General features: G+C 38.5%; 1 long non-coding RNA gene and 2 other non-coding genes across 3 annotated transcripts; 2 read left to right on the forward strand and 1 right to left on the reverse strand.

Annotated features, from left to right (window-relative positions):
* Nucleotides 1-11,672: 11,672 nt before the first annotated feature.
* LOC112793135 (small nucleolar RNA R71) lies at nt 11,673-11,780 on the forward strand. The gene has a single exon (XR_003197844.1). It is a non-coding gene; the product is annotated as a small nucleolar RNA R71 (small nucleolar RNA).
* Nucleotides 11,781-44,810: 33,030 nt separating this feature from the next.
* On the reverse strand, nt 44,811-44,918 carry LOC112793993 (small nucleolar RNA R71). The gene has a single exon (XR_003198676.1). It is a non-coding gene; the product is annotated as a small nucleolar RNA R71 (small nucleolar RNA).
* Nucleotides 44,919-45,978: 1,060 nt separating this feature from the next.
* On the forward strand, nt 45,979-50,133 carry LOC112790593 (uncharacterized). Its single transcript, XR_003196693.3, has 4 exons — nt 45,979-46,498; nt 46,609-46,726; nt 46,845-47,023; nt 49,927-50,133. It is a non-coding gene; the product is annotated as an uncharacterized lncRNA (long non-coding RNA).
* The last annotated feature ends 21,956 nt before the right edge of the window (nt 50,134-72,089 follow it).

Consider the following 72,089-nt stretch of genomic DNA (forward strand, 5'->3'; position numbering starts at 1 on the left):
TAGAAGTACAAACCTTCAGATAGAAAGAGGGTGAATCCCTCTATGAAGTTTAGAAAAGATACAAGAAACTGATCAGGAGATATTCTTCTGACATGATTTTAGATTAGGCCATGCTAGACATCTTCTATGATGGTCTATCTGAGGTGTCCAAGATGTCATTGGACCACTCTGCAGGTGGATCCCTCCACTTTAAGAAGATGCCTGAAAAGGCGCAGGAGCTTTTGACATGGTTGCCAACAATAATATATGTACATTTTTGACAGGAACCCTGTGAATAATGGGGCTGCTCAGAGGAGAGGTATCTTGGAAGTAGACACCCTAGACACCATCTTGGCTCAGAACAAGCTCATGTCCCAATAGATCAACGTGATCTCTCAGCACTTTAGTGGGACATAGAGCTCAGATGCTTATTGTCCAAAAACAACGTATGAAATAGTTGCTAGTGATAATGCCTGGACTACAATAGAGGAGGTCAACTACATGGAAAACTCCTCCAGAACCTCCAACAACAATCCCTATTCAAATATTTCAATTAGGGATGAAGGTACCACCCCAATTTTGGGTGAAAAGATTAGTAGAAGCCTCAACAAAGGTTCAATAACAATCAGGGTGGAATGAACCAGAACCGGTTCAATAACAGACCATTCTAACCCTCTCAGCAGCAGACAGAGACGCCCACACAAAGCCTCTCTAACCTGGCCACCATTCTCTCCAACCTATCTAAGACCACACATAGTTTCATGGTAGAAATTATGTATTCCATACAGCATTTGGAGATACAAGTTGGCCAGTTGAGCAAGAGGATCCCAGCATCCTATCCAACACTCTTCCAAGCAACACAGAGGTGAATCTAAAGGAAGAGTGCAAGGCCCTCACTATAAAGGTTATGACCAAACCCAAGGAGGAGCCTGCTATTGAGGAGCTCAAAGAAATCAAGACTCATGAGGGGCATGGGAATGTCACCTTACACGCCCCTTTGCAAAGAGAGGACCTGAAGAATACCGCTATTCAGACGAGCAAGAATGGGCTAAGGAGGAGCAAATTGCTCGGTTCTGGCAATCCTCAGGAAGCTGAAAGCTAATTCCTCTCAAATAGAGGAATTAGACAAAGAACCCCCTTCCATGGCATGCCTGAAGGCCTCAAAGGGAGATGAGACTGTGGTACTGACCAAGGAGTTTAGTGCCTTAGTCCAAAAGAAGCTCCTTCAAAAGTTGCCTAATCCCGGAAGCTTTCTGATTTCCTGCAATATAGGGACCATCACCTTTGGGAAGGCACTATGTGACCTTGGTTCAAGCATCAACCTCATGCCTCTCTCTGTGATGAAGAGGCTGGGAATTTAAGAGGTGCAGCATGCGAAGATCTCATTGGAGATGGCAGACAAGTCCTTGAAAAGGGCATATGGCATGGTGGAAGATGTCATTGTAAAGGTTGAAAACCTTTACATCCTTGCAGATTTTGTGATCCTAGACACTTGGGAGGGAAGAAATGACTCTATCATCCTTGGAAGGCCTTTCCTAGTAACTTCTAAGGCCTTAATTGATGTGGAAAAGGGAGAGTTAGTCTTGAGACTACGTGAGGATTGTATCTTGTTCAAGATCCCCACTCCTTAGTCCCCTTCTAACAAAAGAGGTACCATTGTGCAACACATAGTGTTTCAGCCTTCACTCTTAGTGCAGAATTTTACAGAGCCCCCAGACACCAACTCTAAGTTTGGTGTTGGGCAACCTTCATTAAGCACTGGGAAGGAAGGCACTAAGAAGAAGGTACCTAAAGGCTGGAGGAACAAGAAGATTCCCACTGAAGGCCTTTCACCTGGCATGAGAGTTGTCTTCACTAAGAGTCCAGTCATTCCAAACACTGTGAACCGGATCTTATATCTAGAGCATGTGGAGCCCATTCATAAGAGCACAAGAAGGATGTTCACTATAAGGGGTGAAGATCTGATCCCGTACTAACCTCCGTAATGGAGCTGTCCATCAAGCTAATGACAGTAAAGAAATGCTTGTTAAGAGGCAACCCAACCTTTAGCATAGAATTTTCATTTTTTTCATTTATTTTATATTTTATATTATAGTTTTTCCTTTGCTTTTTGACGTTTGTGATCATGTGCAGCACTTAGAACAGTGACAGAGGCATATAGAATAAAAACAGAACACCCTGGAGAGAGTCCCTTACTAGCGTTGAACGCCAGACCAGAAGGAAGCTAGGCGTTCAATGCCCATTGAGGAGTGCTAGCTGGCGTTAGACGCTAGAACGGGAGAAAGGAAGGGCGTTTAACGCTCAGTGAAGAGCAACCTGGGCGTCCAACGCCCACCAAGGAGCATGGACTGGCGCTGAATGCCAGTATGGGATCACTATGGGCGTTCAATGCCCTTGAGGAAGCAGCCAGGGCCAACCTTGTAGCCCCCATTGTGCATTCAGTGCCCATTCCGAGCGTTGAATGCCAGGTAGGGGGCAGGCAGTTCGAGCTCTCAAGGCTTCTTAAGCCAGTGAGTCCCACTGAATCTCTACCTACCCCATTTACCCCACCTTTTCTTCTATCTCCTACTTTCTAAACCTTGAAACCCACATCCTACTTTCCCTTTTTCCCATACACACTATTCCCAAAACCCATCATAAATCCATCATTCAATTCCCACCAGCCCCACCCACTTTAAATTCAAATCTTCCCACCCAATTGCCCCCCATAATTGAACCCTACCCCTCCCACCCCTATAAATATGCCTTTATTCATCCCATTATCCTCACACCTAAACACTCTCTCCCTTTTACCCTATACAGTTACACACTCTTCTTCTTCCTCCCTTGACCGACTTCACCGAAGCCTTCATCTCCTTCTCCTTTATAATTTTTTCTTCTTCTACCAATTCCCTTTTCTTTTGTTCATAGTTGCTTGAGGACAAGCAACTATCATAAGTTTGGTATTGTAAAAGCTTTTCCTTTTAACTTCTACCCCACTTCTGTGGCACCAAAGGCCGGCAAATCTTCAAGGAAGAAAAAGGGAAAGGCTTCCGCTTCTACTTCCGAACCGTGGGAATCATGGAGATTCTACACCAAGGTACGCTACGATCACTTCTATGATGTGGTGAGGCACAAAAAGGTAATTTTTGAGGTCCCCTTCAAGCTCAAAAAGAGGAAGTATCTGGAGATCCAACAGGGAATCTAGAAAAGGGATTGGGAAATTCTGGCCAATCCTGTTTCAGAGGTCAGAGCACTAATGGTGCAAGAATTCTTTGCCAATGCATGGGTCACCAAAAATTATGATACAAGTGTGAACCCAAAGCCCAAGAACTAGCGCACCCTGGTGAGAGAGCAACTCTTGGACTTTAGCCCGGAAAGTGTGAGAGTGGTGTTACAATTGCCACATATGCTTGGAGATCCACACTCTTACACTAGTGAACTCCGACCAAAGAGTAAGGATCCAAGGCTTTGAGCATTAATGGTTAGGAGGGTCAAAAATTGGCCTAAAAAGCTCAAATGAGTTACTATCCCTAACTAAATGCTTGTGGTGTGAAGGTTTCAAGTAAAAAGCTTGAGACTGAGCAGTTATAGTCGTGATCCCAAGGCTAAAGAGTACACTTAAGAACTCTGAGCACCACTGTCTTGAAATTTAAGCAAAGCTAAATTTGAATCCAAAGGGTTCCCCTAGTAAGTGCTTGTGACATTTATGTATCCGATAGTAATCCGGGAAAACAAAATGCTTAGAGTCACGGCTAGGCTCAAAAGGTACAAAGCACCAAAGGAAAAAGCTGTGTTCGAGAATCAAGAAGAGCTAGAAGAAGAAAATCAATAATGTCATCCAGATTCTAGTTTTGAGAGATGCCAATGCTTCTGAGGTTCAAAGAAAAGTGAGATGCTAAAACTGTTCAAAAGTAAAGAGCTAATAGCCCCACTCAGTATTTGGGACCGAGCTTCATTGACAACTCTGACACTTACTGTATTTTTCTCTTCTCTTTAGTCTTATTTTGTTTTTGGTTGCTTGAGGACAAGACACAATTTAAGTTTCGTGTTCTAATGAGCGAATATTTTATACACTTTTTGGTACCATTTTCTTAGCGTTTTTAGTATATTTTGTAAAGTTTTATTATATTTTAGTAGGTTTTAGTGAAAAAAATTACTTTTTGGATGCTACTTTGTGTTTTTGTGCTTTTTCTATGATTTTAGGTGATTTTTGGGTGAATGTGGCAAGTTTTGGCAAAGTCTAATTCAGAGGCACAGAAAGGGTAGCAGATGCTGTCAGATCCTGACTTCCGTGCATTCAAACGTGCGTTTCTAGAGCTCTAGAGGTCAAATTGACACTCTCTCAACGGTGTTAGAAAGCTAACTTTCAGAGCTTTCCAGAAATATATAATAGTTTATATCTTTTTTTGAAAATGACTGCCCAAACTGGGGGTTGAACGCCAAACTTACGCCCTGATGGGCGTTCAATGCCCCAAGAGGACCTCAGCCAGTGTTGAATGCCCAAACCAGGCATTCAACACTACCAAGGGAGCACAAGGCAGCATGGACACCCCTTAATGGGCGTTCAACGCCCATTCTTCAAGTTAGACGCCAAGCTCAGCCCAAAAAACTCATCAAAGTGGGCCCAGAAGTGGATTTTTCGCACCATTAGCTTAGTTTATTTCATTTTTATAATTTTAATTATTATTAATATATTTTAGGTCTAGTATTAGTATAAATAGAAGGAAGATCATTTGTAAGGAATTTTGGATCTTCAGCTTCTCAAAATTATCTTTTCTATACAGTATGAGCAGCTAAAGGTTAGGAGCTATGCTGATTCCTATGGATTAATACAACTACCTTTCTACTTTAATTTATGTCTAATTATGTTCTATGATGAATTTTTGTTCTTCATCCTTATGAATATGGGGTGGAACTGATGTATGACCCCGGATTCTACATAAGTTCTTGCGAGTCCCTGACAGGATAGTATTGAGCCACAGCTTAAGTGTGCATCACGGACTCCAACACGTATCTGGGCTAATTGGGATAAGTTACATAAAATCTCGTTAGCTATTGGGTAACTGAGGTTTCTGTGGCACTAAGGCTAGAACCATAAAGCTTCATTCTCTGATTCGGAAGATCCGACCTTGTCTATGGCGTTTTGAGTAGGATCACCAGAGATTGAATGAGTGAGCTTCACCCTCGTTCAGATTGAGTGACCACTGACCCTAGCATTTGATTTGAATCTGAGAAGATTAATGACCACTGACCCTGACTTTAATCACTTATAGCCTTGTCATTGAATGAATAATTCGATGTTAAAGTAGACAGTAAGAAGTATTAATACGGAAGAACAAGCATTTTCGAGGCCTTAACTGATTTCTCCCTATTGTTTTTATATCAATTCTTTATTGATTTTGTTGTTGTTTTGTTTATATGCCTACAACAACAACAATCAAATTTCTATTCGCCTGACTAAGATCTGCAGGATAACCACAGCTTGCTCAATCTGGCAATCCTCGTGGGATTCGACCCTCACTTACCTGAGGTATTACTTGGACGACCCGGTGTACTTGCCGGTCCAGTTGTGTGAGTTTCATTTTCGCGCACCATGCCCCTCGTCCACTTAATAAAATAATGCAACTAAACCCCCCTCACTTGTAAAATCACATTCATTTTACAATGAGAGAGAGAGAGAGAGGAGAGCTCGAGTAAGAGAAGAGAGAAAAAGAAAACCCTAGGTTACTATTCACACTCAACTTAAAATCCAATTTTATCCCAAACCGGAGCTCTAATTGAAGATCTGTTTGTGACCACGCATTCATCTCAGCATCCTCTTTGATTCTAGCTACTTTTTTGGTGAGTACTTGCGAAAACTCTGGCCCATTTTTATTTTTTGCACTAAATTTGCATTTTGGTAATGTGAAGTGTTGAAGTTTATGATTTTGATACTTTGGGTGAATCTCAAGCACAACTTCTAGGGGAGTGGTGCACGAAATTGTGATCAATACTTTTCACAACTCAAATAATCCCCGGTGATGAAACCAAAAACTTGGTGTTCAATACCATGGCATAAACACAATTTCGCACAACTAACCAGCAAGTGTACTGGGTCGTCCAAGTAATAAACCTTACGCGAGTAAGGGTCGATCCCACAGAGATTGTTGGTATGAAGCAAGCTATGGTCACCTTGTAAATCTTAGTCAGGCAAACTCAAATGGGTATGGTGATAAACGAATAAAGCATAAAGATAAAGATAGAGATACTTATGTAATTCATTGGTAGGAACTTCAGATAAGTGTATGAAGATGCCTTCCCTTCCGTCTCTCTGCTTTCCTACTGTCTTCATCCAATCCTTCTTACTCCTTTCCATGGCAAGCTTAAGCAAGGGTTTCACCGTTGTCAGTGGCTACCTCACATCCTCTCAGTGGAAATGTTCAACGCACCCTGTCACGGCACGGCTATCCATCTGTCGGTTCTCGATCAGGCCGGAATAGAATCCAGTGATTCTTTTGCGTCTGTCACTAACGCCCCGCCCTTAGGAGTTTGAAGCTCGTCACAGTCATTCAATCATTGAATCCTACTCAGAACCCCGGGCCCACTTGGTGTGTGTTTGGGCTGAGCATTGAAGCATTTTCGTGTAGAGACTCTTCTTGGAGTTAAACGCCAGCTTTTATGCCAGTTTGGGCGTTTAACTCCCATCCTTGTGCCAGTTCCGGCGTTTAACGCTGGGAATTCTGAGGGTGACTTTGAACGCCGGTTTGGGCCATCAAATCTTGGGCAAAGTATGGACTATCATATATTGCTGGAAAGCCCAGAATGTCTACTTTCCAACGCCGTTGAGAGCGCGCCAATTGGGCTTCTGTAGCTCCAGAAAATCTACTTCGAGTGCAGGGAGGTCAGAATCCAACAACATCTGCAGTCCTTTTTAGTCTCTGAATCAGATTTTTGCTCAGGTCCCTCAATTTCAGCCAGAAAATACCTGAAATCACAGAAAAACACACAAACTCATAGTAAAGTCTAGAAAAGTGAATTTTAACTAAAAACTAATAAAAATATACTAAAAACTAACTAGATCATACTAAAAACATACTAAAAACAATGCCAAAAGCGTACAAATTATCCGCTCATCACAACACCAAACTTAAATTGTTGCTTGTCCTCAAGCAACTGAAAATCAAATAAGATAAAAAGAAGAGAATATGCAATGAATTCCAAAAACATCTATGAAGATCAGTATTAATTAGATGAGCGGGGCTTTTAGCTTTTTGCCTCTGAATAGTTTTGGCATCTCACTCTATCCTTTGAAATTCAGAATGATTGGCTTCTTTAGGAACTCAGAATCCAGATAGTGTCATTGATTCTCCTATTTAAGTATGATGATTCTTGAACACAGCTACTTATTGAGTCTTGGCCGTGGCCCAAAGCACTCTGTCTTCCAGTATTACCACCGGATACATACATACCACAGACACATAATTGGGTGAACCTTTTCAGATTGTGACTCAACTTTGCTAGAGTCCCCAATTAGAGGTGTCCAGGGTTCTTAAGCACACTCTTTTTGCCTTGGATCACAACTTTATTTCTTTCTTTTTCTTTCTTTTTCTTTCTCTCTTTTTTTTCTTTCTCTCTCTTTTTTTTCGAATTTTTTTTTTGAATTCACTGCTTTTTCTTGCTTCAAGAATCATTTTTATGATTTTTCAGATCCTCAGTAACATGTCTCCTTTTTCATCATTCTTTCAAGAGCCAACATTCATGAACCACAAATTCAAAAGACATATGCACTGTTTAAGCATACATTCAGAAAACAAAAGCATTGCCACCACATCAAAATAATTAAACTGTTATAAAATTCAAAATTCATGCAATTCTTTTCTTTTTCAATTAAAAACATTTTTTTTAAGAGAGGTGATGGATTCATAGGACATTCATAACTTTAAGGCATAGAAACTAAGACACTAATGATCGCAAGACACAAACATAGATAAACATAAGCATAATTTTTGAAAAACAGAAAAATAAAGAACAAGGAAATTAAAGAACGGGTCCACCTTAGTGATGGCGGCTTGTTCTTCCTCTTAAAGATCCTATGGAGTGCTTGAGCTCCTCAATGTCTCTTCCTTGTCTTTGTTGCTCCTCTCTCATGATTCTTTGATCTTCTCTAATTTCATGGAGGAGAATGGAGTGTTCTTGGTGCTCCACCCTTAGTTGTCCCATGTTGGAACTCAATTCTCCTAGGGAGGTGTTTAGTTGCTCCCAATAGTTTTGTGGAGGAAAGTGCATCCCTTGAGGCATCTCAGGGATTTGATGATGAGAGGGGTCTCTTGTTTGCTCCATCCTCTTCTTAGTGATGGGCTTGTCCTCATCAATGGAGATGTCTCCCTCTATGTCAACTCCAACTGAATAACAGAGGTGACACATGAGATGAGGAAAGGCTAACCTTGCCAAGGTAGAGGACTTGTCCGCCACCTTATAAAGTTCTTGGGATATCACCTCATGAACTTCTATTTCTTCTCCAATCATGATGCTATGAATCATGATAGCCCGGTCTATAGTAACTTCGGACCGGTTGCTAGTGGGAATGATTGAGCGTTGGATAAACTCCAACCATCCTCTAGCCACGGGCTTGAGGTCATGCCTTCTCAGTTGAACCGGCTTCCCTCTTGAATCTCTCTTCCATTGGGCGCCCTCTTCACAAATGTCTGTGAGGACTTGGTCCAACCTTTGATCAAAGTTGACCCTTCTAGTGTAAGGATGTTCATCTCCTTGCATCATGGGCAAGTTGAATGCCAACCTTACATTTTCCGGACTAAAATCCAAGTATTTCCCCCGAACCATAGTAAGCCAATTCTTTGGGTCCGGGTTCACACTTTGATCATGGTTCTTGGTGATCCATGCATTGGCATAGAACTCTTGAACCATTAAGATTCCGACTTGTTGAATGGGGTTGGTAAGAACTTCCCAACCTCTTCTTCGGATCTCATGTCGGATCTCCGAGTATTCACTCTTTTTGAGTGAAAAAGGGACCTCGGGGATCACCTTTTTCAAGGCCACAACTTCATAGAAGTGGTCTTGATGCGCCCTTAAGATGAATCTCTCCATCTCCCATGACTCGGAGGTGGAAGCTTTTGCCTTCCCTTTCCTCTTTCTAGAGGTTTCTCCGGCCTTGGATGCCATAAATGGTTATGGAAAAATAAAAAGCAATGCTTTTACCACACCAAACTTAAAAGGTTTGCTCGTCCTCGAGCAAAAGAAGAAAGAAGAGAGTAGAAGAAGAAATAGAGGAGATTTAAATGGCCTTGTGGTTCGGCCAAAGGGAGAGAAATAGTATTTAGGTTGTGTGAGAATGAGGGAGTGAAGATGGGTTTATATAGGGGTGGGTGGAGGGTTATTGTTCGGCTATGGGAGGGTGTGTTTGGGAGGTAAAGTGTTTTGAATTTGAATGGTGAGGTAGGTGGGGTTTTATGAAGGATGGATGTGAGTGGTGAAGAGAAAGATGGGATTTGATAGGTGAAGGGTTTTTTTGGGGAAGAGGTGTTGAGGTGATTGGTGAATGGGTGAAGAAGAGAGAGTGGTGGGGTAGGTGGGGATCCTGTGGGGTCCACAGATCCTGAGGTGTCAAGGAAAAGTCATCTCTGCACCAAGTGGCGAGCAAAATTGCTCTTTGTGCCATCTCTGGCGTTAAACGCTGGGCTGGTGCCCCTTTCTGGCGTTTAACGCCAACTTCTTGCCCTTTACTGGCGTTTAACGCCAGTCTGGTGCCCCTTTCTGGCGTTAAACGCCCAGAATGGTGCCAGACTGGGCATTAAATGCCCATCTGCTAGCCTTACTGGCGTTTAAACGCCAGTAGGATCTTCCTCCAGGGTGTGCTGTTTTTCTTTCTGTTTTTGCTTTTTCAATTGATTTTGTGACTTCTCATGATCATCAACCTACAGAAAACATAAAATAACAAAGGGAAATAGATAAAATATAACATTGGGTTGCCTCCCAACAAGCGCTTCTTTAATGTCAATAGCTTGACAGTGGGCTCTCATGGAGCCTCAGAGATGCTCAGAGCAATGTTGGAACCTCCCAACACCAAACTTAGAGTTTGAATGTGGGGGTTCAACACCAAACTTAGAAGTTGGTTGAGGCCTCCCAACACCAAACTTAGAGTTTGACTGTGGGGGCTCTGTTTGGCTCTGTTTTGAGAGAAGCTCTTCATGCTTCCTCTCCATGATGACAGAGGGATATCATTGAGCCTTAAACACAAAGGATTATTTATTCACTTGAATGATCAATTCTCCTCTGTCAACATCAATCACAGCCTTTGCTGTGGCTAGGAAGGGTCTGCCAAGGATGATGGATTCATCCATGCACTTCCTAGTCTCTAGGACTATGAAATCTGCAGGGATGTAATGGTCTTCAACCTTTACCAGAACATCCTCTACAAGTCCATAAGCTTGTTTTCTTGAGTTGTCTGCCATCTCTAGTGAGATTTTTGCAGCTTGCACCTCAAAGATCCCTAGCTTCTCCATTACAGAGAGAGGCATGAGGTTTACACTTGACCCTAAGTCACACAAGGCCTTCTTGAAGGTCATGGTGCCTATGGTACAAGGTATTGAAAACTTCCCAGGATCCTGTCTCTTTTGAGGCAGTTTCTGCCTAGACAAGTCATCCAGTTCTTTGGTGAGCAAAGGGGGTTCATCATCCCAAGTCTCATTTCCAAATAACTTGTCATTTAGCTTCATGATTGCTCCAAGGTATTTAGCAACTTGCTCTTCAGTGACATACTCATCCTCTTCAGAGGAAGAATACTCATCAGAGCTCATGAATGGCAGAAGTAAGTCCAATGGAATCTCTATGGTCTCATTTTGAGCCTCAGATTCCCATGGTTCCTCATTGGGGAACTCATTGGAGGCCAGTGGACGTCCATTGAGGTCTTCCTCAGTGGCGTTCACTGCCTCTCCTTCCTCTCCAAATTCGGCCATGTTGATGGCCTTGCACTCTCCTTTTGGATTTTCTTCTGTATTGCTTGGAAGAGTACTAGGAGGGAGTTCAGTAATTTTCTTGCTCAGCTGACCCACTTGTGCCTCCAAGTTTCTAATGGAGGACCTTGTTTCAGTCATGAAACTTTGAGTGGTTTTGATTAGATCAGAGACCATGGTTGCTAAGTCAGAGGTGTTCTGCTTAGAACTCTCTGTCTGTTGCTGAGAAGATGATGGAAAAGGCTTGCCATTGCTAAACCTGTTTCTTCCACCATTACTATTGTTGAAACCTTGTTGAGGTCTCTGTTGATCCTTCCATGAGAGATTTGGATGATTTCTCCATGAAGGATTATAGGTGTTTCCATAGGGTTCTCCCATGTAATTCACCTCTTCCATTGAAGGGTTCTCAGGATCATAAGCTTCTTCTTCAGATGAAGCTTCCTTAGTACTACCTGGTGCATTTTGCATTCCAGACAGACTTTGAGAAATCAAATTGACTTGCTGAGTCAATATTTTATTCTGAGCCAATATGGCATTCAGAGTGTCAATCTCAAGAACTCCTTTCTTCTGATTAGTCCCATTGTTTACAGGATTCCTTTCAGAAGTGTACATGAATTGGTTATTTGCAACCATTTCAATCAGCTCTTGAGCTTCTGTAGGCGTCTTCTTCAGATGAAGAGATCCTCCAGCAGAGCTATCCAAAGACATCTTGGACAGTTCAGACAGACCATCATAGAAAATACCTATGATGCTCCATTCAGAAAGCATATCAGAGGGACACTTTCTGATTAATTGTTTGTATCTTTCCCAAGCTTCATAGAGGGATTCTCCTTCCTTCTGTCTGAAGGTTTGGACTTCCACTCTAAGCTTACTCAATTTTTGAGGTGGAAAGAACTTTGCCAAGAAGGCATTGACTAGCTTTTCCCAAGAGTTCAGGCTTTCTTTAGGTTGTGAGTCCAACCATGTCCTAGCTCTGTCTCTTACAGCAAAAGGGAATAGCATAAGTCTGTAGACCTCAGGGTCAACCCCATTAGTCTTGACAGTGTCACAGATTTGCAAGAACTCAGCTAAGAACTGATGAGGATCTTCCAATGGAAGTCCATGGAACTTGCAATTCTGTTGCATTAGAGAAACTAATTGAGGCTTAAGCTCAAAGTTGTTTGCTCCAATGGCAGGGATAGAGATGCTTCTCCCATAGAAGTCGGGAGTAGGTGCAGTAAAGTCACCCAGCACCTTCCTTGCATTGTTGGCATTATTGTTGTTTTCGGCTACCATTAGTTCTTCTTCTTTGAAGAATTCGGTTAGGTCCTCTACAGAGAATTGTGCCTTAGCTTCTCTTAGCTTTCGCTTCAAGGTCCTTTCAGGTTCAGGATCAGTCTCAACAAGAATGCTTTTGTCTCTGCTCCTGCTCATAAGAAAGAGAAGAGAACAAGGAAATATGGAATCCTCTATGTCACATTATAGAGATTCCTTGAGGTGTTAGAGGAAAAGAAAAATGGAAGGCAGAAGTAGAAAATTCGAACTTATCAAAGAAGATGAAGTTCGAATTTTGCATTAAGGAATAGTGTTAGTCCATAAATAGAAGGATGTGAGAAGAAGGGAAGTAATTTTCGAAAATTAAGTAAAAGATTTTGAAAACAATTTTGAAAAACACTAATTGATTTTCGAAAATGAAAGTGGAAAAGAAATCAAGTGATTTTTGAAAAAGATTTTGAAATTAGAAATCAAAAAGATTTGATTGAAAACTATTTTGAAAAAGATGTGGTTAAAAAGATATGATTAGTTTAAAAAGATGTGATTGAGAAGATATGATTTGAAAAACATTTAAAAAGATTTGATTTTAAAAATTAATGACTTGACTAACAAGAAAAGATATGATTCAAACATTAAACCTTTCTCAACAGAAAAGGCAACATACTTGAAATGTTGAATCAAATCATTAATTGGTAGCAAGTATATTTGAAAATGGAAAGAAATTGATTTTGAAAACATATGATTGAAAAGATATGATTTGAAAAAGATTTGATTTTGAAAAACTTTGAAAACTTGAAAAAAATTGGCATTAAAAACAGAATCTTCCCTCTTGTGCCATCCTGGCGTTAAACGCCCAGAATGGTGCACATTCTGGCGTTTAACGCCCAAAATGCTACCCTTTTGGGCGTTAAACGCCCAACCAGGTACCCTGGCTGGCGTTTAAATGCCAGTCTGTCTTCTTCACTGGGCATTTTGAACGCCCAGCTTTTTCTGTGTAATTCCTCTGCAGTTTGTTCTGAATCTTCAATTCTCTTGTATTATTGACTTGAGAAGACACAAATTAAAAATATTTTTGGATTTTTAATAATGAAGAATAATCAAAATGCAACTAAAATCAAATAACAATGCATGTAAGACACCAAACTTAGCAGTTTGTATACTACTGACACTAATGAGAATGCATATGAGACACATAAACACTCAAGTCAAGAGAATTCAAAGATCAGAGTAAAATATCATCAAGAACAACTTGAAGATTAATGAAGACACATGCATGAGTGCAAGAAGAACAAAAACATGCAATTGACACCAAACTTAAAATGAGACTCTAGACTCAAACATGCAATAATTTTTTGGTTTTTATAATTTTGTAAATTTTTTTTTTTGGATTTTCGAAAATTAAGTGGAAAAAGGTATCAAAATTCTTAATGAGAATTCCAGGAATCATGCAATGTTTAGTCTAAGACTACGGTCCAGGAATTAGACATGACTTCACAGCCAGCCAAGCTTTCAAAGAAAGCTTCGGTCCAAAACACTAGACATGGCCAATGGCCAGCCAAGCCTTAGCAGATCACTGCTCCAAAAGCAAGATTGATAGAAATCAACAAGCTTTTGTGATGATAAGTTGAAACCTCGGTCCAATGAAATTAGACATGGCCTCTCAGCCAGCAAGACTTTAACAAATCATCATGAAACTCTAGAATTCATCTTCAAGAATTCCGAAAAAAAATACCTAATCTAAGCAACAAGATGAACCGTCAGTTGTCCATACTCGAACAATCCCGGCAACGGCGCCAAAAACTTGGTGCACGAAATTGTGATCAATACTTTTCACAACTCAAATAATCCCCGGTGTTGAAACCAAAAACTTGGTGTTCAATACCATGGCATAAACACAATTTCGCACAACTAACCAGCAAGTGTACTGGGTCGTCCAAGTAATAAACCTTACGCGAGTAAGGGTCAATCCCACAGAGATTGTTGGTATGAAGCAAGCTATGGTCACCTTGTAAATCTTAGTCAGGCAAACTCAAATGGGTATGGTGATAAATGAATAAAGCATAAAGATAAAGATAGAGATACTTATGTAATTCATTGGTAGGAACTTCAGATAAGTGTATGAAGATGCCTTCCCTTCCGTCTCTCTGCTTTCCTACTGTCTTCATCCAATCCTTCTTACTCCTTTCCATGGCAAGCTTAAGCAAGGGTTTCACCGTTGTCAGTGGCTACCTCCCATCCTCTCAGTGGAAATGTTCAACGCACCCTGTCACGGCACGGCTATCCATCTGTCGGTTCTCGATCAGGCCGGAATAGAATCCAGTGATTCTTTTGCGTCTGTCACTAACGCACCGCCCTCAGGAGTTTGAAGCACGTCACAGTCATTCAATCATTGAATCCTACTCAGAATACCACAGACAAGGTTAGACCTTCCGGATTCTCTTGAATGCCGCCATCAGTTCTAGCCTATACCACGAAGACTCTGATCTCACGGAATGGCTGGCTCGTTTGTCAGGCGAGCACTCGGTTGTCAGGCGATCAACCATGCATCGTGTATCAGGAATCCAAGAGATATTCACCCAATCGAAGGTAGAACGGAGGTGGTTGTCAGTCACACGTTCATAGGTGAGAATGATGATGAGTGTCACGGATCATCACATTCATCAAGTTGAAGAACAAGTGATATCTTAGAACAAGAACAAGCGGAATTGAATAGAAGAACAATAGTAATTGCATTAATACTCGAGGTACAGCAGAGCTCCACACCTTAATCTATGGTGTGTAGAAACTCCACCGTTGAAAATACATAAGAACAAGGTCTAGGCATGGCCGAATGGCCAACCTCCCAATGATCTAAGAACTAGATGTCCAAAGATGATCAAAGGATCTAAAATAATCCAAAGATGAAAATACAATAGTAAAAGGTCCTATATATAGAGAACTAGTAGTCTAGGGTTTACAGAGATGAGTAAATGACATAAAAATCCATTTCCGGGTCCACTTGGTGTGTGCTTGGGCTGAGAATTGAAGCATTTTCGTGTAGAGACTCTTCTTGGAGTTAAACGCCAGCTTTTATGCCAGTTTGGGCGTTTAACTCCCATCCTTGTGCCAGTTCCGGCGTTTAACGCTGGGAATTCTGAGGGTGACTTTGAACGCCGGTTTGGGCCATCAAATCTTGGGAAAGTATGAACTATCATATATTGCTGGAAAGCCCAGGATGTCTACTTTTCAACGCTGTTGAGAGCGCGCCAATTGGGCTTCTGTAGCTCCAGAAAATCCACTTCGAGTGCAGGGAGGTCAGAATCCAACAGCATCTGCAGTCCTTTTTAGTCTCTGAATCAGATTTTTGCTCAGGTCCCTCAATTTCAGCCAGAAAATACCTGAAATCATAGAAAAACACACAAACTCATAGTAAAGTCCAGAAAAGTGAATTTTAACTAAAAACTAATAAAAATATACTAAAAACTAACTAGATCATACTAAAAAGATACTAAAAACAATGCCAAAAGCGTACAAATTATCCGCTCATTAGGGAGTTTTGACCCAGGAGCATGTAGAACAAGGTAAGGATATTCTTTCTTCCTATTTTTTTCTAATTTTATGCAAAAACCTAGTATAAACAATTGAAAATTTGATTTAATTAGATTGAATGGAATAGCTTGAATTCTTGGTTTGATTTGGTGCAAATTGAGTGCTTGGTTGGATTAGTGATAAGTTGGTGGAGGCTTGCATTGGCTGGAAGGAAAGGTTCATGAAGTTGGAAACCGCTGTCAACGAAGGTACGGGTTTTAGTTTTTGGTAAACATTATATGATGTTATGTGAAAACCTAGATTAGATTATCTTAAGATAATGTTGAATTGATGTGATTGGTGTTGTTGATGACATTGGTTTAGTGTGAATATTGAAGTTGATTAATTGTTAATTGTTGAGTGAATTTGTGGCCAGAGGCCTTGAATGATTGAATTATATGCTTGGTATGTGTTAAATTATTATGGTATATTGATGAGATAGGATTGTTGTAAATGAAGTATAAAATTGGGTTGTTGATTTTGTGTTTGTTTGGAAATTATATGAAGAAGGGATTAAGGAGGAGGTAAAGTTGAGATATTGATGAGAATTTTGTTGGTTTTAAGTTTTGGATGAAAATGATTGTTGAAACGTGTGAATTTGATTGGTTAACGACTATTGAATAAGAATTGGGCCAGAGGTCGTAATTGGGAAAGTTTTGGTAAGTTTGTTGGATAAATTGATTAATTGTGAGTGAAATTATGGCCGGAGACCGTAATTTAATTAATTATGTGTCTTGGTATATTTTGAGGTTGGGTGATATATGTTGAATTGTGTTGTGGTATAATGGTCTAGCTATAAGATTTTGTTATGATATGATGTTGAGCTTGTAATTGATGTAAATTGGAAGCAGTTGATTGATAATTGGTTGGTTTTGGTTCTTGAATGGCTAGAATATAATTGAGAATTGGGATTAACAATTGAGTATTTGGGTGTCTATATGGAGTGCAAATGATGGGTGAGATTTGGTTTATGTTGGTGTTAAAAGAGGTGAAATTGAGAAAATGGTGAATTTGAGTTATACAGAAAATTTTGGTAAAAAGTGAGTTTTAGCCAACTTTGACAAGCCACAAGTTGGCACTCGCAGTTCGTATTTGAGTGACACTTGTCTTGAAATAAAATTGGTGTCAAAAATTAGAAATTTTAGATTCTGCGGCATACCAAAATTTTTGCTGGTGTATGCACGCACAAGCCCTGGGAAGGCCTCTAGTCTGTACGTGCGCACAGAGGTGTGCGTGTTGTAACACTCTACCAGACAAAGCCTTACGCTATATGTAACAATGATGAACCGCTATATTACGATTTATTTTGTATTGAATTGAGTAGATTCCATAAACTATTCTCACATTTATCCATATAAATTGCATGTTTTACATTTCCCTCCTAATTTTGTGCTATGATTGAAAACAAGCTTCTTTGGCCTTAAATTTACTAATTTTAATTCTCTCTTATTAGCATTTGATGCCACTGATGAGCTGATAATTTATACGCTTTTTGAGCAAAATTCACATTTCTGGACTTTACTATGAGTTTGTGTGTTTTTTGTGATTTCAGGTATTTTCTGGCTGAAATTGAGGGACATGAGCAAAAATCTGATTTACAGGTTGAAAAAGGACTGCAGATGCTGTTGGATTTTGGAGATACTGAAGCCCAAATGGCGCGCTCTCAATTGCGTTGGAAAGTAGACATCCTGGGCTTTCCAGCAATATATAATAGTCCATATTTTGACGCAAACTGGCGTTTAAACGCCAACTTCCTGCCCTATTCTGGGGTTAAACGCCAGAAACAGGATAAAAGCTGGAGTTAAATGCCCAAACTGGCATAAAAGCTGGCGTTTAACTCCAAGGAAAGTCTCTACACATGAAAGCTTCAATGCACAGTCCAAGCACACACTAAATGGGCCCGGAAGTAGATTTCTGCATCATTTACTTATTTTTGTAAACCCTAGTAACAAGTCTAGTATAAATAGGACCTTTTACTATTGTATTAGACATCTTTGGATTATCCTTAGATCGATCTTTGATAAGTTTTATGCTATCTTAGACTTTTATGGGGGCTGGCCATTCGGCCATGCCTGGACCTTCATCACTTATGTATTTTCAACGGTGGAGTTTCTACACACCATAGATTAAGGTGTGGAGCTCTGTTGTTCCTCGAGTATTACTGCAAAGTACTATTGTTCTTCTATTCAATTCAAGTTTATTTTTATTCTAAGATATTCATTCGAACACAAGAACATAATGAATGTGATGATCAAGTGACACTCATCACCATTCTCACCTATGAACGCATGTCTGACAACCACTTCTGTTCTACCTGAAAACAAGCTTGAATGTATATCTCTTGGATTCCTGGTTCACGATGCATGGTTGCCTCTCCTGACAATAGAGCCTTCCATTCCGTGAGATCAGAGTTTTCGTGGTATAAGCTAGAATCAATTGGCAGCATTCTTGAGATCCGGAAAGTCTAAACCTTGTCTGTGGTATTCCGAGTAGGATCTGGGATGGGATGACTGTGACGAGCTTCAAACTCATGACTGTTGCGCGTAGTGACAGATGCAAAATGATTACTGAATCCTATTCCAACACAAGTGAGAACCGACAGATGATTAGCCCTACGTAACCCGTAGTTGGACCATTTTCACTGAGAGGACGGGAGGTAGCCATTGACAACGGTGAAGCGCGAACATACAACTTGCCATGGAAAGGAGTATGAATGATTGAATAAAGACAGTAGGAAAGCAGATATTCAGAAGGAATGACGCATCTCCATACACTTATCTGAAATTCCCACCAATGAATTACATAAGTATCTCTATCTTTATTTTATGTTTTATTTATCTTTTAATTATCAAAATCTCATAACCATTCGAATCCGCCTGACTAAGATTTACAAGATGACCATAGCTTGCTTCAAGCTGACAATCTCCATAGGATCGACCCTTACTCACGTAAGGAATTACTTGGACAACCCAGTGCACTTGCTGGTCAGCTGTGCGAAGTTGTGAAGAGATGTGTGAATCATGGTATTGTGCACCAAGTTTTTGGAGCCGTGCCTAGTGATAACAATTTCGTGCACCAGGTTTTTGGCGCCGTTGTCAGGGATTATTTGAGTTTGGACAACTGACAGTTCATCTTGTTGCTTAGATTATGTATTTTTCTTTTTATTTTGTTCTTCAGAATTTTTAAGAGTGAATTCTAGAGTTTCAGATGATGCTTTTTTTCATCACAGGAGCTAGTTGATTCCCATCAATTTGGCTGTTGTATGCAATGTCTTGCTGAAGCTTGGCTGACCATGTCTAATCTTTTTAGACTGAAGCCTTAGACTAACATTGCATGATTCCTGGAATTCTTATTAAAAATTTTGAGTTTCTTATTTTCTTTTTCCTAAATAATTCTCGAAAAAAATACAAAAAATTTTAATAAAATCATAAAAACCAAAAAAATATTTTGTGTTTCTTGTTTGAGTCTAGTGTCAATTTTTAAGTTTGGTGTCAATTTCATGTTTTAATGTTTCTAAAAAATTTTCGAAAATTTATGCATTGCATTCTTCATGATCTTTAAGTTGTTCTTAATGAGCCTCCTTGTTTGATCTTCATATTTTCTTGTTTTGTGTCTTTTGTTGTTTTTTCATATGCATTTTTGAATTCATAGTGTCTAAACATGAAAAATCTCTAAGTTTGGTGTCTTGCATGTTTTTCTTTTCTTGAAAATTTTTCAAAAATAAGTTTTTGATGTTCATCATGACCTTCAAAGTGTTCTTGGTGTTCATCTTGACATTCATAGTGTTCCTGCATGCATCTTTTGTTTTAATCCAAAATTTTTATGTGTTGAGTCATTTTGTGGCTTTTCTCTTTCCTCATTAAACTCAGAAAAAATATCTTTTCCTTATTTCACTCATAAATTTCGAAAGCTTTGGGTTGACTTAGTCAAAATTTTTAAAATAAGTTGTTTCTTGTTAGTCAAGTCAAGATTTCAATTTAAAAATTTATCTTTTCAAAATCTTTTTCAAAATCAAATCTTTTTCATTTTCTTTTCCTTTGTTTTTCGAAAATTTTCAAAAATCTTTTTCAAAAATTTTCAAAATCTTTTTCTTATTTTTACCTCATATTTTTCGAAATTAATACTAACAATTAATGTTTTGATTCAAAAAGTTCAAGTTTGATACTTTCTTGTTAAGAAAGATTCAAACTTTAAATTTTAGAATCATATCTTTTGATTTCTTGTGAGTCAAGTCATTAATTCTGATTTTAAAAATTAAATCTTTTTCAAAATAAATTTCAATCATATCTTTTCAATCATATCTTTTTAAACATATCTTTTTCAAATCATATCTTTTTCAAACTTTAATCTTTTTTCTAACTTATTATCTTTTCAAAATTAATTTCAAAAATCTTTTTCAAAACCACCTAACTAATTCTCTCTCTTCTAATTTTCGAAAATCACCTCCCTCTTTTTCAAAAAAAAAAATCTTTTTAATAAACTAATTGATTTAAATTCTAATTTTATCTCTTCTAACTTTTTTGAAAATTGCTATCCCATTTTTCAAAATAATTTTCAAATTTATCTTTTTCACCTCTTTCTATTTATTTTATTTATCTACTAACACTTCTCTTCTACTCATAATTCGAACCTTCTCTTCTCTCTGTGTTCGGATTTTTCTTCTTCTCTTTTACTCACATAAAGGAATCTCTATACTGTGACATAGAGGATTCCTCTTCTTTTCTGTTCTCTTCTTTTTCTTTTTCATATGAGCAAGAGCAAGGACAAGAACATTATTGTTGAAGCTGACCCTGAACCTAAAAGGACTTTGAAGAAGAAGCTAAGAGAAGTTAAAGCACAATAATCCCGAGAAAACCTTACAGAAAATCTCGAAAAAGAAGTAATGGCCGAACCCAACAACAATAACAACGCAAGGAAGATGCTTGGTGACTTCACTACACCAAATTCCAACTTCCATGGAAGAAGCATCTCAATCCCCTGCCATTGGAACAAACAATTTTGAGCTTAACCCTCAATAAGTTTCTCTGATGCAACAGAATTGCAAGTTTCATGGACTTCCATCAGAAGATCCTTTTCAGTTCTTAACTGAATTCTTGCAGATCTGTGATACTGTTAAGACCAATGGAGTTGATCCCGATGTCTATAAGCTTATGCTTTTCCCTTTTACTGTAAGAGACAGAGCTAGAATATGGTTGGACTCTCAACCTAGAGATAGCCTGAACTCTTGGGATAAACTGGTCACGGCTTTCTTAGCCAAATTCTTTCCTCCTCAAAAGCTGAGCAAGCTTATAGTGGATGTTCAAATCTTCAGGAAAAAAGAAGGTGAATCCCTCTATGAAGCTTGGAAAAGATACAAGCAACTGACCAAAAAGTATCCTTCTGACATGCTCTCAGAATGGACCATCCTGGATATATTCTATGATAGTCTTTTTGAATTATCTAAGATGTCATTGGACCATTCTGAATGTGGATCTATTCACCTAAAGAAAATGCTTGCAGAAGCTCAGGAACTTATTGAAATGGTTGTAAATAACCAGTTCATGTACACCTCTGAGAGGAATCATGTGAGTAATGGGACGCCTCAGAGGAAGGGGGTTCTTGAAATTGATGCTCTGAATGCCATATTGGCTCAAAATAAAATGTTGACTCAGTAAGTCAATATGATTTCTCAGAGTCTGAATGGATTGCAAGCTGCATCCAACAGTACTAAAGAAGCATCTTCTGAAGAAGAAGCTTATGATCCTAAGCCCTGCAATGGCAGAGGTGAATTACATGGGTGAAGCCTATGGAAACACCTATAATCCCTCATGGAGAAATCATCCAAATTTCTCATAGAAGGATCAAAAAAAGCCTTAACAAGGCTTTAACAATAATAATAGTGGAAGAAACATGTTTAGCAATGGCAAGCCTTTTCCATCATCCTCTCAGCAACAGATAGAGAATTCTGAGCAGAATCTATTTAGCTTAGCAAATATAGTCTCTGATCTATCTAAGTCCACTCTTAGTTTGATGAATGAAACAAGGTCCCTCATCAGAAACATGGAGGCACAAGTGGGTCAGCTGAGTAAAAGGGTTACTGAAACTCCTCATAGTACTCTCCTAAGCAATACAAAAGAGAATCCCAAAAGAGAGTGCAAGGCCATAACTGTGACCTACATGGCCGAACCTGCAGAGAGTGAAATGACAATGATTCCTAGTGAGGAAGGCCTCAGAGAACGTCCACTGGCCATTAAGGAGTACCCTAATAAGGAACCAAAGGAATCTGAGGCTCATACAGAGACCATAGAGATTCCATTGAACTTTCTTTTACCATTCATGAGCTCTGATGACTATTCATCTTCTGAAGAAGATGAAGATATTGCTGAAGGGCAAGTTGTCCAGTATTTAGGAGCAATCATGAAGCTGAACGCCAAGCTATTTGGTAATGAGACTTGGGAGGATGAACCTCCATTGCTCATTAATGAACTGAATACCTGGGTTCAGCACACTTTACCCCAAAAGAAATAGGATCCTGGTAAATTCTTAATACCCTGTACCATAGGCACCATGACCTTTGAGAAGGTTCTGTGTGACCTAGGGTCAGGTATTAACCTCATGCCACTCTCTGTAATAGAGAAACTAGGAATCTTTGAGGACGTGCTAGTAGAGGACGTGCTAGTGAACGTTAAAGGCCTTTACATCCCTGCTAATTTCATAATCATAGACACTGGGAAGGATGAGGATGAAGCCATCATCCTTAGCAGACCTTTCCTAGCCACAGCAAAAGCTGTGATTGATGTTGACAGAGGAGAGTTGGTTCTTCAATTGAATGAGGACTACCTTGTATTCAAGACTCAAGGTTCTCCTTTTGTACACATGAAGAAGAAGCATGAAAAGCTTCTCTCAATACAGAGTCAAACAAAGCCCCCACATTCAAACTCTAAGTTTGGTGTTGAGAGGCTACAACCAAACTCTAAGTTTGGTGTGTTGAGAGGCCACAACCATGCTCTGATTATCTGTGAGGCTCCATGAGAGCGCACTGTAAAGCTATTGACATTAAAGAAGCGCTTATTGGGAGGAAACCCAATTTTTATTTATCTATATTGAATTTCCATTATTATTTTATATTTTCATTAGGTTGATGATCATGTGGAGTCACAAAAGCAACTGCAAAAAAAATCAAAGCAAAATCAAAAACAGCATAAAAAATAGCACACCTTGGAAGATGAACTTACTGCCAGTAAGAGTAGTAGAATGGGCATTAAATGCCCAGTCTGGCACCATTCTGGGTGTTTAACGCCAGAAATGGGCACCAGACTGGCATTTAACGCCAGACACAGGCTACAGCTTGGTGTTAAACGCCAGGAAAGGTATAAAAGCTGGTGTTTAACACCAGAAACAGGCTACAGCTTGGCGTTAAACGCCAGGAAAGGTATAAAAACTAGCGTTTAACGCCAGAAACATGCAGCAGTCTGGCATTAAATGCCAGAATTACACTCTAAGGGCGTTTTGCACGCCTAAATAGAGCAGGGATGAGAAGTCCTTGACCCCTCAGGATCTGTGGACCCCACAGGATCCCCATCTACCCCACCTCTCTCTCTCTCTCCCCCCTCACACATCTCTATAACACTCTACCTAAAACACCACTCACCTATCAAATCCTATCCTCTTCCTATATTCTCTTCACCAATCACCTCCATATCTCTTCCACAAAAACCCCACATACCTCCAAAAAAAATTCAAATTCCTATCCCTCCCAAACCCAACCCAAAATACACGCACCAAACCCCCCACTCCTATATAAACCCCTCATCCCCCCTTCATTTTCACACATCACAATCAACTTATACCCTCTTGGCCGAATTCACTCTATCCTTCCATCTCCTCCATTTTTCTTCTTCTTCCCCTTCTTTCTTTCTTCTTTTGCTCGAGGACGAGCAAACCTTTTAAGTTTGGTGTGGAAAAAGCATTGTTTTTTATTTTCCATAACTATTTATGGCACCTAAGGCCGGAGAAACCTCTAGAAAGAGGAAAGGGAAGGCAAAAGCTTCTACCTCCGAGTCATGGGAGATAGAGAGATTCATCTCAAAGGTCCATCAAGACCACTTCTATGAAGTTGTGGCCAAGAAGAAAGTGATCCCTAAGGTTCCTTTCATGCTCAAGAAGAATAAGTATCCGGAGATCCGACATGAGATCCGAAGAAGAGGTTGGGAAGTTCTCACCAACCCCATTCAACAAGTCGGAATCTTAATGGTTCAAGAGTTCTATGCTAATGCATGGATCACTAGGAACCATGATCAAAGTATGAAGCCAAATCCAAAGAATTGGCTTACAATGGTTCGGGGGAAATACTTAGATTTTAGTATGGAAAATGTAAGGTTAGCGTTCAACTTGCCAATGATGCAAGAAAATGCACGCCCCTACACTAGAAGGATAAACTTTGATCAAAGGTTAGACCAAGTCCTCATGGACATATGTGTGGAAGGAGCTCAATGGAAAAGAGACTCAAGAGGCAAGCCGGTTCAATTGAGAAGACCAGACCTTAAGCCCGTGGCTAGAGGATAGTTGGAGTTCATCCAACGCTCCATCATTCCTACTAGCAACCGATCCGAACTAACTGTGGATCGGGCCATCATGATCAATAGTATCATGATTGGGGAGGAAGTAAAAGTTCATGATATCATACCTCTAGAACTCTACAAGGTGGCTGACAAGTCCTCCACTTTGGTAAGGTTAGCCTTTTCTCATCTCATTTGTCACCTATGCAATTCGGCTGAGATTGACATAGAAAGAGACATCCTTATTGAAGAGGACAAGCCCATCACTAAGAAAAGGATGGAGCAAACAAGAAAGCCCACTCATGGACCTCAACAAGAGCATGAGGAAGCCCCTCATCAAGAAATCCCTGAGTGCCTCAAGGGATGCATTTTCCTCCACACAACTATTGGGAGCAACTCAACACCTCTTGGAAGGCTTGTGTTACAACATAGACCAACTAAGGCTAGAGCACCAAGAGCACTCCATCATTCTCCATGAGATTAGAGAAGATCAAAGAGCTGTGAGGGGGGAGCAACAAAGGCAAGGAAGAGACATAGAGGAGCTCAGGCGTTCCATTGGATCTTCAAGAGGAAGAACTAGCCGCCATCACTAAGGTGGACCCATTCTTTGATTACCTTGTTCTTATTTTTCTGTTTTTCGAATTTGATGCTTTATGTTTGTCTATGTTTGCGTCTTCACTACATGATCATTAGTATCTAGTGTCTATGCCTTAAAGTTTTGAATAATTCCATGAATCCTTCACCTCTCTTAAATGAAAAATGTGCCTAATTACAAAAGAACAAGAAGTACTTGGATTTTAAATTTTATCTTGAAATTAGTTTAATTATTTTGATGTGGTGGCAATACTTTTTATTTTCTGAATGAATGCTTGAATAGTGCATATTTTTTATAGTGAAGTTTATGAATGTTAAATTTTTTGGCTCTTGAAAGAATGATGAACAAAGAGAAATGTTATTGATAATCTGAAAAATCATGAAATTGATTCTTGAAGCAAGAAAAAGTAGTGAAAAAGGAAAAAGTTGCGAAAAAAAATGGCAAAAAAATAAAGAAAAAAGAAAGAAAAAGAAAAAGCAAGCAGAAAAAGCCAATAGCCTTTTTAAACCAAAAGGCATAGGTAACAGGGATCCAAGGCTTTGAGCATTAATGGTTAGGAGGGCCTAAAGGAATAAAATCCTGGCCTAAGCGGCTAAATCAAGCTGTCCCTAACTATGATCTTGTGGCATGAAGGTTCAAGTGAAGAGCTTGAGACTGAGTGGTTAAAGTTGTGATCCAAAGCAAAAAGAGTGTGCTTAAGAACTCTGGACACCTCTAATTGGGGACTTTAGCAAAGCTAAGCCACAATCTGAAAAGGTTCACCCAGTTATGTGTCTGTGGCATTTATGTATCCGGTGGTAATACTGGAAAATAAAGTGCTTAGGGTCACGGCCAAGACTCATAAAGTAGCTATGTTCAAGAATCAACATACTGAACTAGGAGAATCAATAACACTATCTAAAATTCTGAGTTCCTATAGAAGCCAATCAATCTGAATTTCAAAGGATAAAGTGAGATGCCAAAACTGTTCAAAAGCAAAAAGCTACTAGCCCCGCTCATCTAATTGGGAATAAGTTTCATTGATATTGTGAGATTCATTGTATATTATCTTCTTTTTATCCTATTTTGTTTTCAGTTGCTTGGGAAGAAGTAACAATTTAAGTTTGGTGTCGTGATGAGCAGATAATTTATACGCTTTTTGGCATTATTTTTAGGTAGTTTTTAGTATGATCTGGATACTTTTTAGTATATTTTTATTAGTTTTTAAGCAAAATTCACATTTCTGGACTTTACTATGAGTTTGTGTGTTTTTCTGTGATTTCAGGTATTTTCTGGCTGAAATTGAGGGACTTGAGCAAAAATCTGATTCAGAGGCTGAAAAAGGACTGCAGATGTTGTTGGATTCTGAACTCCCTGCACTCGAAATGGATTTTTTGGAGGTATAGAAACCCAAATGGCGCGCTCTCAATTTCGTTGGAAAGTAGACATCCTGGGCTTTCCAGAAATATATAATAGTCCACTTTGTCCGAGTTTTGACGACGCAAACTGGCATTTAAACGCCAACTTCCTGCCCTATTTTGGCGTTAAATGCCAGAAACAAGATAAAAGCTGCAGTTAAACACCCAAACTGGCATAAAAGCTGGTGTTTAACTCCAAGGCGAGTCTCTACACATGAAAGCTTCAATGCTTAGCCCAAGAACACACCAAGTGGGCCTGGAAGTGGATTTCTGCATCATTTACTTATTTTTGTAAACCCTAGTAACTAGTCTAGTATAAATAGGACCTTTTACTATTGTATTAGACATCTTTGGATTATCCCTAGATCGATCTTTGATCAGTTTTATGCTATCTTAGACTTTTATGGGGGCTGGCCACTCGACCATGCCTGGACCTTCATCACTTATGTATTTTCAATGATGGAGTTTCTACACACCATAGACTAAGGTGTGGAGCTCTGCTGTTCCTCGAGTATAAATGCAAAGTACTATTGTTCTTCTATTCAATTCAAGCTTATTCTTATTCTAAGATATTCATTTGCACACAAGAACATGATGAATGTGATGATCAAGTGACACTCATCACCATTCTCACCTATGAATGCGTCTGACAACCACTTGTGCTCTACCTGAAAACAAGCTTGAACGTATATCTCTTGGATTCCTGGTTTACGACGCATGGTTGCCTCTCCTGACAATAGAGCCTTCCATTCCGTGGGATCAGAGTCTTCGTGGTATAAGCTAGAATCAATTGGCAGCATTCTTGAGATCCGGAAAGTCTAAACCTTGTCTGTGGTATTCCGAGTAGGATCTGGGATGGGATGACTGTGACGAGCTTCAAACACATGACTGTTGGGCGTAGTGACAGACGCAAAAGGATTAGTGGATCCTATTCCAACACAAGTGAGAACCGACAGATGATTAGCCCTACGTAACCCGTAGTTGGACCATTTTCACTGAGAGGACAGGAAGTAGCCATTGACAATGGTGAAGCCCGAACATACGCTTATCTGAAATTCCCACCAATTAATTACATAAGTATCTTTATCTTTATTTTATGTTTTATTTATCTTTTAATTATCAAAATCCCGTAACCATTTGAATCCACCTGACTAAGATTTACAAGATGACCATAGCTTGCTTCAAGCCGACAATCTTCGTGGGATTGACCCTTACTCACGTAAGGTATTAATTGGACGACCCAGTGCACTTGCTGGTCAGCTGTGTGAAGTTGTGAAGAGACGTGTGAATCATGGTATTGTGCACCAAGTTTTTGGAGCCGTGCCTAGTGATAACAAATTCGTGCACCAGCCGTGATATGTTTTTTAAGTGTTTTTAGGGTTTATAGGGCAGGAATGGCTTAGAGGATGGAAAGAAGCATGCAAAAGTGGAAGGAACACAAGAAATCAAGTATTTCAGAATCTGGTAGCGACACGTACGTGTGACTGGTGCAGGAGACAAGCGACGCGCATGCGTGGCTAACGCCTACGCGTGGCAAGTGAAAAGTCCATTGACGCGTACGCGTGGCTGACGCGTACGCGTGACAGAGCATCACGTGCTGCAATTTATAGAAAATGCTGGGGGCAATTTTTGGGCTACCTTTGACCTAGTTTCAGGCTCGAATATCCAAATTAGAGGCTGCAGAGTGGAGCTAGAATGAGAACTAACTTTCAATCATACACTTTAGGTTTTCTAGAGAGAGAGACTCTCTCCTCTCTCTAGGTTTTAGGGTTTATTCTTTCAATCTCTTTTGAGGTTCAGGTTCAATCTTACTTTAATTTAGTTTTCTCTTACTTTTATTTGTTCAAGTACTTTAGTTCATCTTCTTCTCTTGTTAATTTTCCTTTTTCGCCATTTTTATGTTTATGAACTCTTGTTACATTTTATTTCTTTTAATACAATTTATATTCTCTATGTTTGTTGTTACTATCTTTAATTGTTAGTCATTGATGCTTGCAATTGGTTGTTTAGATTTAATATTCATTGTTAATTTTCTATGTTTTTTATTTTGTGCCTTCCAAGTGTTTGATAAAATGCTTGGGAGGGTTTTAAATTAGATTTTTTTTATTCTTAGCTTGGATTGATTAATTAGAGACTCTTAAGTTGTCAAAGTCTCTTGTTGAATGGTAATTGAAGATTGCCGGTTAACTTGAACTTCACCAAAGCTAGTCTCTCACTATGAGTTGACTAGGACTTGTGAATTCAAGTTGATTGTATGCACTTGACTTTCCTCTATTGGTTAAATGTTAACTAAGTGAAGGCAATTTACATCTACCATTACAATTGATGATGACAATTAGGATAGAACATCTAATTCTCAATCATTGCTAGCAGCTTTCTTAGTTATTGATTTATTTTCTTGCCATTTTACTTTCTTGTTTCTTATTACAAAACCTAAAAAGATACAATCTCATAACCAATAATAAACTACACTTCCCTGTAATTCCTTGAGAGAAGACACGAGGTTTGAATACTTCGGTTAATTTTATTGGGTTTGTATTTGTGACAAATAATTTAAACGTTGACCGAGGATAAGTTGTTGGTTTAGAACTATACTTGCAACGTGACATTTTTTGTGAAATTCTTTACCGACATTTTTCCTCCGTCAAACAACCTAGTTTTCGGATACACGAGATCTATTCTAAAGATACGGAGTTTTCCGAAAGATCAATGAAGGGAACACTTCTGCTATATTATCAAGCATCTCAATCCTCATTATCATTATGTCATCTCTAAGCCAAAACCTCTTCTGAGGCAAACTCGATGACACAGTCACGAAAAACCTAGTTTTTGAACCGTATTAGTAGGAGTTTTTTATTCTGGTTTTCGTTATTAGTCTCAGTTTGATGAGCCAGATTCGATTCATGAGAGAAGAGAAATAGTAATATAATATTATTAGTATATTAATATTAGAGTTGCTTGAATAATATGCTTGAGCCTCCTTTCACCTTTGATTGTTCCACCCTTGATGCATGTTCTCATTGTAGCTTCTATTTCCTACAACATAGTTAGAACCAAACTCATAGCCAAAGTGATGAGAATTCATAGTGAAAAGAGAAAATAAAGACAAAAACTAACAAAGAAACTAAAGCAACTATTTACACTATTGACATATATTCAATAACCAACAATAAGCACACGTTGCAATTCCCCGGCAACGGCGCCATAAACTTGATGTAGGATAAATGTCGGTCTAGAATTTCTCAAAGGAATCTCATTGCAAGCATAGTCGAAACCAACAAATTATCCTCAATAAAAGTTTAAAAGATTGTCACAATACAAATAAAAATAATCGGGAGAATAAATCTCGGGTCGTTCTCCCTAGGAATTGTAATGAATTGCTCAATTATTGGCTGTGAAGGGATATTGGGGTTTTTGTGATGAGAGACAAGAAATGTAAATTACAAGAGAGTAATGACAATTAACTAACAAAGGAAATGAAAACTCAAATGATAAAAGGTCTTGGCAAGGGTTGATGGTTAAGGATCACTATCCTTGTTACTAACCACAATATGATAATTGCAAGGATCAATCCCATTTAGTCATCCTCTAACAATTGAAGGAAAGTCAAATGAGCTTAATCAAACTTAATCCATAAGTCCCAGCCACTCACTAATTGAATTAGCGAAGACTAGTGTCAATAGATACCAATTATCAATCACTTGGACATTAGCAACTCAAGGTCACTTAAGTTACCAACCCAAGCCAAGAAGAGGAAAATCTACTCTGAAGCTAAAAGAAACATTTCATCAAATACCTAGAATGCAATAAAAGCAAACATCATGAAATGCAAGAATTAATGAAAGCTATAACTAATATAAGCAAGAAATTAACAATAGCAACTAAGGTAAACATAAAAAGACATAAAAACATAAAATTGCATTAAACGAGAATTGAAATTGACAAGAGAATTCATAAACTAAATTGGCAAAATAAAGAAATTAATAAGAGAAGTAGATGAACTAAAGTGCTAGAACAAATAAAAGTAAAGGAAAACTAAATTGAAAGAAGATTAAGATCTATATCTAAGAAGAAATAAAACTAAAGAACCCTAAAACCTAGATAGAGGAGGGAGCCTCTCTCTCTAGAATTCTACATCGATATCCAACTAGTGTGTATGAATGAATGGTCTCCTCCATCCTCCTTCACTCCCTGCCTCTAATATGTATACTAGGCTCGAAACTAGGCCAGAAATGAGCTCTGAAATCGCTCCCAACATTTTCCCTTTAGTGAGGCACGTGACGCTTGTCACGCATATGCGTCAGCCACGCGTACGCGTCATCGAACTTTGCACAAGGTCACGCGTACGCATCTGTCACGCGTACGCGTCGGTGGACGATGCTCCTGGTCATGCGCATGCTTCAGCCACGCGTACGCGTCGGGACCATCTTCTCAAATCTTTAATTCTTTGTGTTCCTTCCACTTTTGCATGCTTCCTTTACACCCTTTAAACCATCCATGCCCTATAACCCTGAAAACACTTAACAAACATATCACGGCATTGAATGGTAAAAAGAAAGGTTAAAAATTAGTAATTTGAAGGACTTGGAAGCATGTTTTCAATCATTGCACAAAATTAGGAAAGAATCTTAAAAACATGCAATTTGCATGAATAAGTGTGACAAAAGTTGACAACATCTACTCAATTCAATATAAAATAAACCATAAAATTATCGTTTATCAAGTATTTGTATATGTATGTATGACATTGAGGTAGTACGGTGAATTTTTAATTGCTAATATAATGAGTTGATAATGATTGTGAATGGTTGATATAAATGTTTAAGTTTAGTGGAAAATTATGCATGAGATTGGTGAATAACTAAAAGGGTTTGTATGTGAAATTATGATGTTGATGAGTATAGATAATGATGATTTATGATGTGTTGAGGATGGATGGCGAATTGACGTAGTATAGCTTGAATTGATTGAATTAACATGTATATGTATGAATATGGAGAATATGATGATGGATTGATGAGGAAATGTTGGTATTTTTAGGTAATTAAATGTTTGACAAATGATGGGTTGATGTTTGGTGAGTTATGATATGGCATGAGATGGTTTTGAATTGGATTTTGTGGGTTTTGGTTTGGAAAACTTGAGTTTTGAAATTTCGGTAAAAATATATTTTTAATGAACTTTAGTGATCCATAACTCGAGTCTCGAACTTTGGATTTGAATGAAATCTATTTCAAATTAAAGATAATTTCAAGAGCTTTAAAACGGTATAAAGTTTATGAAAATCAGAATTTGGTAGAGGAAGTTATGGACGTAAAAAATTAGGTATAGAAAATTGAAATTTTCCTAAGGGCTGGAAACCAGAACTTTGGTGTGCTTGTGTGCATACACACAATAGTGTGCATATGCACAAACCAGGAAGTGTGATTTAAAGGGCGCGTACGCACAGATTGGGAAGGTTGTTCTGTTGTGTACGCACGCACAGCGCTTTGCGTATGCACACTACCCTATTTTGCACAAAACTCTGTTTTTTACTGTTTGACCTTCCTAGCAAGCCTGTAAACCTCCAAAACTATTATTTTGATGAAAATGCACTATTTTTGAACTATTGAATATTCCTCTGAATTTTCACCTATGAAAATTCTGTTTAAGGTTTATTGGTTAGGTTTTAGGTTACAAAATAAGGTTAGTGAGTGGGAAAAGATAAAAAATTGGTATCGGAAGAGTTGAAAGAAAAGATAATTGATTTGATGAGATAATGAAAGTGATGAACAAGAAAATTATGAGAACAATGCAATGTTGATAAATGAGATATAATGAGAGTGGTGGTGATATTATGAGATGATGATGAAGGAGATTGATTGATAAAATGATGAATAGCAAATTAAATGAGAGAGGGATGATAATCGAATTTTGAATAAAGGATGATAAGGATTGATATTGAAGTATGATATTCAAAAGAATTGAATGATCTTGCAAGATTATGAATGAATAATTTGTAATGAATTTGAAAATGAAATCGTTTTGAGCTTAACCTGGCAAGTTTCGTGGTGGTTTACCACTTGCCCAGTGTCGAGATGTATGTGGGGTTCGTGGCGGTGTACCACCCACATGTTTTTAAAAGTGAATGCTTTGTGGGGTTGATGCACAAAAACTTGTCCCTCAACAAATTTCTCTTCGGCAAGTATACCGAATTATCGTCAAGTAAAAACTCACAATAGAGTGAGGTCGACTCCCACAGGGATTGATTGGTCAAGCAACTTTAGCTGGAAAATTGTGCTAGTTGACCTAAACAGAAATTGAGTTGAGAATTGCAGAAAATTAAATAGCGGGAAAGTAAATTGCAGAATCTTAAATGGGGATTTGGGGAAATGAGCATAAAGATAAATGGCAGAAAGTAAAGAGAATGGGTAAGATCAGAAATGGGGAATTCATTGGGCTTAGGAGATGTTGCATTCTCCGGATCAAGTTCATTCCCATCTCTTCCTCAATCAATGTATTCATTGATCTCCTTGGCAATCTTAGGTGATTAGATCCCAATTCCTTGGCAACCCAATCTCTCTAAGCTTGAACAATTGCCCAATTCCTTGATTTAATTGCTCATGGGAAGAGATGAGGTATGGTCACTGATTATGCCACATATATTTCCGAATCAAAGTGTTGGGAGGATTTTATGTCACTATATCCGTCCAAACCCCAATTTGGTCCAACATGAGAAAGCATTTCTAGCATGATCTCCTCATCCCTTTTCCAAGTCTCAGAGGAGATCATATTATGGAGAGTTTCTTTTCCAAGACAACTAACCATTTGAATTAAGATCGAAAGCTTTCTAGTAAATCAAGAGAAAAGAAAGAGGAAGAAGAATGAAAACTATAATTGATCTATCAAATTACAACAGAGCTCCCTAACCCAATGAAAGGGGGGGTTTAGTTGTTCATAGCTTTGAAAATGGAAAATGATAGAGAAGAGTACATTCTCAAACAACTAGAAAGTACAGAAAAGTAAATATATAGAGTGTAGTTCTCCAAAAATGCCCAGCTCCTCTCTAGTTCAAAACTACTCCTATATATACTACTCTTCTTGATCTTCTAGTCAGTTCTTCAAGTCTTGGATATGGGACTTCGATCTTGAGTTGAAGCAGTTACAATCTTCAGTGGGCTCAACTTTGCTTGCAGAAAAAGTGTGAGTTAAGCATGGGTGGATGTTAGTTAGGACGTTAGGGGTGTTAACGTTAAGTGAAAATGTGGGTTCGAAAACGTTAGTGACGATCACCGTTTTCACTAACATTTCAAACCAAAATGATCCACGTTAACTTCAACGTTAGTGGCACTAATGTGACCACTAACGTTGCCTCTTGGTCCTTCCCAAACGTTATTGGCAGTTACCTTTTTCAATAATGTTGCTCTTTGCCTCTTTTCCCCACGTTAGTGATCAACGTTAGTATAACTAACGTGGGCATGCCTAAGCTTCAAGAGCGTTAGTGACACTTACCTTTGTCACTAACGCTCCAAACGCCCCTCCTTCCCACATTAGTGCCTCACGTTAATTGCATTAACATGACCACTAACGTGGTGGTGATTTCCATCTCCAACGTTAGTGACAAAGGTGAGTGTCACTAACGTTGGCCTATCATGCTTAGCTCCATGTTACTCTTCACGTTAGTGGTCTTAACGTGACCACTAACGTGGGCACTATTGGCTTAGTCTAACGTTAGTGACAAAGTGAGTGTCACTAACGTTGACGATTGCTTTCTCTTCCCACGTTAGAGTTCACGTTAATTGGATTAACGTGACTCTTAATGTGGCTAAATGTGCCTTTTTGGAACGTTAGTGGTATTCACTTTTACCACTAATGTTGGAGCTCTCCTTCTCTTCTACGTTAGCTACCACGTTAATATAATTAACGTGGCAACTAACGTGGGCTATGATGGCTTCGAAGGCGTTATTGGAGATCACTTTTTCCATTAACGCTACAAGCTTATTCCCATTCCACATTAGTGGTCACGTTAATTAGATTAACGTGGCTACTAACGTTGCTCTTCCTTGCTTCCTTTGTCCTGAAATCAAGCAAATAAAGTGCATCAAAGCTCTGTTCCAAGGCATGAGATCATGCATTATCCATTTTATCATTAAATTCTTGCATAATTCTCATGAAACCATGTAAAGTTCACAATGTTTGCTTGAATCAAGGTGTAAGTGTATTTTTATCCAAAACTTGCTTATTTACTAAGAAAATGAATGAAATTACCGTAAAACAGTAAAGAAAAGGTCAGTGAAACTGGCCAAGATGCCCTGGCATCACAATACCAAACTTAAAGCTTGCTTGTCCCTAAGCAAGTACTAAAACATAGGAAAGATGAATGAAATAACAAGATAAACAATTCATTATTATAGAAGTCAAGTTCTTGGTCTATGGGGTTTCATGCATAGCAACTTAGGTTCATTCTTTCACTGGTTTTCAGGTCCTTATCATAATCTTGAATACTTGCTTGATTGCATCCTTTGAGACTTCTTATTTATTGATCCTCCCTTCTTTTCCAGGGTTTATTACATTCTTTTTAGGCTAAGTGCTCTGTGAGAGGGCGACTCTTTAAGATAAGCTTTCAGCCAACACTCCCAAACCAGTTGGTTCAAGGTGGTAGGTGTTAAGACACTCCTAAGGACTTACTCCCTCAAGTCTCTTTCCCCCATACATGCACACCACAGGCACATGGTTTGTTATTTTTCTTTCTTGAGACCTTGGTGTCCAGCACCTCTTTGGGTTACTAAGTGCTCTGTAGCAAAGGTTGCTCTTGATAGTGGACTTTTAGCTGATAATCCCGGGTTAGTTAATCCAAGTTACCAAGTGATAAGGCATCCCTGAGAGCTTATTCATCCAAGCATATCCCTTGCACAGGAACACCACAGACACATGTCTCAAGATTCAAACCCTTGGTGCCTAGCCTTATTTCTTATTGTTTTTCTTCCCTTTTCAAACTCTTGTTGTTCTTTATCTTTTCTTATTAGGATCTTGTTGTTTAGCTAGTCTCAAAGGATGTGTTTCAAGCATGTGATTTAGAGCATATAGTTGCCTATATACCTTGTTGGTGAACCAACTTAGCTAATTAATTATCATACCAAAAACTTAAGAACTCACTTCACCAGATAGACCCCACTCTTGTTTTTCATAACATTTTCTTTTATTGACTTAAAGGACAAGCATACATGTAAGCAAGATGAAGATGAAAGCTAGGGACTTAGACCAACACACTTAGATCTAAACAATGAAATTTTAAAGGCAGAATTGAAAACTCCTATGCTACTATGGAAGCATGTTCTATTTCATACATGATTTTCCTTATTTAAAACTTGAAAAAGATAGAACGAAGAGGGAACTCCACCACCTTTTTCTCATTGGAATGCTTATGTCCCTTTGTTTCCTTTGTCTTGGGATCCTTATTGATTGCTCGAATCCCCATTTCCTTTGCATTTCCCTATCAGCCTTTTCCAACATTCCCTTCAATTTCTTTGCAAGACAAAAGAGAAGAGGGATTAGTTTGAATTGTGGCAGTAAAAAAAATTTTGGAGGCTAGCCACCCCCTTTTTTTTTATTTTTGCTTTTGACTAACTAAAGGCCATTCATGAATGCAAACCAACCGACCAATTAAGTTCTCATGCATGCAATGTTGATGACACCAAACTTAGTTTGTGATCATGTGGTGAAAGGAAAAAAATGGTTAAAGCCCTAAGACTGACATGATATGAATTGTGTATGTGCCATCTTAGTGTGTCCTGAACACCAAACTTGTTGTTCACTATATGCTGCATATAAAGATTCTTCTAAGTGCTTGTCAACGTTGATTTAGAATTCATGAACTTGCTTTATTAGCTACTATTAAAGATTAAAAGGAAAGGATATAAAACATGGGTTGCCTCCCATGAAGCACTTCTTTAGCGTCATTAGCTTGACGTTTGGCCTTTGTCAGGGTGGTTGGTAGTGCTTCAAATCTTCTCCTCTTGCAGTGAATCTGTCTCTATTGGCTTTGTTAAGAAGCTCCACATGTTCTAAGGACAGAATTTTGCTGATGGTGTAGACTTGAGGCAGCTAAGATGCGATGATGGGGAGATGAGGTGGGATAGGTGGAAGATAAACAGAGACGACTTCATCTCTGGGAGAGAAACCCTCTGTAGGAATCTTCTTGTTCCTCTATCCTATTGGGGCCTTTTTCCTTGTTTCCCTTGATGTTACTTTGCTCCTTGGGGTTCCTTCTTTCAGGAGGATTTTGTTGCTTGTCTCATATAACTCTGGTGGGTCTAGCTCCTCTTGGGTTATACTTGGCTGTTGTTCCTTCTGACCACATTGCTTGTCACCCAGATGTATTCTTAGGTGTGGTGCTTATGCTTCCGTGCTTGTCTCTTCCATCAGTTCCTTATTGTGCTCTTCCCTTAACTCTTTGTTATCATGATCTGCTTCTTGTGAGGGTTTGAAGACATTGAAGGTGAGTTATTCATCATGTATCCTCAATATTAGTTCTCCTCGCTCCATATCTATAAGCGCCCTGGCTGTGGCTAAGAATGGTCTCCCAAGGATGATGGGATGGATGTGATTCTCTTCCATCTCCAAGATAACAAAGTCTGTGGGAAGGAAGTTGTTCCCAACCTTCACTAACACGTTTTCAACCACTCCTATTGCCTGTTTTTGAGTTTTGTCAGCCAATTTGATGATTACGTCCGTGGGTGTTAGCTCATTGATTTGAAGCTTTTTCATGAGGGATAGAGGCATTAAGTTGATGCTTGCTCCTAGGTCATAGAATCCCTTATCAATCATTGCTTCTCCTATAGCACAGGGGATATAAAAACTCCCTGGGTCCTTCTTTTTGTAGGTGGCTCTGTTTGAATAAGAGCACTACACTCCCTATTCATCACTATTATTTGCCCACTGATGATTGGATTTTTGATGGTATAGAATTTCACAAATGAATTCTCATTGCAAGTATAGTTTCTAAACCAATCAATAATCCTTTCATACAAAAAGTTGTTTGTCACTAGTACAAACCCCTAAAATTTATAAACCAAAGTATTGAACCTCGGGTCGTTCTCCCTAGGAATTACAATAAAGTGTCTTGTTATTGGTTGTGAGTTATTTTGGGGTTTTTGAGATTTTAGACAAGAAATATAAATGGCAAAGGAAATTAACTAAAAACTAACAAAGCTCTTGGCAAGATATGAGTACTAGAAGTCCTATCTTAGTTATCCTCCTCAATTGTGATAACAAATTGTCCATTACTCCCACTTAGTTAACTTCTAAACATGGAGGAAAGTCAAGCGGATGAATCAATTTGATTCCTCAAGTCCTAATCAACTCCTAAAGGAAAGACTAGATTTAGAGGCATTCAAATCAATTAGCAACTTCTAATTATCAATCAACAAAGGAATTAGATAACTCAAGAGTCACTAAGTACTCTACCTAGGCCAACAGGAACAAAACCTACACTAAAATCCAACCAAGCATTTCATCAAACACTTGGAAGGAACAAAAGAAAAGCATAGTAAATTGACAACAAGAATAAAATCTAACAACAATTATTGAAAGGAATTAACAACAACAATTAAAAGAAACACATTTATTATGAATTACCTTGAATTGAATGGAAAGAAAATAGAAGGGATAAGAGTAGATCTACAACAAAGTATAAGAGCAACATAAAGGAAATTACAACAAAAGAATAGAGGAAGATGAATGTAACAACAAGGAATTGAAAGGTAGAAGTAGAAGAAAGAATGAATGAAAACCTAGATCTAAGAACTAAACCTAATCCTAATTCTAGAGAGAAGTGAGAGCTTCTCTCTCTAGAAACTAACTCTAACTACTAAACTAAGCTAAACTAAACTAATGATGCCAAGTATGTAAAAGTATCTAAAGTATATTGATTCTCTTTCAATCCTTGGTATAAATAGCATCATAAATGAGTTAGATTCGGCCCACAAGGCTTTAGAATTTGCTGGCCACATATTGCTTTAAGTGGATCATATGGCAGCAACGACGCGTGCGCGTACAGTGCACGTACGTGTCACCCTACGTGTAGCAACTATAGCAAATCTTATATCCTTTCGAAGCCCCAGATGTTAGCTTTCTAACCCAGTTGGAACCGCATTATTTGGACCTTTGTAGCTCAAGTTATGGTCGATTAAGCGCGAAGAGGTCGGCTTGACAGCTTTTGCGATTCCTTCATTTCTTCATGAGTTCTCTATTTCTACATGCCTTTCCTTCATTCCCTTGATCCAATCTTTGCCTCCTAAATCTGAAATCACTTAACAAACATATCAAGGCATTTAGTGGAATCAAGGTGAATTAAATTTAGCTATTTTAAGACCTAAAAAGCATGTTTTCACTCTTGAGCACAATTAAAGGAGAAGTTATAAAACCATGCTATTTCAATGGATAAATGTGGGTAAACGGTTATAAAATCCCCTAAATCAAGCACAAGATAAAACCTACAAATGGGGTTTATCAACCTCCCCACACTTAAACCAAGCATGTCCTCATGCTTAAACCAAGAGAAAGCAAAGGGTATCAACATTTATTCAATGTGAACTAATCTAAATGCAACCTAAACTATATGCATCTATCTATATGAATGCAATTGCTTGGTCGAAATAAGTCAATTCCCAAGAAGCATATATGCACAAGGGCTAAGGACTAGCAAGTCTAATCCACAATTGGATTGAGTTATTAAATATTGTTACAAACTTGCATGAAAAGCGATATTTATGGATGGAAGCATGTAATTGAGCATTAAACCCTCACCGGATGTATTTGCACTCTATTCGCTCAAGTGTTTGGGGTTGATTATCTCAATTCTCTCCTAATCATGCTTTCCAAGATTTGTTTTTCTTCTAACAATCAACAAATATTTCATGCATGCATACATATATCATGAGGTCTTTTCTTTAGGTTGTAATGGGGCTAGGGTCAAGGTAGGATGCATATATGGTTAAGTTAGCTTGAAATTTGGATCTTTGATAAGCTTAAACTTCCCACCTAACCTATGACATCCTATACAATTAAGTGCTAATCTAACTACCCATCCTTCTCACTTTTTCACATACTCATGCATTTTCTTTTCATTTCACAACACTTATGCATTGATTTTATTGAGCTATACTTTGCTTTGGGGCATTTTGTCCCCTTTTTATTTTTTCTTTTTCTTCTTTTTCTTTCTTTTTCAATATATTTTTTTATTTTCCATATTATTTTTCTTTTGTCTTTCTTATTTTTTCTTTCTTTCAAATTATATACAAGAACATCAATGCATAAGGTCTATACATTTTATCAATACATGAGCATGTACCCAATTCTCAATAATTTCAATCAAAATACAAAACTACCCTTTTATTCCCCCAATGTCCCAAGATTCTCACACTTGAATGATACTCACGCACACTAGCCTAAGCCAATCAAAGATCCAAATCAAGGACATTTATTGTTTTTCACTTTAAGGCTTGTAATGTGCTAAATTAAGAACAAAATGGTTAAGCGTAGGCTCAAATTGGCTAACAATGGATGATAAAAGGTAAGGCTTTTTGGGTAAGTAAGATAAATGAAATGATGACCTCAATCATATAAATGCATGAATACACAAAATAATGGACATAAAGAATCAAACAATTCAAAGTTTACAATCATAGAAAGAGAATAATGCACACAAGAAGGAAAATAAGTGGTTATAAGATGTAACCACACCATTAGGCTCAAAACTCACTTGCTTGTGTTCTTAGCTCAAAATTCATGTTCCACAATATATATAATTCAAGCAAGTTCTATGAAAAGTTTTCACTCAAATCAATTGAAATGTCCTATAGATAGAAATCTTGAAAAATTTCATTATTTTGACTAAGCTTATTTTGTATATGTATGCAAGAATAGGAAAAATGCAAAATAAAAAATCCGAAAAAAAACCTAAAATGAAATGCAAAAGTGTTGAGATTAGAAATTTGTCACCCAAAATCGCCGATCGGTCGGACGACCTCCCCACACTTAAAAGTTTGCACCGTCCTCGGTACACTCAAAGATGAGTAAGGGGGTACGGTGAATCTCCGGATTGCTGTGTGTTTTTAGTCTTGCTTCCATTATTGCTTGTGGTGCATCAACCATGAAAAACAAAAATATAACACCATAAGGTAGGTATACAAAAGCAAGGAAGCATAATTGTTGGAATGAGGTAAATCACTAGAATTGAGTGAGTGAATTAGTGTGACATTAAGAAATATTAGGTGTGTGAATTCTAAATTGCGGGGTTTAGAACACACATTAGCATAAAAAGCTATGTCACAAAAGAAGCATGCATGGTGGACGAAATTGTGATTCGTACTCTTTGTACTTGTATGAAATTTAATTCAAGATAATAGCTCTTTACTATGTGTGGTCACAACTCCGTTCAACTAATAGTTGCTCGTTAGTTGGAACCTTTTCAATTCTGTCTTTAGTTCTTCATTGCTTAGGTCTATGTTATTGAGCCTAATGTCTTGAATGCTCACTGTCATCTTTCTCACTTGTATGCTTGTCTCTTTAAGTTAATCAAAAAGAAAATGTTATGAAAAGAACAAGAATGGAGTCATTTTGTGAAGTGCATTCTAAGTGTTTGTGGTAGGATGAGTAGTAAGCTAAGTTGGTTCACCAAGAAAGGAAAGAAAGCAACTATCCATCCTAAGTCATAAATTTGAGACACATTCCTTGAGGCTAGCTAAATAATAAGATCCCAACAAGAAAAGAAAAAGAGTAATACAAGTGGAAATAAGAAAGGGAACACAAAAAGGAACAATGCTAGGCACCAAGGGTTGTGAAGCTGAGGCATGTGTCTGTGGTGTTTATGTACAAGGGATATACTTGGATTAATAAGCTCTTAGGGGTGCCTTATCACTTGGTAACTTGGATTAACTAATCTGAGATTATCAGCTGAAAATTCACTATCAAGAGTAACCCTTGTTACAGAGCACTTAGTAACCCAAAGAGGTGCTGGACACCAAGGTCTCAAGAAAGAAAGAATAACAAACCATGTGCCTGTGGTATGTATGTACGAGGGAAAGAGACTTGAGGGAGTAAGTCCTTAGGGGTGTCTTAACACCTAGCACCTTAAAACCAACTGGTTTGGGAGTGTTGGCTGAAAGCTTATCATAAAAAGTCGCCCTCTTACAGAGCACTTAGCCAAAAGAAAAATGTAATAAGCTTAAAGAGAAGGATCAATAAGAAAGAAGCCTCAAGGGATGCAATCAAGAGAGTGACTAGGGATTTGATAAAGGCTTCAAACCTAAAAGGAAAGAACCTAAGTTGCTATGCATGAAACTTAATGAACCATGAATGCTATTCCCATCTTTTCTTCTTGTTCTTTTATTTCATTTTGCTTATGCTTCAGTACTTGCTTAGGGACAAGGAAGCTTTAAGTTTGGTGTTGTGATGCCAGGGCATCTAGGCCAGTTTCACTGACCTTTTCTTTACTGTTTTAGGGTAGTTTCGTGCATTTTCCTAGTAAACAAGGCAAGTTTTGGGTGAAAATACACTTACATCTTCATTCAAGCAACTATTGTGAATTTTGCATGATTTCATGAGATTTTTTGCCAGAATTACATTATATTTTAATGATGCATAATCTCATGATTTTGGCTAGAGCTTTGATGCACTTTAATTGCTTGATTTCAGGACAAATGAAGCATGGAAGAATCACGTTAGCATTCACGTTAACTTAGTTAACGTGACTACTAACGTGGGATGGCAATTGGCTTGCAACGTTAATGAGAAAAGTGATCACCAATAACGCCTGCGAAGCCACTTCATAGCCTACGTTAAGAGCCACGTTAACTAAGTTAACGTGGTACTTAACGTAGAAGGAAAGGAGGACTCCACGTTAATAAGAAACGTGAACTCCAATAACGTTTCTCCTCAACGCTAGTGGTAAAAGTGAACACCACTAACGTTGGGAAACTAGGCAATGCCCCACGTTAAGAGTCACGTTAACTAAGTTAACGTGAACTCTAACGTGGACAAGGATCAACACTGCCAACGTTAGTGACACTCACTTTTGTCACTAACGTTGGATCATTTTCATTGCCTACGTTAACTCTCACGTTAATATTGTTAATGTGAAAGTTAACGTGGAGTGGGGTTCAAAGAACCAACGTTAGTGACACTCACTTTTGTCACTAACGTTGGAAGATGGCTTCATTACTACGTTAAAAGCCACGTTAACTTAGTTAATGTGGGTTCTAACGTAGGGGATTAAGGCAATTAGAGCGTTAGTGACAAAGGTGAGTGTCATTAACGCTCTCGAAGGTGATAGGTGCCCACGTTAAGAGCTACGTTAGCTAAGCTAACGTAAGACCTAACGTAGGAGGCAAAAGGCAAGCAACGTTAATGGGAAAAGTGATTCCCATTAACGTTTGCGAAAAGGGGCACAAGCCAACGTTAATGGGAAAAGTGAGTCCCATTAACGTTGGCCAAGAATTGAGAAGGAACGTTAGAAGTCACGTTAAGACTTCTAACGTTGAGAATAACGTGGGCATATAAGGGTGGAACGTTAGTAGAAAAGGTGAATGCCACTAATGTTCTCGCACCCAGAAATGTATTCCATGATTAATCTCACTAAATGCCCAAGCCTAATTCATATTTCTCTGCAAGCTGGGCCTACTAAAGATGAGGATTGCTTCAACTTAAGGTCCAAAGCCCACATCCAAGACTTGAAGAACTCACTAGAAGATCATGAAGAGTAGTATATATAGGAGTAGTTTTGCACTAGAGAGAAACTTTGGCACCTTGGAGAACTACTCTCTGCATATTTACTTTTCTGTACTTCTAGCATGGATTATTTTTTTCTGCCATTTTTGATTCCTAGAGTTATGAACAACTAAACCCCTTTCATTGGGTTAGGGAGCTCTGCTGTAATTTGATGGATCAATATTTGTTTTCATTCTTCTTCTTCTATCTTTTCTCTTGATTTTACTAGAAAGCTTTCAATCTTAATTCAATTGGTTAGTTATCTTGGAAAAGAAACTCTCCATAATTGGATCTCTTCGGAACCTTGGAAGAGGAATGAAGAGATCATGCTAGAATTGCTTTCTCATGCTGGACCAATTTGGGTTGGGATGGATATGTGACTATAATCCCCTCAATACTTGAATTGGGAAATGTATGTGGTATAATCAGTGACCATACTTCATCTCTTCTCATGAGCAATTGACCAAGGAATTGGCTATTGATCAAGATTTGAGAGATTGGATTACCAAGGAAATGGGATTCAATCACTTAAGATTGCCAAGGAGATCAATGAATGCATTGATTGAGGAAGAGATGAGAATGAACTTGATCCGGAGAATTGCAACATCTCCTAAACCCAATGATCCTCCCATTTCTGATCTTACCCATTCTCTTTAATTTCTGCCATTTACTTTTATGAGCATTACCCAATTCCCCATTTAAGATTCTGCACTTTAATTTCTGCTATTTACTTTCTAGTCATTTAAATTTCTGCATCTCAATCTAAATTCTGTTTAGCTCAACTAACATATTCTTCTAACTAAAGTTGCTTGACCAATCAATCCTTGTGGGATTCGACCTCACTCTATAGTGAGTTTTACTTGAATTCGGTATACTTGCCGAAGGAAAATTTGTTGAGAGACAAGTTTTCATGCATCAAGTTTATGGCGCTGTTGCCAGGGATTGATTTTGAATCAACAATGATTAAGCTAGAAGATCACTAGATTGAGCATTTTTTTTCCATTATTCTTTTCTATATTCAGTAATTTACCTTAGTTTGTTTTTAATTTCTTCCTCATCCCCTATTCCCTCTCTAATTTCTGTTCTCCTTTCTTAGTTTACCATAATTTAGCTCACTAACCCACTAACTGTTTGATAAATTGCATCACTCACACTAACAATCATTCTAACAAAAATTGTCTTCATTATATCTCCTGTTGTGCATTCTGTTTGTTGTATGACAGGGAGAAGAGAAGGAATCTCAACATCCTTTGATTCAGAGCCTGAGAGAACCCTTTGGAGACAAAAAAGGGAAGCAAGAGGAAAAAGAATTGTTGGTGCTGAGGAAGAGGAAGAGTATTTTGAACCCAACATGGAAGAGAATTTGGAGAACAATCATGAAGAAGAAGCTCATAATCATGCCAGAGAAGGCCATGCAAACCGGGTTGGGCATGAAAGGAGGGTCTTAGGATCCTATATCAATCCTAATCCAGGAAACTGTGGAAGCAGCATTCAGAAACCCACCATTCATGCCAACAATTTCGAGCTAAAACCTCAGCTCATCACTTTGGTGCAAAATAACTGCTCATTTGGAGGAGGTGCTCAAGAAGACCCTAACCAACACTTGACCACCTTCTTGAGGATTTGTGACACAGTGAAGACAAATGGAGTCCACCCGGACGTCTATAGGTTGCTCTTGTTCCCCTTTTCACTCAGGGACAAGGCAACAAAGTGGCTTGAATCCTTCCCAAAAGAAAGCCTGACAGATTGGGAGGAGGTAGTGAACAAGTTTTTAGCAAGATTTTACCCTCCTCAAAAGATTAATAGGCTAAGAACTGAGGTGCAAACTTTTAGGCAACAAGATGGTGAGACACTTTATGAAGCATGGGAGAGATTCAAAGACTTGATAAGGAGATGCCCATCAGAGATGTTTAATGAGTGGGTTCAACTTCACATCTTCTATGAAGGTCTTTCCTATGAGTCAAAGAAGGCTGTAGATCATTCATCAGGAGGTTCTTTAAACAAGAAGAAAACTGTTGAAAAAGCCATAGATGTCATTGAAACAGTTGCTGAGAATGACTACTTCTATGCCTCTGAAAGAAGTAACACTAGAGGAGTAATGGAGCTAAACTGTAACATCCCTCATTTTTGAAAAATCTAAATATAAATAAATTGTGATTTTACTTTATTGAGTTTAAACTTTATAATTTTAGAAATTATTTTATTAGAGATAATTAAATAGATTCAGAGATAATTCCGTTTTAAATCAAACAAGATTCTTAAGTAATTTTCTATAATAGAATATTTTGTATAATTTTAGTAATTGAAAAATTAGAAAGGATTGTATAATTTAATTCAAGTAACTTTTATTCTGAAAGGGTTACGATTTATTTTATTAATTTGATATCTTATTTTATAAATTAATCAATTAAGAATAATTAAATTAGTTTTATTAATATTTGGAGTTAAGTTAATTAATATTGTGTAAGTTTTTATAATTGGTTATTTTATATAATTTCAAATTAGAATTCATTAATGAAAGTGTTATATAATTAAATTTAAGAAATTTTTATTATGAATGAATTATGGTTTATTCTATTAGTTTGAGCTTTTAGAGATTAATTTATTAGAAATGATTAAATAGATTTTTATAAATACTTAAAGTTTAAGTAATTTTATTATAATTAGATATTTTGTAAATAGAAATTAAAGTTTCGGTAATAGAAAAATAATAAAAGGTTATATCACTTAATTTGAATAATTGGTATTAAGTTTAAACTATATTTTATAAATATGATTAATATACTTATTTTATAAGTTACACTATAAATAATTAATTGAACTTAGCAATATGTTGATAAATAATGTTCTTATATATTTTTAAGAGAATATATTTGATTTTAAAATTACTCTACTCTTTAATTTTATCAAAATATTTATTCATATCTATCCATATTCTTTTATAAAATCCTAATTTCTAACCCTAATTTCCCAAATTGAGAAACCCTAACCCTAATGTTTCCCTTTCCTCAGCCACTGAACGCAGCCTCTACCCCCTTTCCTTCCTAAACACCACACACACACAAAAGAAGAAAGAAACGCAGAGAGAGAGAGAGAGAGAGCACGAAGAGCAGAGAAAAGAGAGCCCGCCGCCGCCGTGACCGTCGCACTGCCACCGTTCAACTCCGCTCGCGCTGCCGCGCGTTCTGTCATCATCAGAGTCATCGTCGTCGTTTGTGGAGCCGCGAGGAGCTCGCCGTCGAGCTGCTTTGCAGCGCCGTCCCGTCCATAGAGCCGAGCCCGAGCCCGCTTCGTCACCGCCGTCGGGGTTTTCATCGTCGCTGGTGCGGTCGGAGCCGCCGTCGTTGGAGAGAGAGCAAGCGCGAATCTGAGAAAGGGAGAGAGAGAGAGATACGACGCAACAGAGGAGGAAAGGAGAAGTCTTCTGTCATCAACGCCACGCCTCTTCACCACCGCCGCCGCCGGAATTTCTGGTTGCCGCCATGATTAATGGTGAGTTAGTTAAACCCTAGCCATGAGAACCACCATCTTTGAACCTTTACTGCTCTGTAAATACCCAGTATCTACTCCTGATGCTCTTGACTATGTTATGTTTGTTGGAGCTTGTCTCCATGGAGCCACTGGCGGGGTGTTGCTGCTGCCGGAACCACCGCGGGGTGCTGCTAGGAATCGCTGCTGCCCTGCTTCCGCTATACTTAGGTTCAACATCCATTGGCCTGGGTTAGCCTTTTCCCCTTATTTCTGCTCCAATTGCACGCTCTATTCTGCCGATTTCTTATTAAACTGCTTGTTCTTGTTTTAATTCAAATTTGGCTTGTGCTCTGTTTTAAATTTCCAGAGCCGTTTCTGCTTCCGATTCTATTGAATTTGAAATCTTCGCTTCGTTGCAACCATGATCACTGTTGTGGGAGCTAACGCCGTTGCTATCTTGATTGAGACTGTTGCATAGCTAGTATTGGTCCAGCCAGCTGCCTCGCTATAATCCAGCCTCCGGGTTCTTTTAATCGCGACATCGAGGTAGGGGGGTTTAAAACGATTTCAATCTAAGAATGCTTACAAGGTTTATTGAATAACTGCAAATAGATTTAATATCTGTGAGTAATTGATTGACTATGTGAATATTGAATTGTGGCTGAAATTTTGGTTGAAATGGTTGAGGTTGTGACTTGGAATTGTTGATTAGTGATATTGATTGATTGTGTGGATTGGGAATTGTTTGCTGACTGATTGTTGAGAATTCCTGAATTTTAATGGGTTATGTTGGATTTGATACCATTGAATTATTATCTGGTATATTGTAATGTTAATGAACTTGGTTGGTGGTTGAGTTGGGATTGGTTTTGAGGGGTTTTGAAGGGTTGGATTTTGAATACTAAATAGATTGCTGAAAATCTGATTTTCGAAATTTAAAAAGTGACTTTGGAAGTGAATCAGTTATTCAACGATAATCGAAATGGTATAAGAGTAAAGGCTGAGTAAAGTATGATAAAGGTTGCTGTTGAGACTCAATTTTGAGAAGTTTGAATTAATTATAGAACTAGTTATGACTTTTCAAAGTTAAAATGTAAAACTTGATGTTCTGCATTATTTTTAAAGGAAGCCGGAAACTTTGAAAAACTATAACTATTTCTGCGATTATCGGAATTGCGTGGGACCAAGTCCGGATTGAGCTTGGGAATATAGGGAACTGGACTGCTGAATTTGAGACTTTTTTACTAAGTTTATGGTTTATGATGAATTTTTGAATTATGGATGTCAAATCTGGTTTTTACTGCAGAACATTTAACACAGCAGCAACTTGATTCCTTTAATAGAAATTCTGCACTTTGAATTTTGAAATGGAACCAATTTTAAATGAAACTTTGGTCCTAATACTTTAATTTCATAAAAATTTAGAATTGTTAGAGTTGTGGTTTTAAAGTTTTGGATTTTCAAAGAAAGATGTTTTATGCAGTAAAAGTCAGGCTTTGTTTTCGAAGTCAGTAACTTTGAGGTTTTATAATTTTTAAATCTGGAATGGTATTGAGATGCAACCAATTGGATGTGAAAATTAAGTGTGTTTAGCATATGTGACTTAAATTTCAAGGCTATCCATGTTTTAATGAGTAAGTTATGGGACTTGGAAGAAGATAAGTTCATTAACTTTTAAAGCAGAATTCTGCAGAAAATTAGTCAGCTTCTAGGTTATATAACTTCTTCATCAAAAATGATATTGACCTGAAACCAATTGGAAAAGACACTTGGATGAGTGTAGTTGAACTGTATTAATTTTTAAAGTCATTGGATTTAACTTGGAGTTTATATTGAATTTTGAATATTACATGCTGCTGCTGTTTTTCTGGTTTTACGCACTGCAGAGCAGTCTCGGTTTTTCCTTTATTCCTAAGGCTAGAGAAACCAGAAAATTACGATCTTTGGTTTGTTAGAAATCTTATTTCAAGATGGACGCCTGGACATAAAGTTTGCGCAATTCCGAGTTCATTTGCTATATTAAAAACAGAAAAGAAGATAGGGTGTTGAGAATGCTTGAGTGAGAGTTATGAGTTCATAAAATTAAAGATGAACCTTAGCGTTATATGGCTGACTCAATGTTGGAATTTGCTTGTTTTGAATTCAATTGATATTGGAAAGGTTGAAAAGAGTTTGGTAAATTGTTTGGTTGGGATCCGTAAGGGTGGCTAAGTCCTATTTTTAAAAGGAGATTATGTCCGAATTTTTATAAAAGTATAAGGACTTAATCAAAATCAATATTTAAGGTTTATTTAATGATAATAACTTCACCGAGTCTTTTAAGAAAAGATTATTTGGCATATGAGATTGTTGGCAAGGGCGTGGGTCTTGTCCCGCTTGCGTGTTTGCAATTATGAAAGAAAGAGGAAAGAGTAATGTACTTATTGTATGATTATCTGTTGCTTGAAGCAACCCAAGAGATGTTTGTTTGTTGCTTGAAGCAACCCAAAAGATGTCTGTTTGTTGCTTGAGGCAACCCAAGAGCTATTATATATATATTTGTTGCTTAATGCAACCCAAGAAATATTATTTATTTATTTGTTGCTTAATGCAACCCAAGAGATGTCTGTTTGTTGCTTGAGGCAACCCAAGAGCTATTATATATATATTTGTTGCTTAATGCAACCCAAGAGATATTATTTATTTATTTGTTGCTTAATGCAACCCAAGAGATATTTATCTGTTGCCCTGAGGCAACCCAAGAGTAATTCTCCGTTCCCAAGAGTATATTTCCTGCGAGTAGAAAGCAGAGGCTGTCTCAATAGAGCTGCTAATAATTATATGCGCATTTATTTGAACAGAGAATCGTATCCAGGAAATCGTGAACTCGTGACCGGATAAATGTCGGGAATGCAGGTGCTAACCGACACATGAGCTCATGGCCTGCACTAGGACTAGACATTCATCATATGCACTTATGTGACATTGTTTGGGTGTGTATATTGTAATTGGTTTGCCTAAGTGAATAACTCTGTTTAACTGCTAATTGTTATACTTGATGTAATTGCTCTTGATTGTGTTTGAACCTCATTACTTGTGGTTGTAACTGATTGACTGGATTGTGGTGAATTGGATGTTGATTGAATTGCTTAGGCTTGAGGCCGTGATTGGTACGTTTGAGGTCTAGTCCTGTATAAAAATCAAACTGGTTCAACATAGACTTAATGAACCTATGCTTGGAACAGGTTGGTCATTCATACAGTCTAGGAAACTTTTAAGAGTGTTATAAAGAAAATATGGGTCTGGCATTTTGAATAATTAACTAATACTTTTAAAGAAGGTTAATTTTCTTTTAGATGTATCCGAATGAAATTAACTATTTGCGCTTTATTCTTTACTTTCACGGCATTCTCTACCTCTACTGAGAACATGTGGTTTGGTTCTCACCCCCAAATTTTCCACCCTTTCAGTGACACAGGTTTGAAGACGCAATTTGAAGTTGCGAGCCATTAGTAGGTTTTCTTTATGGTTTTAATTGCTTTCATAGAGTCCCCTCGCTCTTTTCCTTTGAAGTTTTATTTTATCAGAGGGGTAGGTATTGTATTTGGGTTTATATGACTTCCTATGTATAAGAATTACTATTAATAATACTTATATGATTGTCTTATTATTTGCAATGCTTATCTTTGATACATGTCTTGAATGAATAAAAACAAAATTTTCCGGAATCTTTTTAAAACTAAAACGCGAACTCGATATAAAGGCTCAGTAATTAAGTAGTTAATATTAGAAAAGGTCACGTAACGTTCTTTCTAGTAGAAATACCCTGACTTAAGCAAGGTATTTTGCTGGAAGGGATGTTACATAAACCACATGGATGCACTGTTAGCCCAAAATAAGATGATCACCAAGCAGCTAGCAGATCTTACTAAGAAGGTGGAAGAGAACCAAGTTACAGCAGCCATCACCTCATCACTAACTCATGAAGGAGTAAACATAGGAGAAGAAGGTAACTGGGAGCAAGCCAACTATGTGGGAAATTCACCTAGACAAGTCCATGATCCATACTCTAAAACGTACAACTCTGGATGGAAAAATCACCCCAACTTTGAATGGGAAAACCAACAAGACCAAGGACAAGATTCGAGACGTTCCAACTTCAACTCCAACAACAATGCCACTCATCAAAACACCTCACAGAGATATTACCAACATCCATCTAGCCAACCTTCTCAACTACCTAATCTCAACCCACCATCATCCACAGATGATAGGCTTTCAAAGATTGAAGGTCTACTCAAAATTATATGCAAAGATATTCAAGATAGTAAAGATTTCCAGGAAGAAGTGCAATCTAACATGCAGAATCAAGATGCTGCCATCAAGAAACTGGAAACATATATTGAATTCTTATTCAAGCAAACCCCTGGGCACAATAATTGCAGCAATATTAACTCAATACCAAGGGAAGAATGTCAGGCCATCACCCTCAGGAGTGGGAAGGAATTGAAGGAGACCCACAAGAAACCACCAGAGAAAGAATTGGATGAAGAAAACAAGGGACATGAGGAATCTCACACCTCAATCCCCAAGTCACATCAAGAAAGAGAAGTACCCAATCCATGTCTCTCAAAGGCCCCATACCCACAGCAGTTGCAATTAAAGAAGAAGGGAGAGGACAACCAATTCTCAAGATTCTTGGAGATCTTCAAGAAATTACAAATAAACATACCCTTTGCTGAAGCAATCGAGCAAATGCCACTCTATGCCAAGTTCTTGAAGGAGTTGATGACCAAAAAGAGAAGCTGGAAGAATAATGAGACTGTGGTACTTACAGAAGAATGCAGCGCCATCATCTAACACAAATTGCCTCAAAAATTGAAGGATCCTGGGAGTTCCAAATCCCTTGTATCATTGGAGAAATCACTGTGGAAAAGGCCTTATGTGATCTAGGAGCCAGCATAAATCTAATGTCTCTAGCAATGATGAAAAAGATGAAGATTGAAGAAGCCAAACCAACAAGAATGACCCTCCAACTAGCAGACAGGTCATTCAAATTTCCCCATGGGGTAGTAGAAGACTTGTTGGTGAAGGTGGGAGACTTCATTTTCCCAGTAGTTTTCGTAGTACTAGACATGGAAGATGGAGCTAAGACCTCCATCATCCTGGGGAGGCCATTTTTAGCCACTGCCGGAGCCATTATTGATGTCCAAAAGGGTGAACTTGTCCTCAGATTACACGAGGAGAAAATGACATTCAATGTGTTTAAGGCCATGAGATACCCACATGACTTATTGGGAAAATGTATGAGGCTGGACTCAGTAGAAGCTTTGGTACAAGAAACTCTTGAAGAAGAGCTTGAAGCATCAACAGAAGAGGAGTTAGCAACAAGCGAAAAAGCTGCAGCCGCTGAAATACATGTTCAAAGTAGGCTAGAAGAGAAGGAGGAAAGAAAAGAAGCACCCAAATTGGAGCTTAAGGCACTGCCAACCACTCTTAAGTATGCATACTATTGAGTTTGTGTGTTTTTCTGTGATTTCAGGTAATTTCTAGCTGAAATTGAGGGACTTGAGTAAAACTCTGAAAAAGGCTGACACAAGGACTGCTGATGCTGTTGGAATCTGACCTCTCTGCACTCGAAATTGATTTTCTGGAGCTACAGAACTCCAATTGGCGCGCTCTCAACGGCGTTGGAAAGTAGACATCCAGAGCTTTCCAGCAATATATAATAGTCCATACTTCATTCGGAAATTGACGACGTAACTTGGCGTTGAACGCCAAGTACATACTGTTGTCTGGAGTTAAACGCCAGAAACACGTCATGATCCGGAGTTGAACGCCCAAAACACGTTATAACTTGGAGTTCAACTCCAAGAAAAGCCTCAGCTCGTGGATAGATCAAGCTCAGCCCAAACATACACCAAGTGGGCCCCGGAAGTGAATTTATGCATCAATTACTTACTCATGTAAACCCTAGTAGCTAGTCTAGTATAAATAGGATAAGTTACTATTGTATTAGACATCTTTGGTCTCAGTTTTGTTTTATTCTTCATCTTAGGAGGCTATTGATCACGATTCAGGGGGCTGGCCATTCGGCCATGCCTGAACCTTTCACTTATGTATTTTCAACAGTGGAGTTTCTGCACACCATAGATTAAGGGTGTGGAGCTCTGCTGTACCTCAAGTTTCAATACAATTATTATTACTTTCTATTCAATTCTCTTCTATCCTTATTCCAAGATATACGTTATACTTAACTTTGATGAATGTGATGATCTGTGACACTCATCATCATTCTCACCTATGAACGCGCGTGACTAACAACCACTTCCGTTCTACTTTAGGCCGGACGCATGTCTCTTAGATTCCCCAACAGAATCTTCGTGGTATAAGTTAGATAGATGGCGGCATTCATGAGGATCCGGAAAGTCTAAACCTTGTCTATGGTATTTCGAGTAGGATTTTGTGATTGAATGACTGTGACGAGTTTCAAACTCCTGAAGGCTGGGCGTGATGACAAGCGCAAAAGAATCAAGGGATTCTATTCCAACCTGATTGAGAACCGACAGATGATTAGCCGTGCTGTGACAGAGCATAGGAACGTTTTCACTGAGAGGATGGGATGTAGCCATTGACAACGGTGATGCCCTACATACAGCTTGCCACGGAAAGGAGTAGGAAGGATTGGAGGAATGTAATAAGAAAATAGAGATACGAGAGGAGCACAGCATCTTCACACACTTATCTGAAATTCCCACTATTGTTTTACATAAGTATTTCTATCCCTTTTTATTTTTTATTTATTATTAATTTTCGAACTCATCATAAACAAATTTAATCTGCCTAACTGAGATTTACAAGGTGACCATAGCTTGCTTCATACCAACAATCTCTGTGGGATCGACCCTTACTCACGTAAGGTATTACTTGGATGACCTAGTACACTTGCTGGTTAAGTTGAACGGAGTTGTGAGCTTCTCTAACAGTGCCTGGAACTCTTTTATCACAATTTCGTCCACCAAGTTTTTGGCGCCGTTGCCGGGGATTGTTCGAGTATGGACAACTGACGGTTCATCTTGTTGCTCAGATTAGGTAATTCTCTTTTCAAAAATCTTTTTCAAAATCTTTTTTTCTTTTTCGTTCTTTCCAAAAAAATATTTTTGAAAAAAATTAATTTAATAAAAATACAAAAAAAATCATAAAATCATAAAAATAAAAAATATCTTGTGTTTCTTGTTTGAGTCTTGAGTCAACTTTTAAGTTTGGTGTCAATTGCATGTTTCTAAAATCTATGCATTAATTTTTCGAAAATTCTATGCATTCATAGTGTTCTTCATGATCTTCAAGTTGTTCTTGGTAAGTCTTCTTGTTTGATCTTGATGTTTTCTTGTTTTGTGTTGTTTGTTGTTTTTCATGTGCATTTTTCGTTTGTTAGAGTCCATGCATTAAAGATTTCTAAGTTGGTGTCTTGCATGTTTTCTTTGCATCAAAAATTTTTCAAAAATATGTTCTTGATGTTCATCATGATCTTCAAAGTGTTCTTGGTGTTCATCTTGACATTCATAGTGTTCTTGCATGCATCTTGTGTTTTGATCCAAAATTTGCATGTTTTGGGTCACGTTTGTGTTTTTCTCTCTCATAATTAAAAATTCAAAAATCAAAAAAATATCTTTTCCTTATTTCTCTCCAAATTTTCAATTTTAAAAATCGTATCTTTTCAAAATCTTTTTCAAAAATCATATCTTTTCCAATTTTTCCTCTTTTTCGAAAATTTCAAAAATCTTTTTCAAAATATTTTCAAAATCTTTTTCTTATCTTTACATCTAATTTTCGAAAATTAGCTAACAATTAATGTGATTGGTTCAAAAATTTGAAGTTTGTTACTTTCTTGTTAAGAAAGGTTCAATCTTTAAGTTCTATAATCATATCTTGTAGTTACTTGTTAGTTAAGTAATTAATTTTAATTTTAAATATTAAAATCTTTTTCAACAAATATCTTATCTATTTTATCTTTTATCTTATCTTTTTCAAAAATTTTATCTTTTTCAAAATTTGATTTCAAAATATCTTATCTAACCTCCTATCTTCTTATCTTTTTAATTTTTGATTTCAAATCTTTTTCAATCAACCAACTAACTTTTTGTTTGTTTCTTATCTTTTTCAAAACCAACTAACTACTTTTTCCTCTCTAATTTTTGAAAATATCTCATCTCTTTTTCAAAAATTCTTTTGTTTTAAATTTTAATTTTAATCTTATCTTATTTCTAATTTTCGAAAATTACTAACCCCTTTTTTCAAAATTGTTTTCGAAATTTTTCCCCTTTTTTCTTATTCTATTTAATTATTTATTTACTAATACTCTCTTCACCTCTCTTCATCTAAAGATCTGAACCCAATCTAACCGTTGAGTTTGGATTCTTCTTCACTCTTCTCCCCTTTCTTCTTCTACTAACATAAAGGAATCTCTATACTGTGACATAGAGGATTCCTCTTTCTTTTCTTGTTTTCTTCTCTTTCATATGAGCAGGAACAAGGATAAAGGCACTCTTGTTGAAATTGATCCAGAACCTAAAAGGACTCTGAAGAGAAAATTAAGAGAAGCTAAGTTACAACAATCTAAAGGTAACCTTTCAGAAATATTAGAACAAGAGAAGGAGATGGCAGCCGAAAATAATAATAATGCAAGGAGAATGCTTGGTGATTTCACAAAGCCAACATCCAAGTTTGATGGAAAAAGCATCTCCATTCCTGCCATTGGAGCCAATAATTTTGAGCTGAAACCTCAGCTAGTTGCCTTAATGCAACAAAACTGCAAGTTTTATGGACTTCCATCCGAAGATCCTTACCAGTTTCTAACTGAGTTCTTGCAGATCTGTGAGACTGTAAAGACGAATGGAGTTGATCCTGAAGTCTACAGACTCATGCTTTTCCCTTTTGCTGTAAGAGACAGAGCTAGAATATGGTTGGATTCACAACCTAAGGATAGCCTGGACTCCTGGGATAAGCTGGTCACTGCCTTCTTGGATAAATTCTTTCCTCCTCAAAAGCTGAGCAAGCTGAGAGTGGATGTTCAAACCTTCAAACAAAAAGATGGTGAATCCCTCTATGAAGCTTGGGAAAGATACAAGCAGCTGACCAAAAGATGTCCATCTGACATGTTTTCAGAATGAACCATATTAGATATATTCTATTATGGTCTATCTGAATTTTCGAAAATGTCATTGGACCATTCTGCAGGTGGATCTATTCACCTAAAGAAAACACCTGAAGAGGCTCAAGAACTCATTGACATGGTTGCAAACAACCAATTCATGTACACTTTTGAGAGGAATTCCGTAAATAATGAGATACCTCAGAAGAAAGGAGTTCTTGAAATTGATGCTCTGAATGCCATATTGGCTCAGAACAAAGTGTTGACTCAACAAGTCAACATGATCTCTCAAAGTCTGAATGGATGGCAATATGCATCCAACAGTACTAAAGAGGCAGCTTCTGAAGAAGCTTATGATCCTGAGAACCCTGCCATGGCAGAGGTTAATTACATGGGTGAACCTTATGGAAACACCTATAACTCATCATGGAGAAATCATCCAAATTTCTCATGGAAGGATCAACAAAAGCCTCAACAAGGCTTTAACAATGGTGGACGCAATAGGCTGAGCAATAGCAAGCCATATCCATAATCTTCTCAGCAACAGACAGAGAATTCTGAACAAAACACTTCTAATTTAGCCAATCTAGTCTCTGATCTGTCATAGAGAACTTTCAGTTTCATGAATGAAACAAGATCCTCTATCAGAAATCTAGAGGCACAAGTGGGCCAACTGAGTAAGAAAGTCATTGAAACTCCTCCCAGTATTCTCCCAAGTAATACAGAAGAGAATCTAAAAGGAGAGTGCAAGGCCATTGATGTGATCAATATGGCCGAATGCACAAGGGAGGAGGAGGACGAAAATCCTAGTGAGGAAGACCTCCTGGGACGTCCTTCAAGCAAGAAGGAGTTTCCTATTGAGGATCCAAAGGAATCCGAGGCTCATACAGAGACCATAGAGATTCCATTAAATCTCCTTCTGCCATTCATGAGCTCTGAAGACTATTTTTCCTCTGAAGAGGATGAAGATGTGACTGGAGAGCAAGTTGCTCAATATTTAGGAGCTATCATGAAGCTAAATGCCAAGTTGTTTGGTAATGAGACTTGGGAAAGTAAACCTCCCTTGCTCATTAATGAACTAGATACCTGGATTCAGAAAACTCTACCTCAAAAGAAATAAGATCCTGGCAAGTTCTTAATACCTTGTACCATAGGCACCATGACCTTTGAAAAGGCTCTATGTGATCTGGGGTCAGGGATAAATCTTATGCCACTCTCTGTAGTAGAGAAGCTGGGGATCATTGAGGTACAACCTGCCTTGTTCTCATTACAATTGGCAGACAAGTCATTGAGACAAGCTTATGGAATAGTAGAGGACGTGTTAGTAAAGGTTGAAGGCCTTTACATCCCTGCTGATTTCATAATCTTAGACACTAGGAAGGAAGAGGATGAATGCATCATCCTTGGAAGACCTTTCCTAGCTACAGCAGGAGCTGTGATAGATGTCACCAGAGGAGAATTAGTCCTTCAATTGAATGAGGACTACCTTGTGTTTAAGGCACATGGCCATCCCTCTGTGACAAAAGAGAGTAAGCATGAAGAGCTTCTTTCAATTCAGAGTCAAGAAGAGCCCCCACAGTCAAACTCTAAGTTTGGTGTTGGGAGGCCACAACCAAACTCTAAGTTTGGTGTTAAGATTTCATATCCAAACTCTAAGTTTGGTGTTGGGACTATACAACATTGACCTGATCACCTTGTGGCTCCATGAGAGCCAGTGTCAAGCTATTGACATTAAAGAAGCGCTTGTTGGGAGGCAACCCAATTTTATTTATCTAATTTTTATTTTATTGTTATTTTGTGTTTTATTAGGTACATGATCATGAGGAGTCACGAAAAAAATATAAAAATTAAAAACAGAATAAAAAACAGCAGAAAAAAAAATTCACACCCTAGAGGACGCACAGGCTGGCGTTCAACGCCAGTAAGATGCATCTGGCCGGCGTTCAACGCCAGAATAGAGCATCATTCTGGCGCTGAACGCCAGAAACAAGCAACATTCTGGCGCTGAACGCCAGGAATGTGCCTAGAGAGGAAAAGCTGGCGCTGAACGCCAGTAACAAGCATGAAGCTGGCGTTCAACGCCAGAAACATGCTTTACATGGGCATTGAACGCCCAGAATGTGCACCACACGGCGTTTAAACGCCAGAATGGTGTGCAAAGGCAATTTACATGCCTATTTGGTGCAGGGATGGAATTCCTTGACACCTCAAGATCTGTGGACCCCACAGGATCACCTCAGGATCTGTGGACCCCACAGGATCCCCACCTTACTTCTTAATCCTATTTTTGTGATTACTCTTCCCCATGTCACACTTCCCAACACTCTTCACCAATCACCTCAATTCCTCTTCCCAATCACCCCCTTCACCAACTCGCATCCATCCACTCTTCCCCATAAACCCCACCTACCTTCAAATATTCAAAACCATTTTCCCACCCATTCCCACCCTAAATGGCCGAATACACATTCCCCCCTCTCCTTATATATACCCTTCCATTCTACTTCATTTTCACACAACACAACCCCCTCTTCTTCACCTTGGCCGAACCTACATCTCTCCCTCTCCTCCATATTTTCTTCTTCTTCTTCTTCTCTTCTTTCTTCTCTTGCTCGAAGACGAGCAATATTTTAAGTTTGGTGTGGTAAAAGCATAAGCTTTTTGTTTTTCCATTACCATCAATGGCACCTAAGGCCGGAGAATCCTCTAGAAAAGGAAAAGGGAAGACAAAAGCTTCCACCTCCGAGTCATGGGAGATGGAAAGATTCATCTCCAAAAGCCATCAAGACCACTTCTATGATGTTGTGGCAGAAGAAGGTGATCCCTGAGGTCCCTTTCAAGCTCAAGAAAAATGAGTATCCGGAGATCCGAAGGAGAGGTTGGGAAGTCATAACCAACCCCATGCAACAAGTCGGAATCTTAATGGTTCAAGAGTTCTATGCCAATGCATGGATCACTAGGAACCATGATCAAAGTATGAACCCGAATCCAAAGAATTATCTCACAATGGTTCAGGGGAAATACTTAGATTTTAGTCCGGAAAATGTAAGGTTGGCGTTTCACTTGCCCATGATGCAAGGAGATGAACGCCCCTACACTAGAAGGGTCAACTTTAATCAAATGTTGGACCAAGTCTTAATGGACATATGTGTGGAAGGAGCTCAATGGAAGAGAGACTCCAAAGGCAAGCCAGTTCAACTAAGAAGACTGGACCTCAAGCCTGTGGCTAGAGGATGGTTGGAGTTCATTCAACGCTCCATCATTCCCACTAGCAACCGATCTGAAGTTACTGTGGATCGGGCCATCATGATTCATAGCATCATGATTGGAGAGGAAGTAGAAGTTCATGAGGTCATCTCCAATGAAATCTACAAAATAGCCGACAAGTCCTCCACCATGGCAAGGCTAGCTTTTCCTCACATTATTTGCCATCTATGTTACTCAGCTGGAGTTATCACAGAAGGAGACATCCCCATTGAAGAGGATAAGCCCATCACCAAGAAGAGGATGGAGCAAGCAAGAGAGATCCCTCACGGTTCTCAAGAGATGCATGAGGAAGCTCATCATCAAGAAATCCCTGAGATGCCTCAAGGGATGCACTTTCCTCCCAACAACTATTGGGAACAACTCAACACTTCCTTAGAAGATTTGAGCCACAATGTTGAACAATTAAGGGTGGAACATCATGAGCACTCCATCATTCTCCATGAAATAAGAGAAGATCAAAGAGCAATGAGGGAGGAGCAACAAAGGCAAGGAAGGGACATAGAAGAGCTTAAGGACATTGTTGGTCCTTCAAGAAGAAGACGCCACTAAGGTGGATTCATTCCTTGTTCTTATTTCTTTCTGCTTTTCGGTTTTTATGTTGTGTTTATCTATGTTTTGTGTCTTTACTTCATGATCATTAGTATGTAGTAACCATCTCTTAAAGCTATGAATAATTCCATTAATCCTTCACCTCTCTTAAATGAAAAATGTTTTAATTCAAAAGAACAAGAAGTACATGGATTTCGAATTTATCCTTGAATTTGATTTAATTATATTGATGTGGTGACAATACTTTTTGTTTTCTGAATGAATGCTTGAACAGTGCATATTTTTGATCTTGTTGTTTATGAATGTTAAAACTGTTGGCTCTTGAAAGAATGATGAACAAAGAAAAATGTTATTGATGATCTGAAAAATCATGAAATTGATTCTTGAAGCAAGAAAAAGCAGTGAAAAGTAAAAAGCTTGCGGAAAAAAAAAATTTGGCGAAAAAAAATAGAAAGAAAAAGAAAAAGCAAGCAGAAAAAGCCAATAACCCTTAAAACCAAAAGGCAAGGGTAAAAAGGATCCAAGGCTTTGAGCATCAATGGATAGGAGGGCCCAAGGAAATCAAATCCAGGCCTAAGCAGCTAAATCAAGTTGTCCCTAACCATGTGCTTGTGTCATGAAGGTCTAAATGAAAAGCTTGGGACTGAGTGGTTAAAGTCGTGATCCAAAGCAAAAAGAGTGTGCTTAAGAGCTCTGGACACCTCTAACTGGGGACTCTAGCAAAGCTGAGTCACAATCTGAAAAGGTTCACCCAGTCATGTGTCTGTGGCATGTATGTATCCGGTGGTAATACTGGAAAACAAAATGCTTAGGGCCACGGCCAAGACTCATAAGTAGCTGTGTTCAAGAATCAACATGCTTAACTAGGAAAGTCAATAACACTATCCGACATTCTAAGTTCCTAGAGAAGCCAGTCATTCTAAACTTCAAAGGAAAAAGTGAGATGCCAAAACTGTTCAGAAGCAAAAAGCTACAAGTCCCGCTCATCTAATTAGAATTAATATTCATTGATATTTTGAAATTTATAGTATATTCTCTTCTTTCTATCCTAATTGATTTTCAGTTGCTTGGGGACAAGCAACAATTTAAGTTTGGTGTTGTGATGAGCGGATAATTTATACGCTTTTTGGCATTGTTTTTAGGTAGTTTTTAGTAAGTTCAAGCTACTTTTAGGGATGTTTTCATTAGTTTTTATGTTAAATTCACATTTCTGGACTTTACTATGAGTTTGTGTGTTTTTCTGTGATTTCAGGTAATTTCTGGCTGAAATTGAGGGACTTGAGCAAAACTCTGAAAAAGGCTGACAAAAGGACTGCTGATGCTGTTGGAATCTGACCTCCCTGCACTCGAAATGGATTTTCTGGAGTTACAGAACTCCAATTGGCGCTCTCTCAACGGCGTTGGAAAGTAGACATCCAGAGCTTTCCAGCAATATATAATAGTTCATACTTCATTCGGAAATTGACGACGTAACTTGGCGTTGAACGCCAAGCACATGCTGCTGTCTGGAGTTAAACGCCAGAAACACGTCATGATCCGGAGTTGAACGCCCAAAACACGTTATAACTTGGAGTTCAACTCCAAGAAAAGTCTCAGCTCGTGGATAGATCAAGCTCAGCCCAAACATACACCAAGTGGGTCTCGGAAGTGAATTTATGCATCAATTACTTACTCATGTAAACCCTAGTAGCTAGTCTAGTATAAATAGGATAAGTTACTATTGTATTAGACATCTTTGGTCTCAGTTTTGTTTTATTCTTCATCTTAGGAGGCTATTGATCATGATTCAGGGGGCTGGCCATTCGGCCATGCCTGAACCTTTCACTTATGTATTTTCAACAGTGGAGTTTCTGCACACCATAAATTAAGGGTGTGGAACTCTGCTGTACCTCAAGTTTCAATACAATTATTATTACTTTCTATTCAATTCTCTTCTATCCTTATTCCAAGATATACGTTATACTTAACTTTGATGAATGTGATGATCCGTGACACTCATCATCATTCTCACCTATGAACGCGCGTGACTGACAACCACTTCCGTTCTACTTTAGGCCGGACGCATGTCTCTTAGATTCCCCAACAGAATCTTCGTGGTATAAGTTAGATAGATGGCGGCATTCATGAGGATCCGGAAAGTCTAAACCTTGTCTATGGTATTCCGAGTAGGATTCTGTGATTGAATGACTGTGACGAGCTTCAAACTCTTGAAGGCTGGGCGTGATGACAAGCGCAAAAGAATCAAGGGATTCTATTCCAACCTGATTGAGAACCGACAGATGATTAGCCGTGCTGTGACAGAGCATAGGAACGTTTTCACTGAGAGGATGGGATGTAGCCATTGACAACGGTGATGCCCTACATACAGCTTGCCACGGAAAGGAGTAGGAAGGATTGGAGGAATGTAATAAGAAAATAGAGATACGAGAGGAGCACAGCATCTTCACACACTTATCTGAAATTCCCACTATTGTTTTAATAAGTATTTCTATCCCTTTTTATTTTCTATTTATTATTAATTTTCGAACTCATCATAAACAAATTTAATCTGCCTAACTGAGATTTACAAGGTGACCATAGCTTGCTTCATACCAACAATCTCTGTGGGATCGACCCTTACTCACGTAAGGTATTACTTGGATGACCAAGTACACTTACTGGTTAAGTTGAATGGAGTTGTGAGCTTCTCTAACAGTGCCTGGAACTCTTTTATCACAATTTCGTCCTTGGTGGTTCTTTATCTGGGATGTTAAATTTCTCATCTGCGGGCTTTGGATCTAGTTCCTCCTTGATTTCTTTGGTTTGTTGCACCATCTCTACTACTTTCAAGCATGGATTTAGAAGTCTTGGAGTTAACTCATTGACTGCCTCCTTCAGGCTTTGATCTCTGGCCTTATCCTTCATACAATCTTCTTCTTGAGTAGGCTCATGCAGGGTTTTAAAAACATGGAATGCTAGGTGCTCATCATGCATTCTCAGCAATAATTCCCCTTTTTCAACATCTATCAATGCTCTGCCCGTAGCTAGGAAAGGCCTCCCCAGGATGATGGGAGTGTTAGGGTCCTCTTCTATATCTGAGATAACAAAGTCAGCAGGGAGAAAGAATTTTCCCACTTTTACCAACACATTCTCCACAACTCCCAGTGCTTGCTTAATGGATTTGTCAGCCATTTGGAGAACTATTCGTGTGGATTTCAGCCCAGAAATTTGAAGTTTCCTCATTAGAGACAAAGGCATCAAGTTTATGCTTGCACTGAGGTCACATAATGACTTCTCAATTGTTATGTTTTCTATGGTGCAAGGTATGTAAAAACTCCCAAGATCATCTTTCTTCTCTGGCAACTCTCTTTGGAGGATAGCTCTACATTCCTTTGTCATCTCAACAATCTGTCCTTTCTTTATGGATCTTTTCTTTGTGAGTACTTCTTTCATAAATTTGGCATATAATGGCATCTGTTCAAGTGCTTCCAAGAAAGGAATATTGATGCTGAGAGTCTTAAATATGTCCAGGAATTTCGAGTATTGCTTATACTCGTTTTCTTTTTTGAACCTTTGAGGGTATGGAAGGTTGGGGACATATGGCTTCACCCCTTCCTTCTTCTCTTGTAGTTGTGATTCAAGGATGTTCTTGTCTCCCTTTGAAATTTGTGCCTTCTTGGTTGTTTGATCCTTTTCACTTTTCTCCTCTATTTCTTCTTGTGGAACTTCTCTGTTGTGTTGTTCCTGATTGATGGCTTCCTTCTTCATAGTCTTCTCACTTCCCACTGTGATTGTCTTGCACTCCTCCCACTTTGTAGCTTTTCCTTTGTCCCTTGGGTATTCTTTAATGACATTGGGGAAGGTATTTGCTCTCTTCTCACCCATTTCTGAAATTTACTTAGCCATTTGCCCCATGTGTCTCTCAAGGTTTCTGATTGAGGCCTCTTGGTTTTTGAATGCCAGGGCCTGATCTTTCCTTGCAGTTTCCTGATCTTGTCTTGCCATCTATTGATTTTCCATGAGTTTCTCCATCATTTTCTCTAGACTTGAGATTCTTTGAGAGTCTGGATTTGGTTGTGGTTGTGTGAAATGAAATGGTTGTTGCTGGAAGTTGTTTGAATTAATTGTGGGGGTACTTTGAGGGTGGGATGTGGATGTAGAAAAGTTATTCTGGTGGTTTTGTGAGTTGTTATGGGATTGGTGGTATGTGTTTTGTGGGTTTTTGAATTGGTTAGTATTATTGGATGAATGGTTTTGGTTGTTTGTGTTGCTAATGCTGCTATAGTTGAAGTCACTTTGTCCTTGGTTCTGGTGCTCACCCCACCTTGAATTAGAATGAGTCTTCCAGGGTGTCTTGTGTGCATCACCATGAAAATTGTGTTGTAATGAACTTGAAGTGTTATTCATGCATTGCACCTGCTCAGAGCTTTGTTGCTCATAATTGAATGTCCCAAAACTTTCTTCAGATTGATTCCACCCATGTGAGGTTTGAGATTGGCGTTGTGTGTTTACTGCAGCACCTTGCAGTCCATCAATTTTCTTGGCCATCATTTCTATTTGTTGCTGAAGCTGTTTATGCATCTGTTTGTTTTGTGCCAAGAGAACATCAACACCTTCAAGCTCCAGCACATCCTTTCTCTGGGCTGGTTGGCGTTGCCTTTGATGACCATAGAAGTATTGATTGTTTACCACCATGTCTATGAGGTTTTGGGCTTCCTCTGCTGTCTTCATTAATTGCAAAGAACCTCCTGCTAAATGGTCTAGTGCTTCCTGAGCTTTCAGAGTCAATCCTTCATAGAAGTTTTGAAGTTTATCCCAATCTTTGAACATTTCTGGTGGACACTTCCTGAGTAAAGCTTTGTATCTTTCCCATGCATCATACAATGACTCTCCATCCATCTGAGTGAATGTTTGGACCTCTGTTTTGAGTCTGATAATCCTTTGGGGAGGATAGAACTTGGCTAGGAATTTGCTCACTAAGTCTTCCCAATTATTGATGCTTTCTTTGGGAAATGTCTCTAGCCATTGAGTGGCCTTATCCTTCAGAGAGAATGGAAACAGCAGTAGCTTGTAGATGTCTGGATGCACACCACTTGTTTTGACAGTTTCACAAATCCTGAGGAAGATGGATAAGTGTTGGTTTGGATCTTCAAGTGGACTTCCTCTATAGGAGCAATTATTCTGCACCAAAGTGATAAGTTGAGGCTTCAACTCAAAATTATTTGCATGAACGTTGGGAGTGAGTATGCTACTCCCGCAGTTTCTTGCATTGGGGATAGTGTAAGAGGCCAACACCCTTCTTGCAGGTTGGGTATTGTTGCTCACTCCCTCTTCACGCACCTCAGCCTCCATGACTTGCAAGAATCACAAACAAAGCAAATGAAACATGGACATTCTAATGCTAGAATGTGGTTAGAGGGTTAGGTGACACAATGTGTCAAACAGTTAATGTGCTTAGTTAAAAAGAAAAAAATGCTTAATCTAGACCACTACCTCACTTAATCATTGTCAATCTAATTCAATCCCCGGCAACGGCGCCAGAAACTTGATGTGCGGAAAACGATCCGACACAAAACTCACCGGCAAGTGCACCGGGTCGCATCAAGTAATAAAACTCACAGGAGTGAGGTCGATCCCACAGGGATTGAGGATTGAACAATTTTAGTTTAGTGGTTGATTTAGTCAAGTGAATCAAGTATTGGTTGAGTAATTTTGTATCCAACAGTAAGTAAATAGCAGGAAATGTAAAGGGAGAGGGATGAATTGCAGAAATTAAAGAGAACTGAAAGTAAAGGTGTGGATCTTAAAGAACAAGAAATTAAATGACTGAAACTTAAAGTGCAAGAAATGTAAATTGCGGTAACTTAAAGTGCAAGAAATATAAATTGCTTGAATGGAGAAGGGATTTAAGGACTGGGAATTCAGAATTTAAGCAAGGGAAATTAAATTGCAACAATTAACTAAGCAAGAGATGAATTGAAATTCACTAGATCTTCAAACAGCAAATGGAAATTCAATTGCAGCAGTAGTTCAGCAGAAGAACCAAAAAGAGAAAATCAGATCTCAGGACTCCAGAGACTAGATAGTAGAGTCTAGATCTCAATTGCCTTCCTAGATCCAAGTTCACAAAGCAATTAAAAAGAAATTAAAGATTGCAGCAGTAAAGGAAATGGAATTTAACTCAATTATGCAGTAGGAAAATCAAAGAGATATTAAATGGAGATTGAGATAGAAGTTCCTCAATTCTTCACACTCAAGACTCAAACAAAACCCAATAAAGAAAACAAAACGATCAGAGGAGGAAGAAGTGAATTCTCTCCTCCAATTCTCAACCCAAATTTGCAGAAAAACCGAAAAATGGAAAGTGAGCTCTCAAGTTTACTAAGGATGAAAATTAAAATGAAAGTAAGCTCCCTTTCTAATTCTAACTAACACCTATTTATACACTTTCTATTTTGGATTTAAGAATTTTGAGTGGGCTTTTTGATTTGATGAAGAAGTGAATTAAGTTGGATTTTTGAGTGAAATTCAGCCCATGTTGCTCCCAGGAGGTTGCTCTGCTCTTGTGGAAGGCAGAGCAGGGAAGCCTTGCATGTGGATCCAACTAGCGTGCCAAATTTGGGAGGGGCATCAGGATGCTGCCCTGCCCTTGTGGAGAGCAGGGCAGTGGTGTCTTGTGCGTGCCTTGCTTCCCTGCCCGTGCGTCCAAGCTGCGCACGCCCAAGCTCCTGGCCGTGCCAAATTGTGTGTGCCATGCGCCAAGGAATGCTGCTCTGCCCTCCTTGTGGGCAGCGCAAGCTTTCCATGTTCTTGGGTGAGGTCCCAAGTTCGAAACTTGCTGGATGGCTTTTGTTGCCCCTTTTTTCTTGGTTTTCTTGGCTCCAAAGTAGCGCCTAGTTTCTTGCTTCCTGAAGGTCTTATGTTCGATCCTTGGAGGTTGAAAACAAGCTAATTTTGGCTTGTTTTCCTTTCATTTGAATGCTACTTCCTTCCCTCTTGAGCTTGGTTCGAAACCCATGGGTGGCACTTGGAGAACAATTTCCTTGAATTTTTCCATGAGGAGCCCGAAATTGCTCTTGAGGAGGGCAGGGCAGAATTTTCCTTCCCTTATTTCTTGGCCTAGAATTGTGCTCCGCTCTCAAGGAGGGCAGGGCAGTGAAGCCTTGAATGCTTGGTTCATTGTTGTGCTCCCTTGGAGGGCAGTGTGCTCTTGTGGAGAGCAGTGTGGCTTCCTTCCTTCCAGGCGCCACACTCTTTTCTTCCTTGGGCCACACTTTCTTAAGCCACGCTTCATTTTTTTCTTCTTTTCTTCACCTACAATTAATCAAAACAACCAATCAAAGTATCACTAAATTCACAAGGTTTATAAATCAATTAAAATTCAATTAAATTTAGCTTAAACCTCATGATTTAGCATCAATTAAATGGTGGTTGTTTGATTCAAATAAAACATGCAATTCCACTCTAAATTGCTTACTTATAGTACAAGAAAGTGCATAAAAACTAGTGAAACAAGTGAAATTAGCTTGAAAAATGGGTATATGATGACTTGTCATCAATGGGGAGCTCTTCTCAAGGTGGCTTGTGCTTGTACTCATCTTGGAACTTCCACCAATACTTGGACTTCCAATAAGCTCCATCATTTTGGATCAATATCTCCATGCTTTGATGGAGTTCTTCACAAACCATGGGCTCCCAATGTTGATCCTCTTCTTGTAATCCAGGATCCCACACTTTATTTTCACACCCATCTCCAAGTTGATTATTATTAGTCCATGTGGGTGGTGAGAAAGTGAATTCTCAAAGAAATGACCAAACATCTTCCTAGACCCAAGCAATATAGTTCTACACCAACTCTTGCTATTAAGCTTTGAACATGTAACCATGGTGAACCTAGAATGGCATTTTCAACCACTAACCATCTCCGTTTTACTCTTAAAGCCACAAATATATCTAAGTTGACCATCTGTTTCAAGCAAACCATATTCAAGGGGAATAATAAAGCTTGAGTATAAGGAATTTACCCACTTGAATGAGAGAGTGGATGGTGGTGGCTTAGGGAGAGGTATTTCCAATGTGCTAGTAAGCTCCACTCCCTTGTTTTCTTCCTTGATTGCCTCCACCTCTTCACAAACTTCTTCACTTTCAATCCTTTGTTCATCATTTTCATCACACTCTTCTCCATCACTCAAATCATAAATGGGAGGACGAGAGAAATCTACCTCCATATCATTTTCAAATTTATTAGGAGAAGGTTCTTCAAATTCAAAGGATTCTTCACCAAGAAGATTGGATGCATGATCTTCATCACCAAGGGAACTCAATTCTTGCTTCACTCCTTCCAAGTTTTCATTCAAAAGTTGCCTTGGAGGTTGTGCACTCTCCTCCTCAACATCAAATTCACTCTTCTTGGAAGGATTTTCTATGATTTTAGCTTCCCAAGGAGGTTCCACATCTCCTAAGTCTTCAACCACTTCCTCCTTTTCTTCAATGGTCATAGGTTCCTCCAATTGTTCTAACACAAAGTAGCGTTCTTCCTTTTCTACCAGAGTTTCCAATCTCTCCTTCATGTTATTCTCTTCTTTTGATTCTCCACATGTAGCCATGAGAGTTTCTTGAGTGTCCAAAAGTTGGGATGCTAGCCGGTTTACCACCTCGTCCAAGGCGGTCATGAATTGTTGCACATCCCTTGTCATCTGATGCCAGGGCATCTAGGCCAGTTTCACTGACCTTTTCTTTATTGTTTTAGGGTAGTTTCATGCATTTTCCTAGTGAATAAGGAAAGTTTTGGGTGAAAATACACTTACACCTTCCTTTGAGCAACTATTGTGAATTTTGCATGATTTCATGAGATTTTTGCCAGAATTGCATGATATTTTAATGATGCATAATCTCATGACTTTGGCTAGAGCTTTGATGCACTTTAATTGCTTGATTTCGGGACAAATGAAGCATGGAAGAGTGGGATGGCAAATAGCTTGCAACGTTAATGAGAAAAGTAATCACCAATAACGCCTGCGAAGCCATTCATAGCCTACGTTAAGAGCCACGTTAACTAAGTTAACGTGGTACTTAACGTAGATGAAAAAGAGGACTCCACGTTAATAAGAAACGTGAACTCCAATAACGTTTCTCCTCAACGTTAGTGGTAAAAGTGAACACCACTAACGTTGGGAAAACGAGGCAATGCTCCACGTTAAGAGTCACGTTAACTAAGTTAACGTGAACTCTAACGTGGAAGAGGATCAACAATTCCAACGTTAGTGACATTCACTTTTGTCACTAACGTTGGATCATTAGCATTGCCTACGTTAACTCTCACGTTAAGATTGTTAACGTGGAAGTTAACGTGGAGTGGGGTTCAAAGAGCCAACGTTAGTGACACTCACTTTTGTCACTAACGTTGGGAGAGGGCTTCATCACTACGTTAAGAGCCACGTTAACTTAGTTAACGTGGGTTCTAACGTAGGGGTTTAAGGCAATTGGAGCGTTAGTGACAAAGGTGAGTGTCACTAACGCTCTCGAAGGTGATAGATGCCTACGTTAAGAGCTACGTTAGCTAAGCTAACGTGAGACCTAACGCAAGGGGCCAAGAGGCAAGCAACGTTAATGGGAAAAGTGATTCCCATTAACGTTTGCGAAAAAGGGGCACAAGCCAACGTTAATGGGAAAAGTGAGTCCCATTAACATTGGCCAAGAATTGAGAAGGAACGTTAGAAGTCACGTTAAGACTTCTAACGTTGAGAATAACGTAGGCATATAAAGGAAGAACGTTAGTGGAAAAGGTGAATGCCACTAACGTTCTCGCAACCAGAAATGTAGTCCACGTTAATCTCACTAAATGCCCAAGCCTAATTCATAATTCTCTACAAGCTGGGCCCACTAAAGATGAGAATTGCTTCAACTCAAGGTCCAAAGCCCACATCCAAGATTTGAAGAACTCACTAGAAAATCATGAAGAGTAGTATATATAGGAGTAGTTTTGAACTAGATAAAAAACTTTTGGCTTGGTGGGAGCTACTGTCGGCATATTTTACTTTTCTGTACTTCTAGCATGGATTTTTCTTTTCTGCCAATTTTGATTCTTAGAGCTATGAACAACTAAACCCCTTTCATTGGGTTAGGGAGCTCTGCTGTAATTTGATGGATCAATATTAGTTTTCATTCTTCTTCTTCTATCTTTACTCTTGATTTTACTAGAAAGCTTTCAATCTTAATTCCATTGGTTAGTTGTCTTGGAAAAGAAACTCTCCATAATTGAATCTCTTCGGAACCTTGGAAGAGGAATGAAGAGATCATGCTAGAAATGCTTTCTCATGCTGGACCAATTTAGGTTTGGATGGATATGTGACTATAATCCTACCAATACTTGATTTGGGAAATGTATGTGGTATAATCAGTGACCATACTTCATCTCTTCTCATGAGAAATTCACCAAGGAATTGGCTATTGATCAAGATTTGAGAGATTGGATTACCAAGGAATTGGAATCCAATCATTTAAGATTGCCAAGGAGATCAATGAATGCATTGATTGAGGAAGAGATGAGAATGAATTTGATCTGGAGAATTGCAACATCTCCTAACCCCAATGATCTCCCCAATTCTGATCTTACCCATTCTCTTTAGTTTCTGCCATTTAATTTTATGAGCATTACCCCAATTCCCCATTTAAGATTCTGCAATTTAATTTCTGCTATTTAATTTCTCGTCATTTAAATTTCTGCATCTAAATCTCAATTCTGTTTAGCTCAACTAGCATAATCTTCTAACTAAAGTTGCTTGACCAATCAATCCTTGTGGGATTCGACCTCACTCTATAGTGAGTTTTACTTGACGATAATTCGGTATACTTGTCGAAGGAAGATTTGTTGAGAGACAAGTTTCCATGCATCATCATCTCCTCTTGTCCTTGCACAAGAACATCAAGGACGTCATCCATTGGAGGTTGGGGTAGATGGGAGGGTTCTTCATTTTGGGAGAAGGGTTCATAATAGGAAGGTGGTTCCTCATAGTAATGATGTGGTGGTTCTATGTACTCCATTTGTTCCATTTGTTGCTCAACACACTCCAATCTATTGTTCTCAAGTTGAGATTCTACAATCCCCTTCATGCTTCCCTCTTCTGTTGCTCCTGCACAATCATCCTTGGACATATGGTATGAGTCCCATGCGTCTAACTTTTCATGGACGGTTGCTTGAAGTCGATCCATTGCTTCCTTGAAAGATGGACATGGATATTCTTCCATGGAGGGTTGTGGTGGAATGTAGAATTCATCTTGTGGTTGAAAGTTTTCACACATTGGAGGTGGTTCATCTTGGTCATAACATGGAGAAGGTGGCTCTTGGAAGTATTGAGGTTGGAATGGTGGTGGTTCAATATGTGGCTCATATGGCTCAAAAGGTGGTTGGTTTGGTGGATATGGATTAGGGTCATATGGAGGTGGTTAGTAAAAAGGGGCTTGTGAGTATGGTTGAGGGTTATGTTGAGGGTATGGATCGTAAGCATATGGTGGTGGTTCTTGAAAGTCACAAGTGGATTCACCATAGCCATTGGATTGGTATGCATCAAAGAATGGCTCTTCTTCATAGTGCATTTGTGGAGGTTGTTGCCATGAGGATTGGTCATAAGCATACGGCTCCTCCCACCTTTGGTTATCCCATCCTTGATACATCTCTTCATTGTAATCTCCACTTCCTACAACATAGTTGTAATCACACTCATAGCCAAAATGAGGATTCATGATAGCAAGAGAAAAGGAAAATAAACTCAAATAAGAAATAAAGAAAACCAAATCCTAAAACTAGCAAGAGCTAACAAGAGCGAAACATATGCACAATATATAAAATAACTAATAACACAACACCATTGCAATTCCCCGGCAACGGCGCCATTTTGATGATTGGATTTTTGATGGTATAGAATTTCACAAATGAATTCTCGTTGCAAGTATAGTTTCTAAACCAATCAATAATCCTTTCATACAAAAAGTTGTTTGTCACTAGTACAAACCCCTAAAATTTATAAACCAAAGTATTGAACCTCGGGTCGTTCTCCCTAGGAATTACAATAAAGTGTCTTGTTATTGGTTGTGAGTTATTTTGGGGTTTTTGAGATTTTAGACAAGAAATATAAATCGCAAAGGAAAAAAACTAACAACCAACAAAGCTCTTGGCAAGATATGAGTACTAGAAGTCCTATCCTAGTTATCCTCCTCAATTGTGATAACAAATTGTCCATTACTCCCACTTAGTTAACCTCTAACCACGGAGGAAAGTCAAGTGGATGAATCAATTTGATTCCTCAAGTCCTAATCAACTCCTACAGGAAAGACTAGCTTTAGAGGCATTCAAATTAATTAGCAACTTCTAATTATCAATCAACAAAGGAATTAGATAACTCAAGAGTCACTAATTAATCTACCTAGGCCAAGAGGAACAAAACCTACACTAAAATCCAACCAAGCATTTCATCAAACACTTGGAAGGTACAAAAGAAAAGCATAGTAAATTGACAACAAGAATGAAATCTAACAACAATTATTGAAAGAAATTAACAACAACAATTAAAAGAAACACATTTATTATGAATTACCTTGAATTGAATGGAAAGAAAATAGAAGGGATAAGAGTAGATCTACAACAAAGTATAAGAACAACATAAAGGAAATTACAACAAAAGAATAGAG

The sequence above is a fragment of the Arachis hypogaea genome, chromosome 3, assembly GCF_003086295.3.
Source record: "Arachis hypogaea cultivar Tifrunner chromosome 3, arahy.Tifrunner.gnm2.J5K5, whole genome shotgun sequence".
NCBI classification, from domain to species: Eukaryota; Viridiplantae; Streptophyta; class Magnoliopsida; order Fabales; family Fabaceae; genus Arachis; species Arachis hypogaea.